This window comes from Rhinopithecus roxellana, chromosome 13 (genome assembly GCF_007565055.1).
Source record: "Rhinopithecus roxellana isolate Shanxi Qingling chromosome 13, ASM756505v1, whole genome shotgun sequence".
Classification (NCBI taxonomy): domain Eukaryota; kingdom Metazoa; phylum Chordata; class Mammalia; order Primates; family Cercopithecidae; genus Rhinopithecus; species Rhinopithecus roxellana.
In genome coordinates this window covers 106,069,836-106,141,924 of record NC_044561.1, presented here as the reverse complement: position 1 = coordinate 106,141,924, position 72,089 = coordinate 106,069,836, and the positions used below count along the sequence as shown (strand labels likewise).

General features: G+C 47.5%; 1 protein-coding gene across 1 annotated transcript; it reads right to left on the bottom strand.

Annotated features, from left to right (window-relative positions):
* Positions 1–12,055: 12,055 nt before the first annotated feature.
* Positions 12,056–56,301, bottom strand: CHMP4B (charged multivesicular body protein 4B). The gene is made up of 5 exons (XM_010360581.2): positions 55,875–56,301; positions 18,059–18,236; positions 15,629–15,743; positions 14,492–14,618; positions 12,056–12,926 (listed from the first exon to the last, which is right to left on the bottom strand). Exons 1-5 carry the CDS (start codon positions 56,062–56,064, stop codon positions 12,862–12,864), a joined length of 675 nt encoding a protein of 224 aa, XP_010358883.1. The 5' UTR covers positions 56,065–56,301; the 3' UTR covers positions 12,056–12,861.
* Positions 56,302–72,089: the final 15,788 nt, after the last annotated feature.

Below are 72,089 nucleotides of genomic sequence, written 5' to 3'. Positions count from 1 at the left end.
TACCCCCCATCTCTCTGCAAGGGGTCCCTTTAGAGATCCCCTCTCCTCTCCCACAGGGAGGGGACAATAACTGACCCCCTCCCAGGGGTGACAACTTACGATCCAATAATTCCCCTCTCTCCGTCTCTTGTCAGTTTACTGCTTATGGAGCAGAACGAGGTGACGAGCCAGGGGAGCCAGGAGACGCTGGGGATAACCGAACTGGCTGAACAGTATAAGCCCTGAAGGGTGTGTCTGGTCTCAGTTTTAACTATGCTCTTTAGAATGCGGGGGACTTGGCCAAGTGCGGTGGCTCATTCCTGTAATCCCAGCACTTTGGGAGGCAGGTAGATCACCTGAGGTCAGGAGTTCGAGACCAACCTGGCCAACATGGTGAAACCCCATGGCTACTTAAAAAAAAAAAAAAAAATTAGCCAGGCATGGTGGCACACACCTGTAATCCCAGCTACTTGGGAAGCTGAGGCAGGAGAATCACTTGAATCTGGGAGGCAGAGGTTGCAGTGAGCTGAGACGGAGCCACTGCACTCCAACCTGAGTAACAGAGCAAGACTCTGTCTCAAAATAAAATTATATTAAAAAATAACGTGGCGTACTTGATGCTTTTGTCTGTAGCTTGGCCTCAGGCACCATTTGTGGGGCAACAGAAAACTTCATTCCATGCCTCATCCTGGTATGCATGCAAAAATGTTCATTGCCCCATTACCTGCAACCATGAAAAACTGGAAACAACCCTCAGGCCTAACAGCAGGGGAGGATTATGAACTCTGCAAGAGCAGGAACAACATCTGCCTTGTTCGTTGTTAGGTCTGCAGTACCCAGCGTGGTGCCCGGTACACAGTAGGTGCTCAGGAAACACCTGTGGAAGGAAGAGAATAAAGGAGGAAGGAAGGAAGGGAGGGGAAAAAAGGAAGAAGAAACTTCGAAAGTTCTTCCGGAATCCCAGAAAGCAAACCTTTCCCTGCTCCTGCCGAGCTGGAGAGGACGCACCTTTTGGGGGGCTGTGACTGTTCATTTTTAAAACTTCCATCCAATGCCCCTAAAAACTTCATGCCACCTTGAGTGTTTTTCTTTTTTGATTTTCATCCTCCACCATTTTTTTAACGCTCACTGTTGAATTTCTCGTTTGGAGAAGCTGATTGAATTGTGGCTCGGGGGACTCGAGACAGTCACTTTAGACATTTAGAGTTCCAGTCATGCTGTCACCACCCCAATCCCCCGCCCCTGGCACCAAGGAAACCATCTCTTATGAGAGCCGATTATCTTTACAGCCTAGAACGTCACACTCTAAAACACAGGCTCTGCAAATCAGAATTCTCCGTGACTAATACATGTCCAGTGAAAATATCAAAATGCCTATTTAACAGGAGAGGGCTGATTGGAAAAGCCCATCTGACCTGCTGGTGAAGTTCCGTTGCTGATGTCATTTGAGAGTCACCGGCTCCAAGCCTGGGGAAGGTTGTGAGATCACCTGTCTGGGGGCCACTCCGTCTCACCCTTCAGGGCCCAGTCAGTGCCCACGGTCCTCCCTCCAGAGACAGTGGTAGGCAGGGGAGGCCAGCGGACGGGGAGGCACGCACGTCAAGTGAGCGCCTACTGTGTGCCGAGCACTGTGCCAGGAAGGATCTCATGCAGTCTGAGAACAACCCTGCTGGCTGAGATTTATCACCGTTTTGCAGAGGGAGCTTCCTATGGGATCTCACAGGATAAAGAGGAGTTAGTTGGGGGAAGTGGAGAGGCCTGGAAAGGCATTCCATGAAGAGGGGACGTCATTGCAAAGGCAAGAGGCAATAAATAGAACAAAAGCAGTCTGGTGTTGCTGAAGCTTAAAGTGCCAGCAGGGAGAGAGAAGGACAAGGCTGGAGAGGTGGACAGGGAAGGAGCAGGGAGGCACAACTAGAAGCCTGGAGAAGCTGGAGTAGGCTGCCACTGTCATTCAGGGGAGAGATGGCGGAGGCTGTAGAGATGTGTGCTGGAGGCAAAGCCAGCAGGACTGGGTGACTGACTCAATGCCCACGGAGGCTGAGGGGCAGTGAGTACCCAAGGATGACACCCAGATTCCAGTCTCCAGAGCTGATGGCGGGGCTGCCTCTGATTCGGGGACTCAAGGGAGGCACCGATGGGGGAAAGATGCTGCATTGCCTCATGGGCGTGCTGGGTTCATGGTGCTCGTGAGACATGAGCCCAGGATGACAGGGTCTGACTCATAGTGGGTCTAGACACAAAATCGAGGCACAGATGTTGGTGGTGAGCTTGACAATGATCCCTATAGCCACAGATCAGAGGGGTGCACATGGAGTGTGGGGGAGGCTGCAGATGAGCACCCTGTTCATTCATCCTGCACACAAGTTCCATTTGGCCTGCAGTGTTTCAAAAATCTTTGAGCCAATGTTTAAAAGTCAAGCATGCTCTCTTAAAAATACAAATCTTTGGTTTTTCTTAGAAACTCAGAAGAGCTGGCAACAGAGACTGGAAATCCCTCAAAGCAACCATCACCGGATTGGTTGTCCCTTAGACAGGGGCACTCGATCTCCTGTTCACCACAGCCCCCACCCTTGTCTATTGCCTCCCAGAACCTGAGGCTAAGTAGTTCTTGTTGGTGATCACAGCACTTGTAATGATTCTTTGTCCCCTGTCTCTATCAAAGGCAGGGAAACAGAGTAGTCTCAGAGAGTCAGATCCAGACATTTAGGTAAAATAGGAGAGGATATATGTTTGCAGAAGCCAAGACAATTCCTTTGCCTTTGCCACACACAATGAGTCTGCGTCAAAGGCCTAATCCAGGCCAGACCTTCTTCTCTCATTCATGTGATCTACTGGTGTCCCCTGGTCCAGAGAGAGAAGAGAAGACACACAGGGAAGAGAGAGATCAAAGAAAGAGGATGATGTGGGAAATTGCCAGGGAAGAGACTCTCAGAGATGTCCAAGACTGCCTGGAAGTCAGATCGGGTAAGGCAGGAAGGATCTGTCCCAGGCAAGTGCACACGAGACCACACATGCATCCACACACAGAGAAGAATTGCACAGACATGCACACAAACACACATGTGCACATGCCTACACCAGGACATCTCTAGGCCCGCTTACACTCATGTGTTCATGCCCCTCTACACACAGAGGCACATGTGTGCACACACAGAGAGCAGACCAATAAAGCATATGCACACGCATAGGCAGGCAAACACCCACATGTAGGCGCATGGTCACATACGCTCAGGCACAAAGATATACGTGTCTGCACAGACACGGACATACCTCTGTGCACAGAGCCACCCGAGCCTGTGCCCTCCCAGGGATCTGAGCTCCCACCTCACAAAGCCCTGCCAGTTCCAAACCAGCAACTTGTAACTAAATAAATATGATAAACAACTCCCCTCCAGATGGCTCTGCACACACCCCCACTCCTCTTGCTTAGAGGGATGGCGCATTCTATGCCAATAAATCCTCCTGTTTGAAAACATTTGCCTTCTTAATTGGCCCGTTTATGAGTAAAATATGTTTCTGGGTAGTGCTCTGCCAGAATGGGATGCCGAGATGCAAGGCTGGCAGTGTGTGCTGCCGCCCCGGCCTGGAGGGGTCAGACTTGGCCCACCCCCAGAGACAAGGCCCAAAGTGGGGGTGAAGGGGTCTCAGTACTGCCAGGGCAAGCTCCCCCATGATCTTTTCCTCCCTGTGCCTGCATGTCTTTCTTGGGGTTCACATTCGTTGACCTTACTGTATGTGGCACTGTCCAAGGTCCTTAGAGGAATCCACTGGTCCTGACTTGCCTTTCTCTGAGAGCGAGCCTATGAGGCGCAGCTGACTGTCATAGCCCCCAAAGATATGTCCACATCCAAATCCCTGGAACCTGTGAATATGACCTTATTTAGGGAAAGAGTCTTTGCAGATATAATTAAGTTGTGGATCTTAAGATGATATCATCCTGGATTTCCCTAGTGGGCCCTAAATCCAATGACAAGTATCCTTAGACAGGAGAAGACACACAGAGGAGATGTGAAGACAGAGCAGAGATTGGAGACCACAAGCCCAGGAACGCCAGGGATCGCTGCATCTTTTCCGGAGAAGGCAGGGCAGGGTTCTCCCCCAGAGCGTCTGCGGGAACGTGGCCCTGCTGACACCTTGATATGAGACTGCTGGCCTGAGCTGTGAGCGAATGCTTGTCTTGTTTTCAGCCACTCAGTTCATGTTCATTTGTCACAGCAATACCAGGAGACTGATCCACCCCGTCGCGTATGGGAGGTGCCCCGACCACACACAGCCAGGCTCAAATCCATCCTCTGCTGCCTCACGGGCTCTGCAGGAGACCCATGCTGGAGGTGGGGAAACTGAGGCCCAGAGAGGGTCGAGGCACCAGTCAGTGGCCAGGCAAGGACTAGAACGCAGCACCTTGGCCCTCCTCATGTGGCACCCACCCTGGCAGTTTCCACATCAGGAGCAGGGAGGGGAGGATGCCCAGCCCAGGACAGCCCCAAGCTGAGGGTCCCCTTAGGGTCCCACTCTGAGATGCTCTGAGGAAGGACAGGAAAGAGGCCTCCTTGGGGGGTGAATTTTCCTTCATTCTAAGATGGCCCAAGGTGGGTGAAGCGTGAAGACCCCCCCACAGCCACTCCAGCGACTGTTCAGATATGCCATGTGCCAAGACAACCTCTCCTTCACGTGCCCCCACCCCTACCCCCAACTGGGGAGGCAGTTTCTAACATCTCTGCTTCCCTTGCTCCAGGCAGGAGAGTGACGCTGGTGAGACCCCCACTAGCTGGGTCACCAAACTGGTCGGCAACAGAGCCGGGATTCTAGCTCAGGCCCCTCTGCTTCCAGTGCCGCCTGCTATGCTGCCTCCCAGGTAAGAGTCAGGAGCACATCCCAGGGTCGGGGGATGCAGCCAGGCCACCAGAAACAGCATGAGGCCCTGGTTCCTCTTTCCCCCTCATCTATAAACTACTGGTCTCTGGCTCCGCTGCCCATTGTGGGCCAGGGTGGGTCAGAAGTTTGAATCCACTGTGTGGCCTTGGTCAGGTCCTCTCCCTCTGTGGGCCTCCATTTTCTCATCTGTACAATGGAGAACGTGGTAATAGCCATTCCTAAGAGTTGTAGTGAGGACCCATGGAAATAAAACCCCGGGAGCCCTTGGCAACATGCTGGCACCCAGCAAGCGCTCAATAAATGCTGGCGGGTGTTCAAGCAAGGTTAGAGGTCAGTGAGAGGGAGCACCTCGCCCCTAGCCACAGAAGGTCACTTGACCAAAGTGGAGGGGAGTGGGGGAGGCTGGTTGTGCTGGCAGTGGGCGGGACTGCAGCGCTGCCCCTGTGCTCACCATGAGCACCCCTCCCCAAAGGACACCAAATCCTCTGCCCATGGCTCAGCCCAGCCGCTGTTCTCAGAGCCAAGCGATGGCCGACTGATCCGCAGATACATGGAGAAGGGGAGAGAGGAGCATCATCCTGTACGACAATGTGACAGCTGAAGTTCCCAGTCCGGCTAATACGAACAGAAACCAAATCGTCAACGTCAGCCAGGAGGGGTCGGCTAAGATTAAATGCAGGAAAAACAAAGGAAAGTGGCAATGTTGGCGCTGCCAAACCAGGTTCTGCAGAGGCAGTGGCTGCGTGGCCTCCGGAGTCAGGTGTCTGGTCCCTCCTCCCATTGCAGGCAAAGCAGTGGCCCTTTTCTGTTTCATGTCGTGGGCTTCCCTGTAAGATCTCATTTGATGAAATGAGTCTGTTGCCAGAAAACATTTGGAACAGCCCTATCCTGATCCAATTGTCCTTTTCATCAATTAATTCATTTGGTTCAATTTAGCATGTACTGAGTACCAGGCCTGCAGTGGCGCCGAGCACAGGACTATGCTGCTGATGGTATAAAGGGAGAGATCATACAAGGAAATGTAGTTTCCACAGGGAAGAGAGCCAGGCAGCATGTGTGCGGAGCTGTAAGGATATGTAACTGGGGAGCCCAGGGTCTCAGAACCAGGCCAGGCAGTGGTGGAGCTTTGCCCTTGCTCTCAAGGACAAGTGGCAGGTGTGGGAGTAACAAGATCCAGCCCAGAGATTTAGGGGTACCCCTGGCTGCTGAGTGGAGAATGGTTTATAGGAGGTCAGGGACACAGCAGGAAGGCCAGTGAGGAGGTCCTGGCAGGCAAGCCATCCTGGTGGCCTGGAACAGAGCCAGGGCAGGTTTCATGGGTGTGCAACCTGAGCAACTACACAGGGCCCTCACTCAGAAGGGCTGCACACTTGGTTTAATAGTCTATTGTTGCTGTCTTGAAATTCTTAATAATTTTTGAGCAAGGGGCCCTGTATTTTCACTTTGCACTGGGCCCCTCAGTGATGCAGCCCATCCTGACCAAAGCAGGGCAGGGATCTTTCTGTAACAAGCAGAGTCCTAAACAGACCTTTCCCACTGTTGTGCTGGAGCCGGCTTGTACCAGCTCTGAGACCCTATGATTCAACTTTTTCCCCCACATTTTCCAGGGAGCACATGAATGGCTGAATGTGAAGGAACTTTTTGTCACGTTGGCAGCTTGAAGCTGGCCATGGTAAGAGAATTTACACGATGGAAATCAGCAAAGATTACAAATTAGGGTCTTTTTTTCTGAAGGCATTTCTTCATCAGCGCATCTCCAAGTGCATCCAAGGCCCTCCTTGGCAGTATGATAAAAACATGTCTTCTGGGCACCCCTCCCCAGGCCTTGCTAGGCACTGTGCAAGGTAAGGCTCAGCCCCATGAGATCCCCTCAGCTCCGAGGCCACACTGGGCCCACAAACCTCGCAGAAGGAGGAGGCAGAGGAAACTGGTGGAGTGGGGTTGGAAAAGGAAATTTGCCTACGGTATGGGGGTGGGGAGCTCACCAGGGAAGTAGAGGGCAGCGGTTTGGGTCTGTGCTCTTGGAGAACCAGCTCCAGGGCAACAACTGAAGTCCCCAGCCTGGGACCCACTCCCACCCTCCCAGGAGCGGGTTACCTTCCGGCTACGCCAGATGCAGGGCCTGGGGTGGGGGACACACATGTATCCATGTCCACGGAGCTGTCTTGCTTTGCTGCACTCCTGGGGCCAGCACAGGGACCTGGAACAGGGAGACCGCCTAGAAGATGAGCTAGCAGCTAGCAACTGCAGCCTCCCACCCCAGCACCGCAGAGTGGGCCTCGGTACATGGTGACTATTGCTATGACTGTTGTTACAATGGCCCCACCTCCTGGCTGGCTTGGCCCCCTTCTTCTACACGAGGGCTCTCAGCCTCCAGAACCTGGCAGGAGCTAGGACACAGCCCTCTCCCTACCCATGGGGGTGTCCCCGCGGGCAGGCGGGGGACGAAGGAGTGAGGGGGGCAGTGGGGGCCTGAGAAGCATGGAGAGAGGGGAAAGCGAGGTAGGGCAAGGGAGCAGCCCCCGATGCTAAGCAGACACCGCTCCCCGCCCCACTCCACCGCCTCCTCTAGGCCCCTCCCTGCGCCAGGCGCAGACCAGCCGGGAGGAGCCCACTGTCTCCCCTCGGTTCGGCGGGAGTGGGGTCTCACAGCCTGGGACATGGCGCCACCTGCAGGCCCTTAGGCGCGCTGCCCCTCAAACCCAGGAGGAGGGATGGGGAGGACCCCAGGCGCTCTAGGGCTCCCCCGACAGCGTTTCCTAAAAGATATTGGGCGGAACTCACACCCCGGTCAGGTAGTTTGGGAGATGTCCCTTGGAGATTCCCAATGCACATTTGACCCTGAAGTCTGGCTTAAGCGAACGCTTCCATTCCCTAAATAAACACAAGCCTCAGGGAAGTGAGCCTTTCTGGGCCTCAGTTTCCTCATCTGCAGAATGGGGATGACGGTGTTGCACTAGAAAAGATTATCTCACAGACCAGGTGGGATTCTCAAACTTGCTGCTTGGGACAGTGCGGCAGCAGGCCAAGGAGCACCCAAGAATGCTAGGAGCTACCAAAAGCCACAAGGGCCAAGGAGGAGCCTTCTCCACCAGAGGCTCTGCTGATACCTAGATTTTGGACTTCTGATCCCTTGAACTGTGAGAGAATACATTTCTGTTGTTTTAACTGAAGTTGGTGTGTCCACGTTACAGGCTGCTGATGCAGCCTGGCCACACGCCTGCCCGGTGTCATCTCTACTTGGAGCAGTGGGGTTTGACTGTACAGGATCACAGCTGCTGCAAAGCTGTCTCCACATCACTGAGGGAAATGGAAGGCAACCTTAGAAGCTTCATCTCTATCCTCTCCTGGCCCCAAATTATCGCCTGAGAACCTAATTTTCTTTCTCCCTTTCTTCCTGTTTTCTGTTCCTTCTTTCCTTCCTCCTTCTCTTTCCTTCCGTCCTTTCCTGCCTGCCTGCACTTGCCTTAGTCTCATGCCCTCCATCCCATCTAGCTCCAGCCTCCCTCTCCAATTCTACCTCCCACTCACTCCAAGCAAGCCCCTTTCCCCAGCCAACTCCTCCTGAGGCAGCCCCTGGCCTCCCTGCCACGTCTCCCTCATCAGGTTCCCTTGGTCTACAGTGCTCCGCCCCTCACAGGCACATGTGGAAAATCTGCTCCTTCACGTGCAAGCTCAGATCCTGCCTCCTCCTGGCACACTCTGGCGACAGTACTTCCCTCTGACTTTCCACCACACCAGTGTTCACATAAACGTCTTTGTACCTGGTCAGTGCCAGGTGGACCTAGGGGCCAGGAAGTACAGCGACCTCACCATCTGGTAAGGGAGTGGGAAATGATGAAGAGACAGCGTGGAGAGGTGGGCAGCAGAGGAGGAAGCAGAAGCTCCTGCAGGACAGGGAGGGCTGTATCCAGGAGGGGAGGGCCACAGGGCCAGAGCACATGCTCCAGGAGACAGGGAAGTCTGGGTAATAGGATTTGGGGTTCAAAGGGAGATGAAAATGGGGGCCAGGTCATGAGGCCAAGTTAGCCATTCTGAGGACTTGATCCTGTCGACCTTGAGTGTTCAAGTGTGGGCTCCAGCCCACCTACATCAGAACTACCTCAGGAGTTTGTGAAAATGCAATTTTTTTGTGTGTGACAAGAGTCTCACTCTGTTGCCCAGGCTGGAGTGCAGTGGTGCAATCTCAGCTCACTGCAACCTCTGCTTCCGGGGTTCAAGCAATCCTCCTGCCTCAGCCTCCCGAGTAGCTGGGATTAGAGGCATGTACCACCACACCCAGCTAATTTTTGTATTGTTAGTAGAAACAAGGTTTCACCATGTTGGCCAGGCTGGTCTCAAACTCCTGGCCTCAAGTGATCCACCTGCGTCGGCCTCCCGAAGTGCTAGGATTACCGGCGTGAGCCACTGCACACCCAGCAGCGAAATCCAACTCTTGAGTCTCCACCCAGATCTGGGGATTTTTCACAAGTTCCTTGGATAATGGTGACGCACCTTTAGTCTGCCCAGAATAGGAGAGGATGGAGGCAGACTGAGGGATTCGAAAGGACCAAGTGTCACGATCAGATCTACTTTTTGGAAGAAACTGGTAGCACCAACCACATACCTATCTTACGTTCTTGGTTCTGCCTCCATGGTGGACACTGTCATTCCACCTACTCAGCAACTATCCCTCCTTCGTCATTGCTAACAGAAGCCTAATTCCATCTAGTATCAAGTAAGTGGGCAGTAATATATTCAGGGAAGGGAGGCTCCACCCCTAGCCCTACAGGAGAGCCCTATTGGTCCCTTTCGTCCGGTACAAACATTCCAGACTCCCTTGCAGCAAGAAGTGGTGATGTGACAGTTATGGTCCATGAGGCATAAGGGACAAGTTCTGAGATGACTCTGGGGAAGCCTGGCCTGTTAACATAGGCTCAGGTGAAGCAAAAGCTGGCGGGTGCTGGGCCTGCTGCTTCTTGACACTGGGCATGTGAGGAAGGGCCATCTCACAACCAAGAGACGGCAAGCCTTCCAGCCAGGTGCGGTGGCTCACTCCTGTAACCCAGCACCTTGGGAGGCCGAGGTGAGAGCATTGCTTGAGCCCAGGAGTCCAAGATCAGCCTGGGCAACATTGTGAGACTCTCTCTCTACAGAAAATTTAAAAATTAGCTGGGAGTAGTGGCGTGTGCCAGCTACTCAGGAGCCTGAGGTGGGAGGACTGCTTGAGCCCAGAAGTTTGAGGCTGCAGTAAGCCATGATTACGGCACTGTATCCAAGCCTGGGTGACAAAGTGAGACCCTGTCTCAAAAAAGAAAAAAAAAGGAAAAAGCCTCTATGTGTGCAGGGTGCCAGAGCAGAAGGATGCAAAGAAGCTGGTTCTTGAGGACATGGTTGAGTCACTACCCCAAACCCAGAACCCCCGCCTCGCCCCACCACCAAGACTTCTTGTCCTGAAATTTTTAGACTGTAACCACCTTGAGGGCAGGGACTCTGATGCCTGTACTCCTGGCCCCTTGAACAGTACTTAGCACACAGTAGGTGCTCAATAAATATTTGTTGACTAACTTTTCATAAGTAAGTAAATGTCTTCATTGCTTATACCAGTGGGTTGAGGCTTCTGTTGCTTGTAGCCAAGGAATCCTGACTCAGTAACTTCTCTGTGTCCCCAAGAACCTCCTGAGAACAGGAGAGTGGCTGAGTATTACTGAACACTGTACCCCACAGGCCCTGGCACAAGACCCACACCTAGTAGAAATAAGCGGCTATTGCTCAGAGGAGTCACAGGCCCTGCCCGGGACCTGGCTCCTGGGTTCACGAGCTAGAGGACTGAGTCTGCAAGTTCCCCTCACATGGGCCTAGGGCAAGACGCACTGTAACAGCTGATGAGAAGAGCTTAAGAAAGTCCACTGCGGGGCCCGGCCCAGTGGCTCAAGCCTGTAATCCCAGCACTTTGGGAGGCCGAGGTGGGTGGATCATGAGGTGAGGAGATCGAGACCATCCTGACTAACATAGTGAAACCCCGTCTCTACTAAACATACAAAAAATTAGCCGGGCCTGGTAGCGGGCGCCTGTAGTCCCAGCTACTCGGGAGGCTGAGGCAGGAGAATGGGGTGAACCTGGGAGGCAGAGTTTGCAGCGAGCCGAGATCGCATCACTGCACTCCAGCCTGGGCAACAGAGCGAGACTCCATCTCAAAAAAAAAAAAAGTCCACTGGGTCTCCCACACCAGTGATACCCAGAGGCCACACCAACTGCAGGCTGAGGGGGTGGAAGCTGGCAGCAAGCACTACCACTAGATTTGTTTTGAGGTGAAAGAACTTCTGAGACTAGCCAGACCCAACCTCCACACAAGTCAGGAAGTTTTAAGCCACTGTCTTCAAGTTCCAGTTCTAAGTGTGGCCGCCCTGGGATGATGCAATGAGGGGTGAGGGGCAGGGCATGAGCCACTCCACACAGACAGGACCTCAGGACTGATCTGCTCCCATCCCCTTGCTTTCCAGGTGAGAACAGGAGCCCCAGGGAGGGGAGGCAACTTGCCCCAGGGCGCCCGGTGAGCAATGATGGTGTCTCGTTATGAACTCAGGTTGGTTTTACTTTAAAAGGTTTGGGAGTGAGCACGGGGGATGGGGGTGTCCTCTCAATACTGCAAATTTGCACGCAAAATTAAGAATGAATATGTAGAGATCCACCCTTCGGAAGAGGTTCCACAGCATGCATCACTCTCAAGGGGATACAAGACCAAAAGAAAAGGGGACAGAGTAGAAGGGGCTGGGCCAGAGTCGTATGTTGAGTCTCAGCAGTCCTGAGGTGACTCTGTGTCCTAGATTCTCAGTCACTGCCCTACACTTCCTCCCCATGGGAAAGGCCATTTCTTCAGTGTTCCCGATGAGCCTTGTCTGATGGGAGCATCATGGCTTCCAACAAGTAAGGCTCCTGCTGGCACTGCCCATGGACACTGGCAGAGAAGAAATAGGGAAGACCCTGGAGTGCCCAAGAACCAACTCACCCTGAACTGTACCCAGAGAGTCACCAGGCAAGGTGAGGGCCAATCTAGAACTTGAACAGACTTCCAGTGAGACAAGCTCTGCTCTTTCATTCAAACTGTTGATACATGTCATGGTTAAGTCTTCCATGTTTCCAGACTCCACTGTACACCCTGCTGGTCTGGAAAGGGTCAGATCCCGAGGCAAATGATAGATTAAACACAACAGCAAAGTATGAAAATTAATCGAGATATTTAATAGACAGTGCAAACCATAATTTCATCTGAATATAAATGTATGCACATGTTTCCAATGAGTTATCTATCAGTTATCACAAACAGCAACAAGGACCTTATAGCTATGTTAGAAAACTGTATAGCTGGAACTTAATTCTAACAATCTCGCTTGCTCTCAAGAGAACACCATCCATTTCAAATCAATGTCACAAACTCCAAAAGACCAGGGGAGCAAGGGGGTGAGGAGTGGGCCAGAGTGGTAAACACAGGGCCAATACACAGGTGATGGACAGAAACACAGCTCTGGAGGAAATCAAAATCGGATGCATTATTACAGCTAAGGGCAAGGAAAAGCCTATGGCTTTTGAAAAATGACTTTTCTGCCAGTACCGTACAAGTACACAAAGAGATGTGCGGCAAGTCAACTGACTTACAAGGACACAGGCTACATTTCAGGTCATTTCAACTGCAATCGGTCGACCCTTTCCATTGAGGATTCAGCAGTGGAGTCAGCGTAGTCCAGAAGCTCAATGTTGGATTTGCAAATACAGTTTATTTTACAGAAATTCAACATTATAAACAGCAGGCACTTCCCACCCCGCCCACCCCCCTCCCCCCGCCCGTCCCCCCAGGTGCAGACCATGCTATGCAGAGAGTGAGCAGCAACACGGCCCTACTGCTTTGGAGTGAGTCGAGAGCGATGGAACCTGCCTGCACCACATCCTGCCTGCCCCGCACACGCACACGCCTGCTCGCTGCGCAGGTCACCACAGTCTGTCTGGGCCCAGCCCGCGCTGGACCCGTTACATGGATCCAGCCCAGTTCTCCAATTCCTTCATGTCGTCATCTTCCTCTTCTTTCTTCTTGGCTGTGTGAAGACAGAAAAGGCTATTTAGGATGGCTGGTGCTTTCAACATGTTCTGGCCGGAAACAAGGGCCGCCTGTGCTTCATGGAGTCTGTCAAACAGCCCTGCCCTGTGGCCAGCCTCCTCTGCAGGCTGTAGGCAGACTGCTTCTTGGTGCCTAAAAGCTGCAACATACAACTCTGGAAAACCAAGCACACTTTGGCAGCACCCACCCTCCACCTCCAGCAGGCCCAGACAAAACAAGAGGGATTCTACACAGAGGCCCTCAGGATTCCCACGAGGCTCCGGTCCCAGAGCCTGCAAGGTGGGAGGAGGATGGGAAGAACCCCATAAGAGATCTAATCCTTGCCAACCCCCAACTCCACCTCAAGTGGCTTGACCCATGGCCACACAGCTCCAGGAGGCTCGCCGGACAGCCTCTGCCCACACGGGACTCCGGGAGGCTGGCCGGACAGCCTCTGCCCACACGGGACTCCGGGAGGCTGGCCGGACAGCCTCTGCCCACACGGGACTCCGGGAGGCTCGCCGGACAGCCTCTGCCCACACGGGACTCCAGGAGGCTGGCCGGACAGCCTCTGCCCACACGGGACTCCGGGAGGCTGGCCGGACAGCCTCTGCCCACACGGGACTCCGGGAGGCTGGCCAGACAGCCTCTGCCCACACGGGACTCCGGGAGGCTCGCCGGACAGCCTCTGCCCACACGGGACTCCGGGAGGCTCGCCGGACAGCCTCTGCCTACACAGCTCCAGGCAGCTGACTCTACTTGAGGGGGCCATTTCCTCTTTCTACCCGGGAGAGGGAGGTGACCACAGCTGGTCAGGCACTGCCCCCAGGGCTCTCTCTCTCATGCCATATCAAATTGCCTCACTTTTTCTAGAAGTTCTGTGTGGATTACTTCTACCTGGGGGTGAAATATTGTGCGAGGGGATGGGGGAAGGGAAGAAGGAGGAAATGAAGGTTTTATAGAATCAGGTCTCTAAAGGAATCAAAGCTGTTTCCTTCCCCCATGGGCGGCCTCCAGGGGCCAGGGCTTTTGCAGGTGTGCACAGCACAGGATACTAAAGAGGGGGCAAGAGCTGTACGGGACTCATGCTCTCACACCTTCTCACAGTGCCTGGAACTTTCTCTTCTTTAGTGAAATAGGAAAAATCATTCTAGAAAAGAGGCTCTCAACTGGGGGTGATCCTCCCAACCCCTACGAAGGGACATTTGGCCATGTGTGAAGACATTTTTGGTTGACATAACTCAGGGCGGTTGCTACTGGCATCTAGTAGGCAGAGGCCAGGGATGGTGCTGAACACCCACAGTGCACCGGACAACCCCACCCCCACCCTCCATTCTCTTGACCCAGAGAGGTGTCTGGCCATGTCCGTAGCGTCAAGATTAAGAAACCCTGTTCCAGAGAGAAACCAGAAAAAGCCAGGTGACATGGCCTCTGTAGCCACTACAATGGATCCTGTCTGGTTCTCAATCTTGGGCAAGCTCAGGACACAAACCAAAGCCAACCAACCACAAGATCACCCGCCACATGACCTCGTGGGTGTATCATGACTCTAGAAGCACTCACCGGGTTTTGATGGTAGGGCTATAGAGGGAACATTTGGTAGAGGGACTGTTTCGGGTCCACTGATTTCCAGCAAATTCTTGTCTAGTTCCTCCTGTTCTAGTTCTTCTAATTCTGCCATGAGCTCATCCTAGTAAAAGGAAACACAAAGTGAGTGCCCTCCCTGGGAATCCCAGCCCCCGCGGCCATGCCTCCTACCTAATTAATGCTCATGGAGACACACACCCCTCTGAGAAGGTCTGCGGGGAGGTGAACTCCAGGTTCCACACCTTGTGATTCAAATATCCTAAAGCAGCTTCTACTGGGGAACGTATCACTGCTGCACATCACTGATGTAGACCTCGGCGTCCTGCACTACACTGTGAGCATCTGGGAGAGGGGATCGTATCTTTGCCTTCCTATTTCTTTGGCTCAGAGCTGGGCACACGAGTGAATGCTCAGAAATGTTTGCTGATTTGAAATGAATGAGATTCTTCCATCAAACTCCAGTATGAAAACCCTGGTTTTGAGAACCAAAGGTAAGAGCTGCAGGGTGTTTTCTCAGTTATACAGTGGGGGTCAGAAAGCACAAAGAAAGGTCCAGCAGAAAGGATCTGACCTTTAGGAGATTCAAATCTAACACAGTGGAGTACCTTCAACAGGGGCTGGTACCATTATTTTAAAAACCTAAAAGACTCAAGGTCCCAAATTGCTCAGCAGACACTGGCAGGTGGCCAAGATCCAGACACATCCCCTGGGTCAGGGGTAAGTGCCCCCCCCCCACCCTTGGCTCTACCTTTCCCTCATGCTGGAGCTGTCTCAGGGCAAATCCTGTGAACTTCTCCAGGACGTGGTCATCTCTGCGGCCCAGCTCTGTGCCAGGGCCCACCCTGGAAAGGTGCAGGCTAGCTACTTGTTCAAATCACTTAGTGACCTGAAGCCTGCTAAAGCGTTGTGATGAATGTTCCTTTACTCTACCTAAGTTTCCACCCCAAATAGGGAAAGTGTCCCTCAAAATGTAGAATTCAGGGAGGGTTAACACCATGCCCTGTCTCTGTCCAAGTCCAAATGCTCCCTGCCTGAGAGCCTTCAAGAGCACATCAAGGGGCAGCCTCAGGGTGTCATTTGTGAAGCTTATGGGATCTGTACAAAACTACTCACCTCGTCAAACTCTTCTCCAAACCCTACAGGTTTTGAAATTGCTGTTGAAATCTCCTCTGCAAGTTCTTGCTGGTCAGCAATGTCCTGCATTAACTCATCAACTTTATCGATGTCCCTTCAAATGCAATGGACAGGTATCATATCAATTGATTAGGCTGTGTAAAGAGGGCCTGCAAGGCAAGGCAGGAGCAGAAACTGGGCCCCACACAATCAACTTCCCAGCCACACTCCCTGCAATGACTCCCTGTGAGGAGTTACTTGGCATTATTGCCTGCCTCCTCCCCTTTAAAATAGAGAAGCAAAAACTCAAGGGGACAGGAATGTCTTCAAGACACTACCCAGTCCAACACCCTACAGGTGGCACTATCAAGGTCCTACATGCAAATTAGCAAAGGCGTCAGATAAGACTGCAGGGCTTTAACTCCTGGGCCAATAGCTCTTTTTCAAGTCCAAGGGTAACTCTGCACGGGGAAAGTAAAAGCACAATCACAGAAGACAGCCATGCCGTCTAATGGGACTTCCATCTACTCAGTCCACCTATGGATCCTCTAGGACCCCAAAGGAAAGGCAAATTCTGAAAATATGCAGAATTTTCTTCTACACACTGACAATCATATAAACCTATATTTACTCAAGCCAATATATGCACATATATGTAAACGTTTGCACAGTATTTAATGAGCTGCACTCTGCTAGGTTTTTAGGAGAACACAGAAATGAGGCATATATGGTTCTCATTCAAGCAGCTCAGTCCAACGAACATCTATCCTCAGACAAAACCTCACTTATTTGAAGGCTACTTCTCCTGCAACCTCACATTCCTACAGCAAAATCAGCAAGCTTTTTCTGCAAAGGACCAAATAGTAAATACTTTAGAATTTATGGCCAGACAGTCTCTATTACAAATACTTAACCCTGCTGTGTAGCACAAAAGCTGCCACAGACAATATGTAAATTAAGGGACATGACTGTATTTCAATAAAACTTTTAAGGCCAGGCACAGTGACTAACACCTGTAATCCCAAAACTTTGAGAGGCTCAGGAGAGAGGATCACTTGAGGCCAGGAGTTCGAGACCAGTCTGGGCAACACAGTGAGACCCCCATCCCTACAAAAAAATTTTTAAAATTAGCCAGGCATAATGTCACACACCCGTAGTCCTAGCTACTCAGGAAGCTGAAGTGGGAGAATGGCTTGAGCCCAGGATTTTGAGAATGCAGTGAGCTAGGATTGGGCCACAGTATTCCAGCCCAGGTGATGGGACACAGCAAGACCCTGTCTCAAATAATAATAAAACTTTATTTACAAAAATAGATGGCAAGCCCTTAGGGTGCATTTTCCCCACCCATTGGACAGCACAGCTGAGTACCCAAAAGGAAGCAAAAAAGGCTCCTGGCACCCCCAAATATATGCTGCCAAATCTAAGCACTACAACAAATGCAGATTTTTTATTTTTATTTATTTATTTATTTTTAATTGAGATGGAGTCTCGCTCTGTCGCCCAGGTTGGAGTGCAGTGGCACAATTTTGGCTCACTGCAACTTCTGCTTCCTGGGTTCAAACAATTCTCCTGCCTCACCTCTAGTAGCTGGGCGCATGCCACGATATCCAGCTAATTTTTGTATTTTTAGTAGAGATGGGGTTTCAACCATGTTGGCCAGGCTGGTCTCGAACTCCTGACCTCAGGTGATCTGCCTGCCTCAGCCTCCCAAAGTGCTGGAATTATGGGCGTGAGCCACCTCACCCAGCCCAAATGCAGTTTTACTCATGAGAGAGGTCTTCATTTGGAGCCTCCTTACCCTAGCCTTTACCTTGGCTAGTTACAACTGTAACAAGCTTGGTTATCTAGTTTCTTAGGCCACTGCCATGAGAAGTAGCCATATAGGGGAAGAAGGAGTGCTGAGGGCAAGATCACTGTCAGTACACAGCTACAGCTGGAGAGCAAGGGAGGGGGCAGAAAACACCATCAAAAGCAGACACAGGAACAGAGAGATCCAAAGCTCTTGGATGAACCACACATTTCAGGGCCCCTGACAGCATCAGGGAAAAATCATGGGCACCGATTCTAATCCCAGTTCTATCCAAGCTCCCATGTCACACAGGGCAAATCAGCTTCCCTCTCTGGGACACAGCTTCTCCACCTTCACATTCACAGGTCTGGACAACAGGACCTTCTAAAGGCCTTTCCAGCTTGAAACTATGCTCATCACAATAACCCTGAATTACTCAGAAAGTATTTTTGCATGCCATGAGATCTGCTTCCAAAGGCACATCATCCATTTTCGGAGTTCCAAAAAAGAATGAGAATTCAAACAAACTCAGGTGCTCGAACAGGTAAGTCAAGGGATCCGTCTGCCTAAGGCCATGGCCTGGGTACAAGGCATTCCGGGACTGGCAATGCCCTGTGGCGCAGGGGCGGGTGGACACGTACATGTTGTCATGGGCCGCCTTCATGGCCTTGGCGGCATAGCCCATGTTCTTGAGCACCTCGGTGTTGGTGTTGGCATTCTCCAGGGCCTCCCGCTGGAACTCGATGGTTGATAATGTGCCGTCGATCTGCGCCAGCTGCTTCTCATACCTCTTCTTACGCTTCAGTGCCTGGAGGGCCGCTGCGTTGGGGAAAAAACAGGGTTTTAGAGAGCCCAGGCACAGGGCGAGGTCCTAGTGTTCACTGCGTTCTTTCCCCAACTCTACTGGAAGCATCTCTGTTGTTGCTTTCGCTATAGCAGAGGGTTCATAAATTCTACACAAAGAGCACGTTCAATTTTCTACAAAAACATAAAATTCACATACCTCAAAACATGGCCAATAAACAAGCACACAAGCCAAAGTTCAACCCTCGGGTAACCACGCACACACACAAATCAAAGCATGGACAGCCACACCAAGAAAAGGATGCTGTGGGGTCAAACTCCTTTAGGGTCAAAGTCCAGCTCACAGACTCAGGTGAGCTACTTGGCTTCCCAGATGGTGTCAGTGTGAGCAGCAAATGACATACTGTATGTAAACACCTGGCACATTCATCAGTGTGTATGCTCCTCAAAAAAAGCAGTTCTCATTATTATAAAGCAACTTTAAAGTACCATTTTATGCCAACTAAATTACAGAAATCATAAATATAATGACTATACCAAATACTAGATCCGTTTGGGTTAAAAATGCTATTTCAAAAAAAAAAAAAAATGCTATTTCACTCATAGCCAATAACTCTGTAAATAGTTACAATGCTTCCGAAAAGTAACACGGCAACACACAGCAACAACCACCATGATGTTTTTACCCTCTGACCCAGTAATTTCCTTCTGGAAATGTATTCAAAAGCAAAAAGCCCCATGCCTGAAGATGGCTACTACAGCATCCTCCATCATCGAAAACACGACTAAACTAAAAAGCCAGACAGAACTCCCTGCCACGGCCAAACCCAGAGTCTGGCCATTTAGTTGGGTCAGTGGCATCATCTACCTTAGCCTCCTAGCATGCTGAGACTGTGGAGATCATCTCATGTTAAGGTCCAGTCACGGCAAGCAATTTGACCAAGGTGAATCTGTGGCAGAACTGGGACCAAAACCACATCTCCCAACTTGAAACCCAGATTTCCTTCCCCCTCATGGTCTCAGTTCCACTCTTCACACTGAAAAATATCTTTAACATACATCTTACATGACGTTAGGGGTCAGGACACACCACCCCAAAATATGACTGTAGGAGACCAGAATATACCACCCCCAAAATATATTTCTTTGGCATATTTTGAGCTGGTTATTCTAAGAAACTAGAGTAGCTCAAAAAGCTGTCCTTTTGTTTAAAAAAAAAAAAAAAAAGTACATCTAAGAAGAAGATCTACATTACTAAAAGTATCTGTGTCAGGAAGAGGGCTGCTCTGAAAACTTTCATTATCTAAGAGACCTTCTATCTGCATAACAACACATCCTTTACTCACCATACAGTAATTCTTCCCTCACCCTCCGCTCCGGTAAGCTGTGTCCCCCCACAACAAACTCCAAGCCTTCACCATACAGTAATTCTTCCCTCACCCTCCCGTAAGCTGTGTCCTCCACAACAACCCCCAAGCCCCTATTCTTTTCTGTAGCTCAGGATACTATATAAGCTTCAAGCATCTGACTCTTCTTCAAGTCTCATATTTTGTGGGATTTCCACATGTACATATGTAACTAAATATGGTTTTTCTCTTGTTAATCTGTCTTATATCAATTTAGTTTGTAGCCCAGCCAAAGAACCTAGAAGGGAAGCTATTTTTTGCTCCCCTGAAGTGGGCATCAAAAGCCAGGAAGGAGGCTTAGCACAGACTCCGTCAGAAGAAATGGCTGAGCTGGAGTGGGCTGGGTCGGGAGCACTAGCCTCACACACACATGCACTCAGCACTCCCCCATGTCCTGGAGTTCTGGACCACGGCCATCTCCTGCAGACTGGAGGTCAAAACCCCCTCCCCCATGGGGCTCCGGTTTCTCCATATGTCACATGAATAGGTCCCATGCTCCTTCTACTCACATCCCCTGCTGGCGTGGGATTCCGTCCTAAGGACCATTTGCCAAGGGAAAACAGCTTGGCCTTCGTATAGCACACAGTCCCTCCAAAAGCAGCAGAAAAATTCTCCCAGCCAGTCTTTCCAACGAATGCTGACCAAAATACATACATACGCACATAAAGAGAACTCGTAAAACATCTAAAACAATGAAATGTGCCTCATTAAATCTGAAAAGTCACTGAATCCGTAATCCCCCTTGATTCTGATGTAGGCCGGAATGGCCCAAGACTTCAAGAAACCCATCCTGCAGTCACACCAGGGGATCCTCGAGACCCTTCTCTCTCACCTTCCGGTGGCATCAGTCATGCTCACTTCATAAGGGCCTCAAAACAGCAACCCTTTAAGGTTAGAATGACCACCCCTTTTAGTTGATGAGGAAACTGAGGTTCAGAGACGTCCTGTGACAGCCCAGGTAACTGGCAGAGAGGGGACTTAAACCAGGTGTGGAACCCCAAAGTCCCTGCCCTGCCACTATGTTATGCCCCCCACTTAATGAAAAGGGTAGGATACTGCCCTGGAGGGATCGTCCAGTCCTGCAGGGAGTGACATGGGGACCATGGGAACACAGAAGAGGGAACGCAAATCTAACCATTCCTTTGCTGAAAAATCCTCAGTAGCTCCCTTTACCATATAGTTTAATATGGCCTGCGGAGTTCCGCAGAGGCAAGCCATTAGAATTCTCTCCACAAGCCCAAGACCTGGGAGCCCTAGCATAAGGTCTACAGAACCGCCTTTCCCATGAGTAATGTCAGAGGGAAGAGGTCCTGGGGGAGTCCTGTAAGTGCCCCAGGGCTGGGATGGCTGGATTGCTTCCTGTGACTTCCTTGGTGTTGTGTTCCTTTTCCACAAAAGCCACACCCTAGACATACTCTAATCACCAAGTGACTGTGAATCCTTCCAAGATCAAGTGCCAATGGCCCACAGGTGCCCCCTTCCCAAGTCCCCTCCAGTCAGCTCCATCACCCACAGCCCAGCCCATCATTCAAGATTCACCAAGGCCTTCCAGAACGGGCGCACTGGCTCATGCCTGTAATCCCACCACTTTGGGAGGCCAAGGTGGGTGGATCACCTGAGGTCAGGAGTTCAAGACCAGCCTGGCCACCATGGTGAAACCCCATCTCTACTAAAAATACAAAAATTAGCTGGACATGGTGGCGCACACCTGTAGTCCCAGTTACTCGGGAGGCTGAGGCAGAATAATTTCTTGAACCCAGGAGGCGGAGGCTGCAGTGAGCCCAGGCTACTGAACTCTAGCCTGGGCAACAGAACAAGACTCCATCTCGGTGGGGGGGAAAAAAAAGATTCACCAAGGCCTTCCGAGAGCCTGCTGTGTGATGGTGAACAAGCAACGGCAGTCTCATCCGCCTCCTATTTCATTTAATCATCCAGAGATCCCAAATGAACAAGGAGACTGGGGATCAGAAAGGTGATGTAGCTCACCCAAGTCCTGCTGCCAAGTGAGGAGGGGAGTAGTCTGTGTAACTCCCAGCTCTATGCTCTTCCTCACGGACTCAGAACAACAGCAAGTGACTCTGAGACCGTTCATAAGAGCAAACACTCTTTGACAGAGCTGCCTTGCTTTTCAATGTCCTGAATATAGCAGGAGCTTGGTAAAATGCTTATGAAACTGATTTTATACAGTCAGCTACATTCTTATATTTAAAACCAAAGTTACTTCCCTATTAACATCATAGATTTAGAACTGCTTTTTCTCCAATACATTTTCCATTGGCAGTGACTCCTTGTATGCCAATCCTAACTTCCTCTGACTTCCATCTCCCACTTCTAAAATCTCCCAAATAATAAATGATCTGGAAGCAAATACCCAAATATACCAGTGAGGAAACCAAGAGCCCATCCCCACCCCGAATGAAATAATGCTGATATTATTCATGTTTGCAGATCAGCAATCCAGCAAAATAACTGATACACAGTAAGTGCTTAGTATCTACTAAATTGAACCTCCAATTTCATTTGTCTTACAAGGTTTTCATGTATTCTATCCAGGGTTCTTCTGGGGAATCCACCCATATTTTATCTTCCGTGCACCTCTGACCCAGAGAATTGACGTCTTACTGAAACACAGGCTAGAACAATATTTGGCAGCATCCTTCCACTGCATTCCTCCTGGCCCACAAACAGGGACTTCCCGCAAGCACCTGGCTGTAAGGTGTGCTATCTCATACTGGGGATAGGACCTGAACAAACAGTATGAGGGACAGTCCCGGGGAATCCCTCCAGGACTCCCCTTCCTGCCTGCAGGGTTCACACAGCCTCTTCCCCTCTAAGCAGTGAACTCTCCAGGACGTTGATTTTTCTTATCCAGATCTATCTGCTGTCTGTGTTTCTCAGCTAGTTGAGAACTCCAAAGGGAAAGGCTACATTATTAATTTTCCCCCACAGAAACCCCCAAACATGCTTCATGAGTAAAGTAACCTTGAAAATAGACATGGGGTCAGCATCTGGGCTGCAGAAACAGACACAGACAAATATTCACAGCACTTGAACCACCTCCTGTATCTTACAAATGCATTGCATCAGTGGTGAGGTGTAACAGGGCAAACTAAAGGCTCAGAGGTATTAGAGTGCTTCCACAAGTAAAATGCCATTCTTCTTGAATACTATTACACTTAGTAAAACTTCCTCCATGCCAACCTTATTTCTGACCACAGAAACTTTCTATCTGTAACCAACCCAGTGTTTTCATAAATATTAAATATATACTGGTTCTTAATGTCTTGCCTTAACTTCTCCAGATTCCTGATGGTTAGATTTAAAAACAAGTACTGAGTTAAAGAGAAGCTGTTCATCTAAATCAAATATTCAAAAAAGAGGTGTCTAAAGAAATCCATTTTCTGCCAGAGAACCCCCAGCGTCATTTATAAACACAATGGCTTTAACAATTGAAATCTAACCCAGGTCAATAGAAGTTTAAGAGGTTGCTTTTAGATGGGAAAAAAAACAGTCCTTGGAATCTCCATATTTAATTATGCCTTTGCCAGTTCCAAGAGAGTAATTACAGCAGCAATTACAGAATCTAATAACCAGCTTTATTGGCTCTGAAAGCTGAAGCAAAAACAGCTCCAACCATGTTGAAATAAACATTGGTCTCCAGACAGTTGCTTCATTAGACCCTCCAAACAGCTATTTAGAGGAAAGATACAGAACAGATACCCTAAGAAGCAGAGACCAGTCAAAAAGACGTTTGCCCAGGATGGAAAACCTTCCTGCGAGGCAACAGTTAGAGATTACAGAAACCATTTCTAGAGAACACATCAGTTCGATACAACCAGACAGGACGTTCCTTTCTCCTAGTCAAACACCACTTCTCTGAAAAGCTGCTGAGGGGGGCAAGTTTGTCTGTCCCAGATCTAGGGGTGTTCAGTATAGGGGCAAATAGCCCAGGGCATCTCAATAGATGCCAAGAAGTCATAACTATACACTCATTACTAGTATAGAGAAATTCAAGCATGGAGGGAAGGACGGACCAATAATATGCTCTCACTAAATGAATGGCAGTGCCTACAGTCCTTTCGAAGACCCCAGAGTCTACATCTGAAGTCATCTAACAGAAGGTACAGGGCTGGGAGGGAAGAGGGCTGCTGCTTTCCCACTCTCAGTGTGAACGACAAAGCAAATGAACACACTCCTGAGGACACTTACACACAAATGCAACACCAGGACTCCAGCCTAAGTGGGCGTTCTGAAGAACCCTCAGCAGCCTGGTCCCAGTAGGACTACCGGCAGGCAGGGAGCCGAGCAGGGCTAAGGGAGCCCCACTCTGCCTGCCAGCAATCACTCAGATAGAGCCCCCTGGTTCATTCTGCCAGTGAATAAACTCAGATATTCAGGGTGCCCTTAGCCAGGAGAAGCATACCTGGCCCTCAAGCCACTAGTTGCTTTGCTGGACAGAGCAAGTGATGGGTGTGCCATCTGTGATCTGTCATCTGCCCCATGAGTATGGGCAAGAAAAGACCCAAAGTTAAGTCTACGGCCATACCACCCTGAATATGCCCAATCTCGTCTGATCTCGGATGACCCAAAGTCAAAACAACACAGTTAACCACCAATGTCAACGAAACCCATTCACCCGTAAACATGGTTATTAGTGACCATCCTTGCACCACACGGCATTAGAGATCCCACCAAACTTTGACTAAATAAGAGTTACAATCATGGCATCAAAAATAGAGGGAGCTTGAGGAGCTCTTGGAGATAATGAAGACCAACCCCTCATTAGATAACTGAGAAAAATGATGTCCAGGCCGGGCGCGGTGGCTCAAGCCTGTAATCCCAGCACTTTGGGAGGCCGAGGCGGGCGGATCACGAGGTCAGGAGATCGAGACCATCCTGGCTAACACGGTGAAACCCCGTCTCTACTAAAAATACAAAAACTAGCCGGGCGAGGTGGCGGGCGCCTGTAGTCCCAGCTACTCGGGAGGCTGAGGCAGGAGAATGGCATGAACCCGGGAGGCGGAGCTTGCAGTGAGCTGAGATCCGGCCACTGCACTCCAGCCTGGGCGACAGAGCGAGACTCCGCCTCAAAAAAAAAAAAAAAAAGAAAAATGATGTCCAGAACAGGTGGCACAGTTTGCCAGGACCCCGCAGTGAGTCAGAGGAAGAACCAGGACTAGAACCCAGGTCTCCAGCCCAGGACTCTTTCCACCACCTCAAGTCTGTTGTTTCCAAATTTAATTGCTACAAATAAATCAGCAGTTCCCTGTGCCATAAGGAAAACAGTCTGCCTAATGTTCTTTCATCCAGCTTCCAAACCCTGCCCTTGATAAACTCCATTTTAAAGCTCATGCTGACACATGAAAACCAAAAAGCTACCTGGTTTGCTCTCCTAGGTCCCCAGACAGCAGAGGGAAAAAAGAATGGGAAAGAGGTGCTAATCAGGCTAGTTCAACAGTACCTCCCCCTAGTAAGTGCTGTTGATGCACCTACAGTTTCAGAAGGCAGGGCAGGGTTAGGCTCTCATTTCTCTACCCTGGGTGAGAGGGTGCCTGGGACAGCATGGGCAAACAGAAAGTTATCAGAAACCAAAATGCACAAAATGCACTTTGGAAGCCCAGACAGAGGCTGTTTTGTGTCGATTGTTGCTGAGACAGTGTTGCAGGCTCACCTGCAGGATGAGGGCCTCATCCTGCAAAAGCCTTGGAACGCTGTCCCTGACATTGCTGTATTTATTCCCACACAGCTGGAGAGTTCAGGCGAGAGGTGCAGACAGCTTTTTCCAGAGCAGCCTCCTTCTCTGTGATATATCTCCCTGTTCCTCTAATTTGCTCTCCGTGGCCTGGAGCTAATGCACTCCATTTAGAGATGGTAAAATAAGTACTTGTGTATGACCAGGAAATAGGAGTCTGAAGCCCTGCTGACTTCATCAGCAAACACATAGGGAGTACAGTACTCACTGCAAGGGAAAATTCTAGACAGAAAGAAGCCCCTTATCTGTTTGAAAGGGACAAAGATGAAAGAAATAAGCCCCACAACTAACAGCCTAACAGAATATCAAACGCTCTGAATCATTTAAACGGTACATACAAAGTGTGTTCCGTAAAAGGCACGATAAAACACACTCTGCAGTGAAACAACCTTAGGAAATGCTGGGTCACATCAAGTTACAATGGTCATTTAGGGAGTCCAGTTGTCCAGCTTCAAGTTTCACCTCCACCATCAAGTAAATTACTTAATCTCACTAATAACCCTCATGATAATAACACACACCTCATAGGGTTATTGTGAGGATTAAAATGAAGTACATATGTAAAGCACCTGACACAGGGCATGACAGGTAAATGTTGGTCACTGGTATTATTTACTGCAGGACTTCCCAGATCCTATTTTGATAGGAAGAAAACACTGACACCTAACTGGCTCACCAAAAAAAGAAAGAGAAAGACAAGAAAAACCAGCAAGACACACACTGACATCTGTAAAACACGGCTTGGGAGAAACCAATTTAAAACCACCTGACCATTTGGCCAATGCCAGCTTCATCAACCTCTGCCCTTGGTTGATGCCGGCCAGCACTGGGGCATAAAGGAAAAAGAATATGAGGCTTGGTACCAGTAGACCAGGTCAGAATTCCAGCCCTGAAGGTGGCTGTCAGGTAAGTTATTTCACATCTCTGAGCATGTTTGTCAGATGCAAGATGGGGGTGAAACCACTACCCTAAGGACAGACGAGAAGGACAGTCACTAGGCAAACACTTGCTGAATGTGAGCATTCTCTCTGTCTTGCTCCTTCCTCTCTTTCCTTGCCTGTGTCCAACATTGTCTCTGGGGATCTCTGCATCCTCCTGTCCCTGTCCCGTCCCCCACACAATTTTTTTTTTTTTTTGAGATGGAGTTTCACACTGTCACCCAGGCTAGAGTGCAGGGGGGCGATCTCCGCTCACTGCAACCTCCGCCTCCCGGGTTCAAGTAATTCTCCTGCCTCAGCATCCCAAGGAGCTGGGATTACAGGAGCCGGCCACCATGCAGTGGTGTCCTGTCCCCTTTCCTAGCCCAGTGTGTCTAAGAAAGAGTAGACAATTATGGCATAGTGGAGAAAAAGATAATATATAACAACAGCTAACATTTACGAGAGGTTTCCTGGGTGCCATGATTGGTGCTTTCATGGGAATGAAAAATTGATACTATCCATGCTCACTAGTTCTTCCAGACAAACTATCTATGAGGTAGATACTGTTACTGTCCCACTTGAAAGATCAGGGTATTGAGGCTCAAAGAGTTTATCACCTGCCCAAGTCATACAGTTAGGTAGTGGCAGGCCTGGGATCAAAGTCAAGCTGCCTATCTGCAAATGGCATGTTCTTTCTCTGCAGAAGAGCATCTACCCTGCACCAAGCAGGCATCTGGGCCTGCTTCTGCCTGAGCCTGGGGATCTGAAAGCCCTGAAGGCCTTCCCCTCCCCATGGATCCCACAAGCTAGCAACAGTCTGGCACCGAGGGCATCCAGTGGGCTGCCTGTTCTGCCCACAAACTGTCCACTAGCGACAGTCCAGAGGGTATATAGTAAAAACCTCTACCTGGAAAAAAAATTTTTTTTCTAGCAGATTTTTTTTTTTTTTTCTAGCAGATTTTAAATTGGTTAAAAGCACACGGGATAAAAATCCAACCATTATCATCCTCTCTATACTTAGGTCGATGACTCTACATAGCTGCAAAGTTTGCTGTGAGCTTTTTTTCTGTGTTTTAAAGAATAAATGTCTTCTTCCCTCATGTCTACCCTAAACCATAAGCTCCTCCAGGGTGGAACCTCCATCTTTGTGCCCCTAACAGCACTGAGACAGGGAGAAGGGAAGGGCACTCCATAATACCCAATGTGACCCCGCCATTTCTTTACCCGTCAGTGCCCTCTGTCCTCTCACCCTATAATGGCTTCCAGATCTTTTCCCAGGTCCTAATATGGCCTTCCCTCCACATTCTGGAGGGCCCAGGGACCAAAGCTACAAGAACCTCTGTCACTTGCCCACTTTTTTCCTGTGTCAACCCACACTGGAATTGCTAGAACCCTAAAACAAAATGGGTCAGAGGCTTATGATTAGGGTCAATGAGCCTAGGACCTCCCCTGTGACTATACCTGGAGGGAAGTAGCAGAGACCCAAAGTGAGCAGCAGATTATTCCAGACTGGGTCAGCAGGCGTGGCCCAGGCCATAAGGAAGGAGAGAAATGGCCACGGCAGTCAGGGTCACCAAAGGGAACGGTTCAAGGCCTATCTGGGCTGCCTCCTCCTGCTCCCCAAAGGGCAGCTGATCAGGAAGAGAAGGGGTTTCACTTCCTAGACCCAGCAGGCAGCCCTGGAGTAGCTCTTGGTGATCAAGATAACTCAGGGCCAGGGTGGGGAAACCAGGATACTGGGAAGGAAGGTGACCTCCCCCTGGTTAGTGAGGGCCATAGTCATTCAGCCTGTGCCCTGGAATCCAAGGCCAAAGTTCTTTCCTATACACCAGCCAGGCTGCAGAACTGCTATCAGAGGCTAAAACTAAGCACCCATGCAGTCCACAGATATGTCTTCATTTGTCCCATGTCTTAATTAAGTCGCGTCTTAATACATAAATTTGAATATTACATATTTCACATAAAAATCCAGATTTTGGCTTCCTCTTGTAAAGATAGAGTATCTGGCAACACTGAGCCCACACTGCCACCTAGCAACAATCCACTAGAGCAGAGCAGCAGCCATCCCTTTCGGAAGGGACACATACTTTCCAGTCCATCCAGAGCCCACCACTGCTCACCAACTTCTACCTGGACACATTACTCATTTACATGTCCTGACCGACAGTCCCTGTAACATCTGACACTAATCTTACACCCAGAGGAAACTGCTAGGAGTTATCTGGTACAATCCTTTGCCTTCAGGCAGTTAAGGTTGTGTTCAAGTTAAAGATAGGCGACTGATGTCATAAAGGTTCAACAACGTGCTCAAAGTAACAAAGGTAAAGGTACTTGACAAGGAGGAATCCAAGCCAGGTGCCCCGAACAGGAGACCTGTATCTAGACACAACCTGCAACACGCGTCCTATGATCCTGAATCTGGCTTCTAGTTCCAACTCTGCCATGACTAAAGTATGTCACTGAGCAAGTCCCCTCATTCCTTAGTGCCTCAGACTCCTCATTAAGGACACAAGAAGGGTGGATTAGGTGCTCTCTCCAGGTCTTCCTCCAGCTCTAACAATAGGTGAACGCATATAGTTCTGAGATTTCCAATAACAGGATTGAAACAAACACAAAGGCTCTTTCTGCTTGATCTTGCGTGATCCAGAATATGTAATTAACATCCATATGCTCCAATTCCCGACTGCTTCACATAATCAAGTTTTTCCTGCCCAATGAAATAAGCAGTCTTTCTTATTTTAACTGGCTTCACTAACTGAGTTAGAAAAATCAGAGACTCCCTTTAGCCTCTGAATTAAGCTGCTTCAACTGGGCAGAGGAAGTCAGCACTCAGATCCAATGTGAGCCACAAATGTCACTTAGGAAGTAACGGTAACTATAGTTAGAATGTGAACACAGACATCTTCACCCTCCATCTCCTTACAAGTTCTGGCACTGCCTCCCTCCTCTCTCTGAAATTCCTCTCTCCTGTCAGCCTTGGGGGATCCCATAGCCTGGTTCCCTTGCCCCAGAGGCCATTCCTTCTTGAGTTTTTGTTTTGTTTTGTTTTTCCTAGATCCTTTCCTCTTCTCAATTCCTAATGGTTGAAGCTCAAATCTTAAAAATCTTGATCCTGGGTTCTTCTGGTTTTTTGTTTTTGTGAGATAGGGTCTTGCTCTATTGCCCAGGCTGGAGTGCAGTGGCACAATCTCGGTGCACTGCAACCTCCACCTCCCAGGCTCAAGTGATCCTCCCACCTCAACCTCCCAAATAGCTGTAGCCCAGGCTGGTCTCCAACTCCTGAGCTCAAGCAATCCAATCCACCTTGGCTTCCTAAAGTACTGGGATAACAGAAGTGAGCCACCATGCCCAGCCAGTTCTTCCTTTCTCACATGAAGTATCACCTATTCTGAGCCTCATATTTTATTATTGTATTTAATCCTGACAATAAGGAATTCGTCTTACTAGCCAATTTTACAAAGAGATTTGAGGCCTGGAGAGATTATCTCAAAGCTTGTGAATAACAAACCAGCAGAGTCAGGATTCAAATCCAGACTCTTCCTTCTGCTTCTAGCCAAGACAGGATGGCAGGGACTAGATTTACCCCTAGCCCAAGAGAAATGAATCAACAGTTTTTGAGACACTGGATATCAAGCAAAAAAGGACAGTGATCCTTGAGAGCTCGGAAGTAAGTTGAACCTACGGTCACACCCAGTTGATCGCTGAGAGTTTCCAGGCCAAGGTGCAGGCAAGGAAAACCCAGACAGAGTCCAGCAACTTCCTGAATTAATGAGATAGAGCTGAGTGTCTGGGGAGACCAATGCAGCTGGAGTTCATGAGAGTATCTGAGGAGAGAGTTGCACGGAGAGAGAAAACCCCAGAGAGCCATGGAGGGTCCCCCTCAAGTATTCAGCAGAATACTGATCAGCACCCATGTGTGAAAAAGCTATCTAAGGCCAGGGAAAGAACCACTCAAAAGGATGACAGAGAATAAATAATATTAAGTACTCACATGGGGCCAGTCATATTGCCTCTTCCTCAGTTAGATTGGAAAAGCCTCATAATTCTTCTTGGAGGGCCTTCAGGAGGGCCTTGTCTTAATAGTAGGGATTCACTAGCCCTATACTAGATAAACACTGCTCTGAGCCTGTCTCATAATTCTTACACCTAAGACCCAAAAGGCAAACTGTTACCAAAAAATTCTGCCCCCAAAACATAAAGAATATTTATGGGAATACAGAAATATTCAGTACCCAACAAGGCAAAATTTACATTTGACATCTAATCAAAATCTACAATTTATACAAAGAAATGGGTAAATAACACCCATGATGCAGAGTAAAGTCAACAAATTGCAAGTAACCCAAACTAACACAGATGTCAAAATTAGCAAAGAGATTAAAATAGTTATAACTATAGTCTATATGCTTAAAAAGCGAAGGAGAAACAGGGAAGGTATTTGCTATGGTTTGGATACTGTTTGTTTGGCCCGCCAAGTCTCATGTTGCTATCTGATGCCCAGTGTTGGAGGTGGGGCCTAGTGAGAGGCGTCTGGGTCATGGGGGCGGATCCCTCAGGAATGACTTAAGGCCATTACCCAGGACTGAGTGAGTTCTTAGTCAGTTCTCGAAAGAGCTGGTTGTTAAAAAGAGCCTGGCACCTCCTCCTCTCTCTCTTGCCGTGTGATCTGCACACATAAGCTCCCCTTCGCCTTCCACCATGAGAGGATGCAGCCTGAGTCCTCGTGAGCAGCAGATGCTGGCACCATGCTTCTTTTTTTTTTTTTTTTTTTAAGATGGAGTCTCGCTCTGTCGCCCGGGCTGGAGTGCAGTGGCCGGATCTCAGCTCACTGCAAGCTCCGCCTCCCGGGTTCACGCCATTCTCCTGCCTCAGCCTCCCAAGTAGCTGGGACTACCGGCACCCGCCACCTCGCCCGGCTAGTTTTTTGTATTTTTTAGTAGAGATGGGGTTTCACTGTGTTAGCCAGGATGGTCTCAATCTCCTGACTTCGTGATCCGCCCGCCTCGGCCTCCCAAAGTGCTGGGATTACAGGCTTGAGCCACCGCGCCCGGCCGGCACCATGCTTCTTGTACAGCCTGCAGAACTGTGAGCCAAATAAACCTCTTTTCTTTATACATATCCCAGCCTCTGGTATTTCTTTAATAGCAACACAAATAGACTAAGACAATTTTTTAAAAAACCTAAATCGAGCTTCTAGAAATTAAAATTAATACACGGATTAACAGCAGATCAGACATTTCATTGATGAAAAGATTTGTAAACTTGAATAGCAATAAAAACTATCCAAAATGAAATACAGAGAGAAAAAAGAATTTTAAACATCAGCAGAGCAGCAGTGAGGTGTGGGATAACTTCAGGTAACCTATATACATGTAAATGGAGTCCCCAAAGGAGGAGGGCAGGTGAATAAACATGTCAAGAAATAATGGCCAAAAAATTTCCACTTTGACGAAAACTATAAACCCACAGATACAAGCAGCTCAGTGATCCTGGAGCTTAAGAAACATGAAGAAGACCACATATACCAAAGCACATCATATTAAAAGTGCTCAAAATCAGTAATAAAAAGAAAATCTTAAGAGCAGCCAAAGAAAAAAATACACATTATATATACTGAAATAAAGATGACAGAGATTTCTCATAGAAAACAATGCTAGCAAGAAGACGGTGGAGCAATATTTTTAAAGGATCTCATTAATTCTATCACCTGGGATGCAATTAAATTAGGAATCATAGGCCAGGTGCGATGGCTCACGCCTATAATCCCAGCACTTTGCGAGGCTGAGGTTGGCAGATCCCTTGAGGTCAGGATGTCAAGACCAGCCTGGCCAACATGGTGAAACCTCGTCTCTACTACAAAAATTAGCTGGGCATGGTGACAGGCGCCTGTAGTCCTAGCTACTCGGGAGGCTGAGGCAGGAGAATTGTTTGAACCCAGGAGGTGGAGGTTGCAGTGAGCTGGGAACACATCACTGCACCCCAGCTTGGGCAATAGAGCAAGACTCCATCTCAAAAATAAAATGGAAACGGAAAGGGAAAGGGAACAAAAAAAACTGTTAATCTGGAATTCTAAACCCAGTGAAATATTTCAAAAACAAAGGCAAGGCCAGGTGTGGTGGCTCACGCCTGTAATCCCAGCACTTTGGGAGGCCAAGCCAGGCAGATCACGAGGTCAAGAGATAGAGACCATTCTGGCCAACATGGTGAAACCCCGTCTCTACTAAAAGTACAAAAAACAATTAGCTGGGCATGGTGGCGCTCGCCTGTAGTCCCAGCTACTTGGGAGGCTGAGGCAGAAGAATTGCTTGAACCCGGGAGGCAGAGGTTACAGTGAGCCGAGATCATGCCACTGCACTCCAGCCTGGCAACAGAGCAAGACTCTGTCTCAAAAAAAAAAAAAAAAAAAAAAGCAAAATAAAGACTGTCAGACAAAGAAAAGCTGAAAGAATTTATCACCAGAAAACCTTCACTATAAAATTTTTTTTAAAGTCCTTCAGGCAGAAGGAAAATGATACCAGATAAAAATATATATCTATGCAGAGCTATGACAAGTACCAGAAAGGATAAACACATGGGTAAATACATAAGGGCTTTAAAATTATTTAAATCTCGCCAGGTGTGGTTGCTCATGCCCAGGATCTCAGTACTTTGGGAGCCCAAGGTGGGAGAATCCCGAGCCCAGGATGTCAAGACTGCAGTGAGCTGTGATTGCACCACTGCACTCCAGCCTAGGTGACAGAGTGAGACCTTGTCTCTAAAAAAATAATAAATAAAATGGAAGTTATTTAAATATCTTTAAACAAAAACACAGTAATAGTGTAGTGTGGGGATTTATATATAAAAGTAAAACATGGTAATTGCACACAGGCCAGGAAAAGCAAATGAGACTATACATACATGAGGTGATACTGTGTATATCACCTGGGATGGAATTAAATTAGGAATCATAGGCCCAGTGCGGTGGCTCATGCCTGTAATCCCAGCACTTTGTGAGGGCCGAGGCAGGCAGATCCCTTGAGGTCAGGCGTTCAAGACCAGTCCGGCCAACATGGTGAAACATCGTCTCTACTACAAAAATTAGCCAGGCATGGTGGTGTGTGCCTGTAGTCCCAGCTACACATGAGGCTAAGGCAGGAGAATCGCTTGAACCCAGGAGGTGGAGGTTGTTGCAGTGAGCCAAGATCATGTCACTGCACCCCAGCTTGGGCAACACAGTGAGACTCTATCTCAAAAAAAATAAAATAAAATAAATTAGGAATCACAAACAGAAAATCTGTTAAATCCCCACATATTTAGAAACTAAATAATATACTTCTAAATAAGTCACAGGTCAAAGAAGAAATGAAATGAGAAATCAGAAAGTATTTTGAACTGAATGAAAATAAAAACACAACATATCAAAATATGTGGGATGCCACTAATGTGGTACCTTAGAGGAACTAAAAGCCTATACTAGAAAAGAACAATCTCAAATGGACCTCAGCTTCCACCTTAACAAGCTAGAAAAAGACCAGCTTGGGACTGAGCAACATGGCAAGACTTTATTTCTATTAAAAATTTTTTTCAAAAATTAGCTGGTGGCAGGCACCTGTACTGTCCCAGCTACTTGGGAAGCTGAGGCAAGGAGGATCGCTTGAGCCCAGGAGTTTGAGGCTATAGTGAGCTATGATTGTGCCGCTGTACTCCAGCCCAGGTAAGAGAGTGATAACCTGTCTCCAAAAAAAAATAAAAATAAAAATAAAGGGCAAACAAAATCCAAAGTCAGCAGAAGAAAGGGAATAAAGATTAAAGTGAAAAATCAATAAAAGACAAAAAAGAAACAAAAGAGAAAGAAGGTCAATGAAATAAAATTCTGGCTCTTTGAGAAGTTCAACAAAATTGAACTTCTAGCCAGACTGAACAGGAAAAAAAGATTACCAGTATCGCGAATGGCAGATGTGATATCACTACAGACTCCACGAACATTAAAAGGATAAAAAGGGGATATTATGAACAACATCATGACAATACTAGAAAAGGTGAAGCAACTTCATACCAATACTACAAAAGATGCAACAGTTTAGATGAAACAGGCAATTCCTTTGCTTATTCTACTGTACCAGAATTACGCTTTACTCATGAAACCCTGCTAGGGAACTAGGGACAAAAATTACACAGTCCCTGAAGGAATTCACAGGCCAGCAGATATGGACAATGTAATACGATGACAGAGGTCAGCACAGGACACTTAGTGTGGATGCCTAAGGCAGGGAAACTAACTTTTGGGGTTATCATGCATTTTAAAGGATGGCAGGAGACATCCAAGCAGCAGGAAAAGAGGAATATATCCAAGCAGCAGGAAAAGAGAGGCATGAGAAAATAGGGGAGGGAGCAAGTAAAGATAAAAGTTAAAGAGACAAACTCAAGGACAGACTTGGATGTCTTGTTAAGGAGCTGCTGGAATCTATCCCAGGGTTAGCAGGAAGCCATTGAAAGATTCAAAGCAGGACAGGAACGTGATCAGATTTACATTTCAGAAAGATCCCTCTGGCTGCTGTGGGGAGAAGGGGCTGGCAACCACTGCAATAATCCAGAGGGTGTGGATTTCAAGGTCCTGAACTGAGGCCACAGCAGAGGGGCTGCCCAGGAGAGGGTGAACTTGAGAGACACCAAGGGAGAGGACCATGGGCCTGTATCACCTGTTTGAATGTACAAGAGAAGGAAATGGAGACTGAGTCAGGAATAAGTTCCAAGTTCCTGGCTGGGGCAACCAGGTGGTGGAGATGCCATTTCTCAGAGAGACTAGTAACTCAGGGAAGAGAAGATAAGGCAGGGAGGGAGAAACCATTCTCCCAGGTCTTTCTGTGGGGCCATGGGCTTCAAAATTCAAGTTAGCACCTGACGTTTGAATTAACATTCTCTAAATCCATATGAGGAAGATGGAGTTCAGGGACTGCAGAGTAGGTCAAATCTAAATCATTTCTGGCCAGCCGTGGTGGCTTACACCTACAATCCCAGCACTTTGGAAGGCCAAAGCAGGAGGTTCGTTTGAGGCCAGGAGTTTGAGAACAGCCTAGGCAACATAGTAAGACCCTGTCTCTACAAAAAAAAAAAAATTTTTTTTTAATTAGCCGGGCATGGTGGTGCACACCTGTAGTCATAGCTATGTGGGAGGCTGAGGCGAGAGGATGCTTGAGCCCAGGAGTTTGAGGCTACAGTGAGCTATGATTGCTCCAATGCACTCCAGCCTGGGCAACAGAACGAGACCCTGTCTCTTTAAAAAAAAAAAAAAAAGAAAGAAAAATCATTTATTGTAAAACTATAAAGAGCACAGGATTCAAAGGTAACCTAATTACTACCATTCATACATGGGCATGTCTCAGAAGAATATACAGGTATAGTATATGCTTGTAATTGCAGAGACTATCTCAGGGCCTTGTAATTGGTCATTTCTGGGAAGGGCACACAGTGACTGAGGCAATGAAGGCACTTTTAAAATTATGTACAATTTACATGACTACCTAATCAAAACAAACAAAAACAACAGCCCATTTCTTCCTCATCCCCAGACGTGGAAAGGCGGTTATATTTAAAGAAGCAAATCATTTACTAAGAACCACCTAACTATGACTGGCACTGGCGCTTTGGTCTGGCCCTCCGGGTGGAATGAAGGCACTGATTGAGCTCCTCCCCCACCCACCAGGTCCCAGGCTGCATGCTCTTAGCCAGGCTTGATCGAGGTGACCAGGTTCTTGGCTGGGACAGAGGGGAAACAGCCTGTTTTGGTTTTCCGTTCCCAGGCTGGGATGCACTCTTTCTTTTCCAACTGGCTTTTCTTCCTCTGCTTCCAGCTGAATCCATGCCAACAAGGGCCCCCTTCTGCCTGAGCAAGCATGAGAGCACCCTGGCAACCGAGATGACAAGGGAGGTCTGGGGGCTGGGGACGTTTGTGGGGAAGTGGGGAAGAGAGCGAAATGCCGGCAGAAAAATACTTCCAATGTGCACGCTTGTTAGAAAAGCAAGGCAAGAGGGAAAATCCAACCAGCCTTTTATGCTTTTGGAATCAAAAGAGACATGATGAAGGGGCTTGCAGACAAATGATTTTCCTTGCCCAAATGCAGCAAGGGGCGAAGGGCACTGGAAGCCGATTCTTTTGGGGGAAAGGTAGTCTTGCCTTAGTCCTTAAAAAATGGGTCACAGATCAGACAGGGTGGCTCACACCTGTAACGTTATGTATACTTTACCATAATTAAAAAACAAAAACAGGCCGGGCGCGGTGGCTCAAGCCTGTAATCCCAGCACTTTGGGAGGCCGAGATGGGCGGATCACGAGGTCAGGAGATCGAGACCATCCTGGCTAACACGGTGAAACCCCGTCTCTACTAAAAACTACAAAAAACTAGCCGGGCGAGGTGGCGGCACCTGTAGTCCCAGCTACCCGGGAGGCTGAGGCAGGAGAATGGCGTGAACCCGGGAGGCGGAGCTTGCAGTGAGCTGAGATCCGGCCACTGCACTCCAGCCTGGGTGACAGAGCGAGACTCCGTCTCAAAACAAACAAACAAACAAACAAAAAACAGTCTAGTTCATGGGTTTGCTATCCGATCCCTGCTGAACACTGTCACTTACAACTGTATATGTGAAAATAACAAAATTAAAGAATGAACTCCAAACTGTACAGAATTACCAGACACTAAAACACTGACAGAACATAATCTCTGAGGCCAGGTGCAGTGGCTCATGCCTGTAATCCTAGCACTTTGGGAGGCCAAGACAGGAGGATCATTTGAGGCCAGGAGTTCAAGACCAGCCTGGGCAACACAGCAAAACCTCATCTCCACAAAAATTTTTAAAACTTAGCTGGGAGGCTGGGCACGGTGGCTAACATCTGTAATCCCAACACTTTGGGAGGCCAAGGCCGGTAGATCACAGGAGTTTAAGAACAGTCTGGCCAACATAGTGAAACCTCATCTCCACAGAAACTTTTAAAACTTAGCAGGGCGGCCAGGCACAGTGGCTCATGCCTAGCACTTTGGTAGGCCAAGGTGGGCGGATCACTTGAGGTCAGGAGTTCGAGACCAGCCTGGCCAACATGGTGAAAACCCGTCTCTACTAAAACTAGCCAGGCGTGGTGGTACGTGCCTGTAATCCCAGCTACTCGGGAGGTGAGGCAGGAGAATCACTTGAACCCAGGAGGCGGAGGTTGCAGTGAGCCAAGATCGCGCCACTGCACTCCAGCCTGGGCGACAGACGAAGACTCTGTCTGAAAAAAAAAAAAAATGAGCTGAGCATAGGTAGTCTCAGCTACTTGGGAGGCTGAGGTGGGAGGATCCCTTGAGCTGTGGAGGTCCAGGCTGCAATGAGCCATTTTCATGCCAGTGTACTCCAGCCTGAGTGACACAGCAAGACCCTATCTCAAAAAATTTTTTTAAAAATTAAAAAACAAAACAAAACTCTGTTCCTTTGAACAATTAATTCACAGTGCTAGATTATAATCTGATTGTTTAGAAAATAATGTAAAGAAAGGAATGTCAGAAAGCAGCCTCCCTACCAAGAAAAAAAAACAATACCTCAAGGGTCCTAAAGTAGTCAATCAGAAAACAAAAAGCTAAGGAGTGCTATGGACTGACCTATATCCCCCAGAATTCATATGTTGAAGCCCTGGCCCCAGTGTGGCTGCACTTGGAGATGGAGCCTCTTGGAGGTCATTAAGGCTAACTGATATCACAAGGATGGGACCCTAATCTGACAGGACTGTTAGCCTTATAGGAAGAGAGACACCCCCACTTCCTATCCACTCCCCGCAATGCACAACACATACTCTACGGGAAGGCCATGTGAGGCCAGAGCAAGAAGGCAGCTGTCTGCCAGTCAGGAAGAGAGCTCTCACCAGAAACGGAATTACCCAGCACCTTGACCATGGACTCTGAGTCTCCAGAACTGAGAAAATAAAGTTTTGTTGCTTAAACCACCCAGTCTATAGTATTTTGTTATGGCAGTCCAAGCTAACTAATATAAGGAAGATAAGCACTATAGATGCCCAAGCCATTCAAAATCTTTCAGCCTGGCCATGGTATCCCCCATACCCTCTTGCTGTAGGGCTCCCAGGTCCCTCCCCGAGATGATTAACAACCTCAGTGTCTCTCCCACCTCAGCACCTTGCTTTTCCTGGCTCCATATGCTGAGGGAACCATCAAATGCTTCTGCCACTCCTTTCATCCTCCTCTTCACCACCAATCTCTCCCAGCCAAGCTTCCTTCCACATCCTGCTGAGCACTCCACCAGAATGTCTTCATTCTCCAGCACATGTGAGACCTGGTTCTGGTTCCAGCTCTGCTGCCAGTCAGTTCTGGTCACATCAAAGTCTGTTTCCTCATTTGTAAAATGGGAGTGCAGGAATGGGCCCAGATGATCTCTCAAGTCATTTATATTTCCAAGACCGACAACTCATCAGACCCTGAACAAGGTTCAGCCAGGCGGAGCCATCTGCCCTTCTTCCTTTCCTATCTACTGTCTACACATGTACCAAGATGTGGCTCTATACTGCTCAGATGTTCTATGGTGTTATCTCTTCAGGCTGACCCTACATTAGGCACTGGTCTTAAACCATCTCCGGAGACTCTCTCTAAAGAAAGGGGTCACCATGTGTCTACTCTGGATACAGCCTCCTCCTTTCCTACCAACCACAGAGCTATACGTGTGTATATTAGCCAGTTAAAAGAAAATCTAAAACTTATTTCTCATATATGAAAATGATCAGGAAAGTCTTTCTGGGGTCTGGTTTCACATAAGAAATTGAAATTTTTAATTACTCAACCAAAGAGGGCAAAGAAAGAAATTCAGGCCAAAATTAATTCACAGATTTGTGGCCTTATAACCTTAAGACCCAAGACAGAAGGGAAATCAGTTCCTTAGAGTCTAGGGGCCAAAGAAAGGGAGGGAAGTGTCTCTTGTTCTTGCCTGAGTTTGTTTCTGCTTCCCAAGGGAAAGGCAAAGCTGAGCAAACACCACAGATGGGCACTGTCGGCTGGGCCTGCACCTCTCCAAGTACCCAACATGGTCTGAGAATGCAAAGAACTGACCGAGAAGGGGCTAAAGTTCATAATCTGGTCCCTTTCCTATGTTTACAAACAGAGAGAACTGGGGAAAATTCTGTGTCTACATAAATACCACACACCCTCCTCTCTCCCAGCAAGAAGCAGCCTCTCTCCTCCAAGCTTCCTCTCACAGCTCTTCTCGCTTTCTCCCTGGATTCAAGTCATAATCCCTAATGGGCTGTGAGCCCAAGACAGAGGCCAACAATTCTTCATTTCTGTTCTCCCAGCAATACCTAGCACCGTGCCCAGTACTACAAGGTGTTTGGGAAACATGTTGAATGAGTAACAGAAGGATAAATGGCCTCTGAAATTCTAAAAGGGGCCAGAATAAACAAATATTGCTCTATTCTCAAGTCCTAAACTGCTATAAACCCTCCAGCCTGCTGAGTGCTGGATGTTCTCATATCTCGATCTGTGTGGTGGTTACACAAGTGTATACATTTTAAAAATTCATTCAGCTGTCACCTAAGACTTACCTGCTTTACTATAAATAAATTATACCTCAACAACAACAACAACAAAAAAAAAAAACAAGAAGCACCAAAAATTACTATTTATATATCAACTTTTTCTTAGGTCTCTTTATAGACTTCCTAACCCTCCCCAGAGTCCTGTAAAATGAGCTGAAAGTAGGAATTATTCTGATCGCTTGCATGGAGGAAACTCTGATGCAGGGAGAGACTTGTTCAGCCTGGTCACACAGAGAGTCAGAAATGTAGGTGCAACAAGACCCTGTAGTTTATGATCCTCCACCACGGCTGTGCCCGCCCGCCTAACCACTGATAGCCAGTTATAACTCAAAAGAAAACAACCCCCTAAAATAGTAACTGTTTACTCCATCTCTCCTGTCAGCTGGCTTTCTGCATGGCACTTTCACTTTATTTTCAAAACTATTCTGGCAGGGTTGCCCACATTTACCACAGCGTCTATTGAGAAGCAGATGAGGCCACAGCAGAATTCACTGGAATGAGGAGATAAGAGACATGAGTTCCAGTCTCAGCTTTCCCTTCAATGAGCTGTGTTACTCTTAACAGGTCACCTCATCTCTCTGGGCCCGGGATTTCCCTCTGTATGGACAAGATGAGCACTAAAGTTTGATCTTCCAGAACTGCTTAGGAGACAGCAATGTACTGGGCAGGTTAATAAAAAGGAGAGGGCTGTTTTAATGTCACTAGTGGAGACTTGAGGTTTTAAAGGGCCTAATTTAGAACCAGGTGGGTAAATGTTTACCATATTCCTAAGAGGCTTAGCTGCTTATGATGGAGCCAGGACTTAAAACGCTAAGCACATGAGGCCTTTGCAGAAAAGCCCGCTGTTCTTTCTGACACCGCCAGGATCATTGATTTTCTCTTCGATCGCCATCCTAAAAAGCAGATTGAATTAAAATGACTCAAGTCAGGCCAGCCCTTAGCAGCTGGTTCCTTTCTTCACTATCCTCACACAGGAGACAAATCCCCTACATCCTGTGGCCCCAAAGGTGGGTAGGTGAGGAAGTCAAGTCCTACCACAAGTCTTACCCCAGTGTGCTTGAAATGTATGGCCTCAGAAATACAGGTCACTGTCATCAACCAAAAAGAATAACTAGCTTTCTTTTGAACCAAAGATAAACATGAAAGGAAGATTAAACAATCCCAAAGATCACAACTAATTGAGTTAGCCAGCGAGCCAGCTGGGAGTGAAATGCACAATATTAGCCAAGGACCTGATTAATAAATGAGGCTGGGTCAAGCTAGTTTAAGCAAAGAGGATTTGCCTGCTTACCTTTGGCATGCAACCTGAGATACTCTGAAAACAGAAAAATTGCTGTTCTGCCTCTACCAAGCTGCCCAGAATGGCTGGACTTCAAATAAAGCAGAAGAGGAACAGGGAGAACAAACAAGAGAAAGGGTAGTGACTGAGGGACTTCCTTATAAGGGAACAGCCCCCAGACACACCTTGTTCCCTCAGACAGTAATAGACAGCCTACCAATGGGAAACTTCACCTGAGTGCTGTAGGGAGATGGCTGCTGGTCCTAGCAAACTGCTCTCTAGAGACAGAAAGTGTCCATTTGGCATGTGCCTCACTAAATTCAGACTAACACAGATTCCTCAGCTTGGCATCCAGGGCTCCTCAGGGAGGCCGCAACCCACACTCTCACTCCACCTGAGCCACCACCAATCCTCATCTATACCCCATAACCCCTCAACCCTCCCACACACAAACACAGCGCATGCTAATCTCTGTACCTTGGGTCCCACAGTCCCCTCTGCCTCAAACAGTCCTGCCGGCCTCCTCCTTCCCAAATTCCATTCATCAAGTCCCAGCTCAGAACCCCTGCCATCCCCCTGGCGCTACCCTAGAGTCTCCCAGCTGGAATTCACTTCTTCCTCCTTCCTTCTCCTACCATACTTTGACTAAATACCAATGGTAGGCGTGCCTTATTTTACAGAGAATTATGCACTGTCTTTCTCTACAGCCCTCACCAGACGGGGAGCTCCTAGAGGGTAAGAACTATGACCCACACCATCCCTTCAAATTGAGTCTTTCACAGTAAACACTCAAAATGTTTGCCAAACTGGGTGGAACTTAACAACCTTTCTTCCTTTTCCCACCATCACCTGATAAAAACAAACAGCTCCACCCTATGACGCCAACCACGGGTCCATCTCCTAAACCTGGGAGGAGCTGGCTCTTTTTCAGGGACCCTTTGTGTGGCCTTGGCCTCTCTGCTTCTTACCTCTGAAATAAGAATAATGGTTCTTGTCAGAGAAGCTCAGTGCTTTGAGATGAGAGGGTTTGCAAACACAGATTCCCAAGTTAAAGGCCATTATTTTAAACTCCCCTTAGACCCATGCACCATTTACCAACTAATGCTAGAAACGTAAAGCTTGTTTTCAGCCAAATGCCTCTTCTTCTATCACAAATGCCCTAGTGTATAGCTGTTGAGAGAGCAGCACTGAACACTCTGGGTAGCCTGTCGGCTTTTTATTTCCAGAGTGTGGAGATTTCCATCTCAAGTGTGAAGACAGCTCATGGTTTCAGGAAAAGCCGAGTTTCGGGTCTGCTGTTCTCTCAAGTCTCCTGGTATAATACGTCAATCAGTTCCCAACCTATGGGTTGTGAGCTCATGGGTTCACAGTGGTCACTCCGGCGCTCTGTGAATGTGCCCAACTGTGCCCTGCCTGAAACTAAATGATGAATATATCACACAATAATAAAAACAACTACTATATGTGTAAATTTACCATTTACACAGACACAGACATCGGGAAGAAAGACAGTGGCTATATAGTGAATATCGGATGAAGGGAATTTTGTATTAATATCCCATCTTCTGAATTAACAGGTATTAAAAGTACAACCATTATCATACACCCATTCTCGATATTTTGTGAAACTAGAAAAGGGTTCTTCAACCTGAAAAGACTAGGGACTATGGGTTGATCAAAGAGTCCTGGGTGGGAGGGATTCCCAGCCCTAGCCAGACTTCCAGAAAGCAGAGCCAGGTGGCCCTTGGCTAAGTTTCTGGATCTTGGTTTCCCGAGCACAACAACAAAACGGTAGGGTGAAAAGTACCTAGCAGACTTCCCCCGGCCCTGCTCTTTATGACCCCCTTATCCTTAGACCAGCCTCTGATACTCTAGAGCTCTATTTGCAGTGGCTTGACAAGCCCTAGAGCAATGGTTCTCAACCTAGGAGCTTCTGCCACCCTCCCCCCACCCTTTCGGGGACATTCAGCAATATTTGGAGACATTTTTATTGTCACAACTGGATGGGGAGGTATTAAGAACATCTAGTAGGTAGAGGCCAAAGCTACTGCTAAACATCCTACAATACACAAGACAGCCCCACACGACAAAAAAATTACCCAGTCCAAAATATCAATAGTCAAGGTTGAGAAACCCTACTCTAGAGGCCACAGAGAAAATGAGCTTATTGTGGGAAAAGATGGAAATGTGGCAGGGAAATGCATAATGTTGATGTTGTAGCGAATTGAATGAATGAAGACGAGTGAATAAAGGCTCTCAAACCATTCCAAAATGTAACAACAGTCTCTTCTTGGTCTTCTCCTTGGCACTAGTCCCGCTGTGTATAACACGGTCCAGTCACTCTTGAGGCCCCCACACCCCAACCCCAACCTTGTCCTCCTCAACCTGACTGACCACACCCACTATTGACACAGCCCTGCTGAAGCTGGGGGGAATCTGAAATGCAGCATTAACAGGAAGGAGCCAGGGTGGATGCACAGAGTGGCAGAAACGCACTAGCCTTAGAGCCTCAAGAAGGGCTCTAGCCTTGACTCTGCCTCTAGGGACACCATTTAATTGTTTTGAGCCTTAGTTTCTTCCTTTCTTTAAAAGGAAAAAAATGGGGCTAAAAATCATAATCTGCCCTACATAAGGCTTCTCTGAGTTTCAAAACCAGATTATGTATATGAAAGTTCTTTGGAAGCCATAAAACACTGTGAAGTATTCCTCTGCACAATAAGGATAGGTGCTCACATTGTACAGGAAATATTATAAAAATTGATTTCCAATGACAAGATTCTGTCTATCGATAAATTACAAGCACTCAAGGATTATAGCAATCTGGGGCGGGGTGGTGACTCATCCCTGTAATCCCAACTCTTTGGGAGGCCAAGGTGGGAAGACTGCTTGAGCCCAGGAGTTCAAGAACAGCCTGGGCAATATAGTGAGACTCCCCTCTCTATAAAAAATAAAAAATTAGGCCGGGTGCGGTGGCTCACATCTGTAATCCCAGCACTTTAGGAAGCCGAGGCGGGTGGATCACCTGAGGTCAGGAGTTCGAGACCAGCCTGACCAATACAGTGAAACCCTGTCTCTACTAAAAATACAAAAATTAGTTGGGTGTGTTGGCACGTGCCTATAATCCCAGATACTCGGGAGGCTGAGACAAGTGAATTGCTTGAATCTGGGAGGCGGAGGTTGCAATGAGCCTAGATCGTGCCACTGCACTCCAGCCTGGGCACCAGAGTGAGACCCTGTCTGAAAAATAAAAGAAAATATTAGCCAAGCTTGGTGGTGCATGCCTATAGTTCCAGCTACTCAGGAGGCCGAGGTGGGAGGATCACTTGAGCCCAGGATGTCCAGGCTGCAGTTGAGCCATGATCACGCCACTGCACTCCAACCTGGGCGACAGAGCTGAGATCCCACGGAATACCAAACACACCAGAAAATCCACTGTGATATAGCCCACCTCAGGATCCCCAAGTCACAGAGCTAGATCTGCCCAGTGACTCATATAATCTGAACCGTGACTTTCTCATCTCTAAAATGGAACAACACCACTCACACACATGATGAAGTTTGTAAAGTACATGGCATTTCCCAAAGATAGGGAAAGTGTTTTCATTTCCTGAGGATACCTTTTCTGAAAAAAAATTTTTTTTCTTTGAAATACAATGTTTTTAAGCACAATGAAAATTACTTAACTGGGCCAGACGTGGTGGCTCACGCCTGTAATCCCAGTACTTTGGGAGGCCGAGGCGGGTGGATCATGAGGTCAGGAGATGGAGACCATCCTGGCTAACACAGTGAAACCCGTCTCTACTAAAAATACAAAAAATTAGCTGGGCATGGTGGTGCGCGCCTGTAGTCCCAGCTACTCAGGAGGCTGAGGCAGGAGAATGGCGTGAACCTGGGAGGTGGAGCTTGCAGTGAGCCCAGATTGCACCACTGCACTCCAGCCTAGGTGACAGAGCAAGACTGCATCTCAAAAAAAAAAAGAAAAGAAAAAAGAAAGAAAATTACTTAACCAGGCCTATATTGCTGTGTCCTTTACACCTCCAAAATTACCTCTAAAATCTAACTGTGAGGGCTGTCCGCAGCTGTGAGCCCTGCAGCCCTGTCAGCTAGGAGAAGCAAACTGAATACCAGGCTGATATCAGTTCCCTCCTTAGACAAGGCCACAGAAGGCTATCGGAGCCCATTACAACTTGACGCCCAAAGTCCTAATTCCAGACTTGCCAAGCATCTGCGATGACACGCTGCCTATGTGCAAAATTCTGAGAACATGCTTTGGAGAGGTGAAAGCAACTAGTTTACCTGATAGAGAATTAAGAGAGTAGGCTGGGGGCGGTGGCTCACGCCTATAATCCTAGCACTTTGGGAGGCCAAGGTGGGTGGATCACCTGAGGTCAGGAGTTCAAGACCAGCCTGGCCAACATGGTGAAACCCCCGTCTCTACTAAAAATACAAAAGTTAGCTGAGTGTAGTGGTATGTGCCTATAACGCCAGCTACTCATGAGGTTGAGGCAGGAGAATCATTTCAACTCGGGAGGTGGAGGTTGCAGTGATTCAAGATCGCACCACTGCACTCCAGCCTGGGCAACAGGGCGAGACTCCGTCTCCAAAAAAATAAATAAAATAGCAATAGGCCACGTACAGCGGCTCACGCCTGTAATCCCAAAACCTTAGGAGGCCAAAGTGGGTGGACACCTTAGGCTCAGGAGTTTGAGACCAGCCTGGGCAACACAGCAAAACCCCGTCTCTACAAAAAAAAAAATACAAAAATTTAGTTGGGCATGGTGGTGCACACTTGCAGTCCCAGCTACTCAGGAGGTTGAGGTGGGAGGATGGCTTCAGACCGAAAGGCAGAAGATACAGTGAGCCAAGACCTTGCCACCGTACTCCCCGCCTGGGCGACAGCAAGACTGGAAGAAAGAAAGGAAAGGAAGGAAAGGAAGAAAGGAAGGAAAGGAAGGAAGGAAGGAAAAGAAAGAGAAAGAAAGAAAAGAAAGAAAAGAAAGGAAAGAAAGAAAGAAAGAAACTAGCAATAATCTGGGCTTTTATTTTTAACTTTTTTTAAATAATAGAGATGGGGTCTCGCTTTGATGCCCATGTTGGTCTCAAACTCCTGGCCTCAAGTTATCTTTTCACCTCACCTTCCAAAGTGCTGGGATTACAGGTGTGAGTCACCATGCCCAGCCTAATCTGGGTTTTAAATGTCAGCCTTGTCAGTCAATGTCTCCAAGTCCAGGGAACTCTAGGACACACCATGTTGATCAAATTCCTCACCCTGGCCGGGCGCGGTGGCTCAAGCCTGTAGTCCCAGCACTTTGGGAGGCCGAGACGGGCGGATCACGAGGTCAGGAGATCGAGACCATCCTGGCTAACACGGTGAAACCCCATCTCTACTAAAAAATACAAAAAACTAGCCGGGCGAGGTGACAGGTGCCTGTAGTCCCAGCTACTTGGGAGGCGGAGGCAGGAGAATGGCCTAAACCTGGGAGGTGGAGCTTGCAGTGAGCTGAGATCCGGCCACCGCACTCCAGCCTGGGCGACAGAGCCAGACTCCGTCTCAAAAAAAAAAAAAAAAAAAAAAATTCCTCACCCTAATGGGGGAGTCACAGAGTAAATCCTAGTCTGGGTGGCAACTCCTTTCCAAACCTCTTCAGGGAATAGTGGCTGGGCTACACACATGTAAAGTCTTATTTTTATTTATACAACTATTAGATCTTATAACGATTACAAACCAGGAATTTATAATGATTGCTTACGCAGACGGTAGAGAATCCACTACTCAGGTTTCTTAGTTCCTACTTCCTTTCATAGGAAGACAATTTTAACTGAATCATTAACTGAATAATTAAGCAAATTAATTATCAGAATAAACTATACTTTAAATTTAGTATTCCAAAGCTAATTATTTTATGACCAAGTTAAACACTGACCCATTCTCATGTCCCCGCCAAGGGGCTTCTGATTCAAATAAAGTACTTTTTAAAAGTACTGCAAAGAGTTCCACATTCCTGGTTTTTCTTTCTCAAAAACTTTTCCTATTAATCTAAAGTTTCAAGCACTCATACATTTTGAGTTCCTTTCTGCTCTAACATTTCATTACTCCCCAAAATAACTACTCAATAAAACATAAATTGAAGTCCCCCAGCCCCCACAATGAAGTTGTTCCAGTTTCCTCTGGTGCATGTCACAAACTGAATCCTGAATATGCTTCGAGAACAAATCGCACTGTACCCTGGTTATCTGTTTACTTGTGTCACTTGGCTAGATTATAAGCACCTCAGAGGCAATGACCTGTCTTCATCTGCGTTTACCCAGCAACTAGGACAGTATCTGGCACACAGCTCAAATTACTACATACTTACCTATCAAATAGATTCATGAGTGAAGCAAAAGTTTCCAGCCACCATCTTTGAAAATGGATCAACTGAAATTAAACGCAAATGTGTACCTATACAGCATTAAGATCAAAGATTTGGGATCTCAACATTAGAGTCCCCAAACTGCAAAATAATCCAAATCTGTTTCAAAATCTCTCAGACTTTGATGGGCATACAAACCACCTGAGCATCTCATAAAATGTAGGTTCTGCTTCAGTAGGTCAGGATGGGGCCTAAGAGTCCACATTTCTAACAATGTCCCAGATGTTTCCATAGACCACACTTTGAGCAGAAAGCTTGTGTAGTCAATTCTGCATTCCTTTTTGTAGCTAAAGAAGCTGTTGTTTAGAGATATGAGGAGGCTTACCCTGGATTACCAAACTAGCAAGTGGCAGAGGTGGAATGTGAAGTCAGGCCTTCTCACCCCAAAGCTAGCACCTTTTCCACTATACCACATCACTGGCCTTTTGAGCTAAACAAATACAACCAGAGGGATGTATAGCTTTACTCCATCACTCAAAAAAGCCCTCCAAGCCAGCTTTGCCCTTTAAGGAAGAGGGAGGAGGTAGAGCTAGAAATATCAGTTGTTGGGGAATCAAGCCAGCCAGATGCTCGTGTTAAGAACTTAAAAATCATTCAGTCCTTCAGCTAAGACTCCTTAAGAAGGACCAAACAAACTTTAGGGGTTCCTAGATGCTCATCCCTTTACTAATGAATAAGCCACAGGAAAATATGATCACTTTTCCCTGTCTCAGTGATACCGGAAGTATCAGGGCTCAAGAGCACACGTAACCAAACTAGTTTCTAAACAAATGGCTTGGCCCTGCATGTTCTGACTTTGGCTAGAATATTCAGATTATTCAGCTCTGTCCACTCCACACCTTAAGAGCAACATTGGCCGGGCACTGTGGCTCACACCTGTAATCCCAGCACTTTGGGAGGCCGAGGCGGACGAATTAGTTGAGGTCGGGAGTTCAAGACCAGTCTGGCTAACATGGGGAAACCTCATCTCTACTGAAAGTACAAAAAAATTAGCTGGGCTTGGTGGTGCACGCCTGTAGTTTCCGCTACTCGGGAGGCTGAGGCAGGAGAATCACTTGAACCCGAGAGGCACAGGTTGCAGTGAGCTGAGATCCGGCCACTGCACTCCAGCCCAGGCAACAGAGCAAGACTCCGTCTCAAAAAAAAAAAAAAAAAAAAAAAAAGAGCAACACTGGTAAACAGCAGCACATCCAAAGGAGGGTAAAAAGGAAGGAACAGAAGCACCAGAAAATGGACAGTCAATGAAATGTAGAAGGGCTGTCCTAGAGAAGTGCAGGCTTGAGACATAAGCACAATCGTCCTTGATCTGTCATTTAGAAGTGGGATCAGACCTGTTCTCTGTGGCCCCAAGAGGCAGAAATCACAACCCGTTTTCTAGTTCACAAACGTCTAGTGTCAAAGCTGGGATTTGTCTCAACCCTTCAGTCCCCGTATCCCACATTCTTTTCACCAGCCCAGGCTGCTTCCCTATGAAGCTACCATCCCAACCTGTAGCAGAGGTGGGTACTACAGAACGACAGGTATCAATCCCAAATAAGAAAGGTGATTTTACAGTGGAGCTGTCCAGAGACAGACTAGGCTATAGTGTGGGAGGATAGGGCACCTAATACAAATCCTGTCAACAGAGGGGTTCAATCAGAGGTTAATCACTTGGCAGGAATGCCACAAAGGGAATCTGGGCATTGGATGGGTGGCTGGGTGAGATGAACCTGCAACCTCAGAGATGAATTAAACTCTTCCTGCTGTATTTTCCTCTAACATTTCATTTGTAAACTTAGGGGTTTGCCTTTTCTCATAGTTACTTTTACCTCTGTGTCTTCCTCAATGAACTGTGTGGGCCCTTGTGGGGAGAAGGCAGTGTCTCATCTATCTTTAAACTCTTACTGTCCCTAAGACTATCCCTGGGAAGCCAAGGAAACAGTTTCATCTCGCCTATTTGCCAGGCATTCTACATACATCAACTTATTCCATATCCTCACAAGAGCCCTAACAAGTAAGCATTGGTAGTATTTCCCTTTTCACACAAGGGGGAATTGAGACTGAGAGAAACTAAGTAACTGCCAAGGTACTACTGGTGAGAGGGAAAGTTGCATTCAAACTGGGAATCTTTTGCCCACATCACCACACTGCCTTCCTCCGAGAAGAAACGTAATAAATGATGGCTGACTTGAGCCAAACAGCTTAAAAACAGACCAGTACTATAACCAGCTAGATCTGTAGTTTCCCATTGCTATGCTCAGATTTTCCCCTTCTAAATATAATCATCCATCTGCAAAATGACCAACTAAAGTTGTTTTCTAATATCCTCTGTCTCACACACTCTTAAAGACAGTGACACAACACAAAATAATTCTGAGCAAGAAGACTAAGTTTTCATAAGAAAATCCTCAAGGCCCCAAGAGCTCTGCCCCTCCTCCTGGTGGGCCCCGGCTCCATGCCAAGGCTCTGGACCCCTGTAAACAAATTAAGTCTTGGTTTTACACCTCAGAAATGGCTGGCTTGCACACATCTTCATAGGATGGTCTCCAAGACCTCCCTCCACACTCAAACCCAACTCTGGACAACTCAAGGTTTCTCCAAGCAAAACAGTCCTGCTCAAAGGTCTTCACGTGTAGTTAAACTTCCAAACAAAATCTATCTTGTGTTACAAATCACATTATAAACCTACTCTGGCAGGCACTTAAAAATATCTAATCTACCTGCCAAATGGGGCAAAATAAGGATTTTGTCATTTGAATCAAAGGCACCAGCATGTTTGGATAGCCAACACATAGGGCCTCTGGTACTCCATCTGTCTTAAGAAGTAAACCAAACTCAACCTAGCCAACCATTTTTCCAAACAAGAAACTTAAGCGTCACTGAGGGAAATTCCCACTGCTCAGTTCCCTGGGTGGATTTCGAGTTTTCTATCCCTGGGCCTCTAGGATAAGAGATCCTGCTGGCACATGCACCATTGAGACACTGTGCTTTTCAACCTGAGATCTTGATTCCAGAGAACCATAGTTAAGTTCACTATAAATTTCACTTATTACGGTGTCTTCACACATGCTTATGTTTTAGAGAGACTTTATTAAACAGGAGAAAACCACTCTCACTCCAGCAATGAGCACAACTTAATGAAGAAATATCTCTTGTGAGCTCCTGGCCTCTATGCATCCATCAGACATTCTCAGCTACACCTAAATTAACCTGTAAATGAACCGATTTGCATCCATAAATCCACAGAAATGTACCAGTGTAGGGTGTTTCAGATGCCAGTCTCCATTTCCAAATCTTACACAATTCTCTTGTTAAATTATGATCTTGTCTACAACTGTTTTCATCTTTACTAAAACAGGAAAAAAAGGACGATCTGAACCATCTAGAGTAGATATTTCCTTAGCTAGTTACCAGACTTAAAAATAAAAGAATCTTTGATATTTGACCATCTTCCATTTTTTTATTTTCTTTTTTTCCCCACATGTTCTCCAGAAAAGTATGATCACCTTTCTTAGGGAAAAACACCAATGGGCATGGTTTAGAAAGGTACCAAAAAAGACCTAGTTTTGGGTGATTTTTGTCACTTCACCTAAACTCTGATCTTGGTTTCCATCCAGCTCTCAATGAAAGAACTTTTCCATTTGACAACTAAACCAAAGAAGTCTGACCAACAATAACTTTATCAGAAAAGAAAAGTACACTTACTCAATATCCATAATTTGCCACACTCTTTCATATATTATCTTAGCTGATCCTCACATAGCCATGTGAGGTGAATATCATTTCATAAATGATATTTAAGTCCCTTGAATGGCAGAGACCACATCTGGTTCACATCTACATTCTCAGCACCAAGAATGGGGACAAGGACACAGTAAGGGCCTGCTACGTGCTTAAGAACGAATATATGACTAAAGAAAAATAAATGAAATTTGGAAAAAACATGTAATCCAAATTTTGCTCTAGGCCCCTCACCAGAACCACTACCTGGGACACACCTACACACTGCAAATACTCTACTCAAGCTTCTGAGGCCTGTTTCAAAGCTTCTAAAGCTTGTTTCATCTTTCCAAAGTGTATGCCTCAAAGATAGCATCCACATTTGGCTACGCACCCAGCAGGGAATGGCCCGTTTCTGCTTCACTTCTTTTTCCCCTACTCAGCACCACACCTTGCACAGGTGGGTGTTTAATGAACTGAGTGTTTAATGAACATGGTGATGGCCATGATGACACCCTTGGTCATCATGGGAGTAAACAACACAAGATGCCCACAGTCAACAGAAGAACTGGTCTCTGAGTTGAGTTCGTCCCCTCGTGAGCCTCATTTTCCTCTCTTGTACAATGGGAATAACAGAACTTACCCACAAGATTGTTTTTTTTCATTTAACAAATGCTGACCATTAAGCATGTGCAAAGCACTGTGCTAGGTGGTGGGGACATAGTAATGAATGTGACCATCATATCTTACCTCGTGGACCTCACAGTCTCAGTGGATGCTGAGGGGTTTTCCAAACTTACAAGGACTATACAATTATGAAGTACCCACTCCTTCCCGTTTCCCAACTTCATTAATGCCATCACCATCCAACCAGCTGCCCAACCTATAAACTAGGGAATCATCCTCTACTCCCCTCTCTCCTTCGTCCTGCCCACTCCCACAATTACAACAAATCACCAAGTCTCTTTTGATTCTCCTTCAGAAAAGTCTCAGACATGTATTATTTCTCTTCCAGTTTCCCATGCTTTTACGCTAGGCCCTTTGTTCTCACCTGAAGAACTGCAAGTCTCCTTGTAATAATGATAATGACAAGCATTTATCTGTCACTTACCATATGGCAGTCATTGTCCTAAGAGCTTTGCATGCATATTTTCATCCAATCAGGCAGATACTAGTACCCCGATTTGTAGAGGAGGAATGTGAGGTGCAGAGTAACCTGCCCCAGGTACACAGCTAGTAAATGATGAAGCTGTGGCTCAAACCCAGGTCCGAAAGATGCTAACCTTGCCCCTTATGAGATTCTTGCCTTCAGTCCCTTCCTGGTCAGTCTACACTTCTTCCTTTAAGTTGCTGCTGGAGTGCTCTTTCAAAATTCCAAGCAGATACGATGACTCTCTGCTTCCAACACTTTGGGAGGCTAATACGGGACGATCGCTTGAGGCCAGGAGTTTGAGACCAGCCTGGACAACACAGCGAGACCTTGTCCCGACAAAAAAAAAAATGTTTTGAATTAGCTAGGTATGTGCCTGAAGTCCTAGCTACTCAGAAGGCTAAAGTGAGAGGATCATTTGAGCCCAAGAGTTGCAGGCTGCAGTGAGCTATGATTGCACCACTGCACTTCAGCCTGGGTGTCAGAGCGAGACCCTGTTGCTTAAAATGAATAAATAAATAAAAATAAAGGACAGCTAAGGGCTCCTCACCACTTCCAGGTCAAGGTCCAAAGACTACAGGCCACTCTCAGTGTTATCTCCTGTCCCACCCACAGACTCAAGAGGCAACACTGTTCCTGCTTCCTAAACACACCCAAATCCTTGCTGACCCACCTCACATTCTCCCTCCTCTGCCAAGTCTTCTTTATCCTTTCCCCCAAAACAGGTGCCTCCTCCTCGGCAGCCTCAGCCCACGTACATACTCACGTTTCTGCACTATTATAATCATTTCCTGCTCTCTCTCTCTCACGCACACACGCTCCCACCCCGCACTTCCAATTCTGAGTTCCTGAAGGGCCGGCACAGAGTATTTTCATCTCTGACTCTCAAGGTCCCAGCATACTGGCAGGTGAATAAGTAGACTACCTGAATGTGGTAGTGTTCACCTCCCCACACTAAGACCTTCCTCCCAGAGGATGCTAAACAGAAGGGTAGGTTACAGTAGCTCCCATTCTCTCAAGCAAACTCAGGAAGACAGCCTGTTTTCAGGAAGTCTGACAACTGAGATTGGTCCTCTGCAGTCGGCTGACGAGCTCTCCCACAGCCCCTTGAAAGTCAATTCAATCGCCAAAACTGCAGAAATGGCTGGGCGCAATGGCTCACGTCCATAATCCCAGCACTTTGGGAGGCCGAGGCAGGCAGATCACAATGTCAGGTGTTGGAGACCAGCCTGACCAACATGGTGAAACCCCATCTCTACTAAAAATACAAAAATTAGCCAGGCATGGTGGCGCGCACCTGTAATCCCAGCTACTCAGGAGGCTGAGGCAGGAGAATTACTTGAACCCAGGAGGCAGAGGTTGCAGTGAGCTGAGATTGTGCCACTGTACTCCAGCCTGGGCGACAGAGCAAGACTCCATCTCAAAAAAAAAAAAAAACAAAACTGCGGAAACTCAGTGAGCTCCAGACCAAAAGATCAGAGGAGAATAGTAAACTGACACTTTACTCCTGCATTCCAAAATGCAGAAAGGTAAAAACACTGCCTCTGATGACCACAAACAGAGGATCTGGACTGAGGGAGAGTCATCAGAGGAAAAAGCTAGAGACAGCAAAATATAACCCTGTTCCCATCTCCGCAACTAAACTGGAGTCCAGGCCACAAATGGACCACTGCAGCTGCCTCCTCACTGTTCTCCCTGCTCCCACCCTCATCCCCCACCCACTGTCCAAACAGCAGCCAGATGATGTTTCAAAAACCCTGTCAATAAGGACACGTTCCAGCAAAATACCCTCCAAAAGCTTTCCATCCACTTGGAATAAAATCCAAACTCTTCACCAACAATTTCAAAGTCCAACTCCCAACCCCTTTATTTCATATCACTCTCCCTCCAAGCACTACATTCGGGACACAGGGGTCTCCCTCTTCTGTTTCTTACAACCTGCCAACCTCCGAGCCTTTTCCCATGCTGCTTTCCATGCCTGGAAGGCTCCTCCCCCAGATTTTTACAGAGCTGGTTCCTTCTCCAGACTCAGTTCAAACTTTACCTTTTCAAAGAAGCCTTCCCTGACCATTCTATCTAAAGTGGCATCCCTCCCACTCCACCACTCCCTATCAGACCATCTTTTTGTGTGTTTAGTACTTATCACCCCCGGACAATATTTTCTTCATTTATTTTCCTGTTTCGGTCTTTTCTCCCATTAGGGTTGAGTCTGTGTTTTGTTCACCCCTATGAATACAGCGCACGCACCAGGCACTAAAAAGAATTACCAGAATATCTGTTGACTATCAGCAGAGAAGCATCCTCAAGATAGGCTATTTTGTTCTCCTATTAGAATGCAGAAAACATCGATGTAGCCCCTACTATGTGCTGAGCACTGTAAATCCATGATTTTCCTTTCAGAAGGGTAAATTAGCTCAAGGTCACACTGTTAGTCACTAGCAGACTTCTGAGAGAATTACTTCACTTCTAAACCCCTCTCAAAGAGAAGAGATGTCGTTCTGTGTTTCACTCTCACATGGCCATAACAAGAAAAAGCAAACATTTCTAAACAGCTTTACAGTTTTAAAGCATTTTCACATTCATCTCACTTAAGAAAAACACAAAGCACTTAGAATGCCCAGAAAGCCATACAACAACAGGAAGTAAAGTAAGCAATGCCTCAAGATTCGATGCCGGGGCCCTGAATCCCAGTAGTGGGGACTGGGGAGGAGTCGGGAGTCTCTATTTCTGGTTCAGAGGGATGGGGAAGCGGTGAGTCACGGGGTGAAGGCTTGCGCCACGGGAAACTTTGGTAAGGCCAAGCTATGAGGCAACAAGAAGTGAATCACAACGCTAGAAGACACCTTAGGCCTCAACTGAGGCCAAACCTTGGCTGACGGATGGGGAAACTGAGGCCTCAAAGGGAGAGCAACTTGCTCGAGTTCACTTAGCAAGTGAACAAGCAGGAATCAGGGGGTCTCCTCTCCCCCAGTCCCCTTTTCTCTCCACCAAGGAGGCTTTTCAACGAGAATTCTGAGTTAAGGGGATCGGGGAGAGGCCAAAGGCAGCTCACAGATTCCACCGAGGAGCCGGGAGAGGGCACAGGTAGGACCAGGAAGCACAGAAATGCTAGGATGGGGGCAGAAATGAGCCGCGGAGGAGGCAGGGGCAGTAGCTAGGCAGGTGGGTGAGGCCAAAGGGAGCAGAAAAAGGCGGAAGAGAAAGGGACAGAGTGCGGACGGAGGAAAGTGCTGTGAGATTGGGTCTGAAGGGGCCTGGCGGGGTGGAGAGAGGGTGAGAGGAGAGAGCAGAATAAGTCTGACGATGGAAAAGTCCAGGGATCGCGGAGACATTGAAGGGAGTCGGAGAGGGGGTCCCAGATCCGGCAAGAAGTCTGACCCGGAGAGTTCCAGGGTCAGACCAGACCCCGAGGTGAGTCACGAAGGGGGAAGTCCGGGCCCAGGGAGCCTGGGGGGAGACCGTGGGAAGTCTGAAGGGGCCGGGCCGCCTCACCGCGCTTGTTTTTGGTGCCGTGCTTCTTGGCGGCCGTCAGCTCCTGCTCGATTTTCTTCTCTAGGAACTCCTGTTTCTTGCTTAACATCTCCTCCGTGTCCCGCAGCCGCTGGATGGCCTCCTGGGGGGTCGGGCCGCCCTTGCCGGCCTTAGCCCCTCCAGCCCCGAACAGCTTCCCGAACACCGACATGGTTGCTGCTCGCCGCGCCGGCCTTCGCCGCCCGCTCCGGCTCGGCTCGGCTCCGGCGCCCGCTCCCAGCCCCGCCGCTCCCTGCCGCCGCAGGCCTCTCCTCCGCCTCCGCCTCCGCCCCGCAGCTGGGCCCGGCCGCGCCACCTCCCACAGGCCCCCACGCCCGGCCCGGCCGGCGTCAGGGCAACGCGCCGCTGACTACAACTCCCGGTGGGCAACGCGCCGGCCGCACCTCAAATCTAACGGAGGGAAGCGCGCTGCAAGCCGGGAGGCTATAGTCTTCCGGCTTCAGGCGCTCCCAGGCGCGTCTTTTCGGTCTAGCTGGGGTCAAAGGGCGAGTGGCATGGTGGGAAATGTAGTCTCCTTGGCCTGGGCTCTGTAGGAGTGGTATAATAGTAAGAGAAATAACAGTAAGTGTGCAACACTGCTCAAAAATTTATTGCTAGAATGGGATACCGGTATGCTTGAACTTTACATCATGTGAAGTTATCTTAACAGCGTGAAGGCAATAGTTGTTTCCAATTTCAATCTGTCAATTCTGTAGTCACAGAAGCAAAGCAGTATCTTCTCCAGTTAAGTACCGTAGTCTCCCCCTTATCTGCGATTTTACTTTCAGCAGTTTCACTTGTCCAACTAAGGTCTGACAATATTAAATAGAAAATTCCAGAAATAAAGAATTCATAAGTTTTTAATTTCCATTGACCTAATGAAATCTCATGCTATCCTGTTCCATCCCACCTGTGATGTGAATCATCCCTTTGTCCAACATACCTCTACCACCTGTTACTCACTTACCAGCTTAGGAGTTATCAGATGGATTGTCACGGTGTTTCAGTGCTTTCATTCGAGTAACCCTCATTTTACTAAATAATAGCCCAAAGTGCAAGAGTAGTAACGCTGGCAGTTTGGATATGCCAAACTGAAGCTGTAAAGTGCTTCCTTTAATTGTAAAGATGGAAGTTCTCAGCTTAAGAAAAAAAAGTCGTATGCTGAGCTTACTGGGATCTGCAGTAAGAATGAATCATCTAGCCCTGGAATTGCGAAAGAGGAAAAAGAAATTCATGCTGGTTTTGCTGTCGTACCTCAAACTGCAAAAGTTACAGCCACAGTGTGTGATAAGTGCTTAATTAAGATAGAAAAGGCATTAAGTTATATCCTTACTTAGAGGGGGGAAAAAAGAAAATAAAATTTTTTAAAAAAGAAAAGAAAAAGCATTAAGCTTATAGGTGGAAGACACGAACAAAAAATATGTTCCAACTGACAGCAACCTGTTACGCCAGAAAGCATTGAGCCTGTATAAAGGCTTCAGCAAGGAATCTCCTAAAACAAGTGGCACCAAGCCACTTACTGAAAGTAATGGATGGTTACACAGACTTAGGAATAGGTTTAGACTGCAAAATATAAAAATTATTGGATGGGCTGGGCATAGTGGCTCACACCTGTAATCCCAGCACTCTGGGAGGCCTAGGCGGGTGGATCACCTGAGGTCAGGAGTTCGAGACTAGCCTGGCCAATGTGGTGAAACCCCCATCTCTACTAAAAATACAAAAGAAAAAAAAATTAGCTGGGCGTGATGGCACACGCCTGTAATCCCAGCTACTTGGAAGGCTGAGGCAGGAAAATCGCTTGAACCTGGGAGGCAGAGGTTCTCCATGAGGAGAACCTCTGTGTGGGGGCACCCACCCCACATTTCCCTTCTGCAATGCCCTAGCAGAGGTTCTCCATGAGGACCCCACCCCTACAGCAAACTTCTGCCTGGGCATCGAGGCATTTCCATATATCTTCTGAAATCTAGGCGGAGGTTCCCAAACCTCAATTCTTGACTTCTGTGCACTCAAAGGCTCAGCACCACATGGAAGCTGCCAAGGCTTGGAGCTTGCACCCTCTGAAACCACAGCCTGAGCTCTACATTGGCCCTATTTCAGCCATGGTTGGAGTGGCTAGGAAGCAGGGCACCAAGTCCCTAGGCTGCACACAGCATGGGGACCCTGGGCCTGGCCCACAAAAGCACTTTTTCCTCCTAGGTCTCCCAGCCTGTGAAGGGAGGGGCTGCTGTTAAGTCCTCTGTCATGCCCTGGAGACATTTTCCCCATTGTCTTGGGGATTAACATTCAGTTCCTCGTTACTTACGCAAATTTCTGCAGCCAGCTTGAATTTCTCCTCAGAAAATAGGTTTTTCTTTTCTATCGCATTGTTAGGCTGCAAATTTTCCAAACTTTTATGCTCTGCTTCCCTTATAAAACTGAATGCCTTTAACAGCACCTAAGTTTCCTCCTGAATGCTTTGCTGCTTAGAAATTCCTTCCACCAGATACCCTAAATCATCTCTCTGGAGTTCAGATTTCCACAAATCTCTAGGGTAGGGGCAAAATGCCACGTCTCTTTGCTGAAATATAACAAGAGTCACCTTTGCTCCAGTTCCCAACAAGTTCCTCATCTCCATCTGAGACCACCTCAGCCCGGACCTATAGTCTATATCACTATCAGGCTTTTGGTCAAAGTCATTCAACAGGTCTCCAGGAAGTTCCAGACTTTCCTACGTTTTCCTGTCTTCTTCTGAGCCCTCCAAATTGTCCCAACCTCTGCCTGTTACCCAGTTCCAAAGTCACTTCCACATTTTCAGATATCTTTTTAGCAACACCCCACTCTACTGGTAGCAATTTACTGTAATTAGTCCATTTTCACACTGCTGATAAAGACATACCTGAGACTGGGCAATCTACAAAGGAAAGAGGTTTAATTGGACTTATAGTTCCATATGGCAGGGGAAGCCTCACAATCATGGCAGAAGGCAAGGAGGAGCAAGTCATGTCTTACATGGATGGCAGCAGGCAAAGAGACAACAAGAGCCAAGCAAAAGGGGTGTCTCCTTATCAAACCATCAGATCTCATGAGACTTATTCACTACCACAAGAACAGTATGGAAGAAACCGCTGCCATGATTTAATTATCTCCTACCAGGTCCCTCCCACAACAATGGGAATTATGGGAGATATAATTCAAGATGAGATTTGAGTGGGGACACAGCCAAACTATATCAAGTACCAACTACAAGCAATTAGTGTTAGTCACCTGAACCGCTGGGTTGAAAAGAATTTTGAGGCTGCATCAGAAATTCTTGTAAAAAAAAAGTGCAAAGATTGGCCTGGCATGGTGGCTCGCACCTGTAATCTCAGCATTTTGGGAGTCCAAGATGGGAAGATTCCTTGAACCCAGGAGTTTGAGACCAGCCTGGGCAACATAGGGAGACCCAGTCTCAAGAAATAATTAAAACTTACCTGGACATGGTGGCACACACCTATGGTCCCAGCTATTCGAGAGGCTGAGGCAGGAGGATCACTTGAGCCTGGGAAGTTGAGGCTGCAGTGAGCTGTGAACATGCAACTGCACTCCAGCCTGGGTGACAGAGTGAGAAGCTGTCTCAAAAAAAAAAAAAAGAACAAAAAAGTGCTCAAGATGGATTTGTGATGTCTACCCAGGGTATGGGATGGGGAGTGGTGACACGTGGGCACAGTAGCTGCCATCTTGGCTGAGAATTCAGCTGCCACAATAGAGATTCACAGAGTAGACTGGCTCAATACTGGAGAGCCCTGGGCTTTGCTGGTCTTTATTTTTCTGGTCTCTCAGACAAAGACACAGCCTTTTCAAACTTTGACCAACTCGTATTAACTTATTCAAAACTGTGTGAAAAAGAATGAGCCACTAGTACATGCAAGAATTTGGATGACTCACAGATATTATGCTGAGTGAAAGAAACCAGATACAAAAGCCTGTATGATTCCACATATACGAAGCTCAAAAACAGGCAAAACTAATCTGTGGTGTTAGGAATCAGAATAATGGTTACCTCCAGGGAAGTACAGACCAGAAAGAGGACCCTTACAAGGTGCTAACAGGTTCAATAGCAGGATCCAGAGGTGTTCACATGGCTGTATACAAATTCATCGGTGTTTATGCTTAAGATCAGTGCCCTTTACATATCTTATGTACTTTATTAAACACGTTACATTGGCCGGGCGCGGTGGCTCAAGCCAGTAGTCCCAGCTCTTTGGGAGGCCGAGACGGGCGGATCACAAGGTCAGGAGATCGAGACCATCCTGGCTAACACGGTGAAACCCCGTCTCTACTAAAAAATACAAAAAACTAGCCGGGCGAGGTGGCGGGCACCTGTAGTCCCAGCTACTCGGGAGGCTGAGGCAGGAGAATGGCGTAAACCCGGGAGGTGGAGCTTGCAGTGATCCCGCCACTGCACTCCAGCCTGGGCGACCGAGTGAAACTCCATCTCAAAAAAACAGAAAATGTTACATTACAATTTAATAAAACATCTCTAGGCCGGGCATGGTGGCTCATGCTTGTAATCCCAGCACTTTGAGAGGCCAAGGTGGGTGGATCACTTGAGGTCAGGAGTTTGAGACCAGCCTGGCCAACATGGTGAAACCCCGAGTCTACTAAAAAAATGCAAAAATGAGCTGAGCATGGTGGCGCACACCTGTATTCCCAGCCACTCGGGAGGCTGAGGCAGGAGAATCGCTTGAACCCAGGAGGTGGAGGTTGCAGTGAGCTGAGATCATGCCACTGCACTCCAGCCTGGGTGACATAGCAAGACTCCATCTGAAAAATAAGTAAATAAGTAAATAAATAAATAACATCTCTAGCTGGGCATGGTGGCTCATGCCTGTAATCTCAGCACTTTGGGAAACCAAGGTGGGAGGATTGCTTGAGGCCACAGTTTGACACCATCCCGGGCAACATAGTGAGATCTCTTCTCTAGAAAAAAATGTAAAAATTAGCCGGGCATGGTGGCACAAGCCTGTAGTCTAGGCTACTTGGGAAGCTGAGGTGGAAAAATTGCTTGGGCCCAGGAGTTCAAAGCTACAGTGAGCTATGATGATACCACTGCACTCCAGCCTGGGCAACAGAGGGAGACCCTGTCTCAAAAAAAAAAAACGAACAACAACAACAAAAAAACACACACACACAAAATATCTCTAATAAGAGGAGCAATAGAAGAACAGTTTTTATTTATTTGCAAAGTGCCTTTGCACACAAAAATCCCATCTCATCTCCATCATCCCTCTAAGCCCCATGAAATAAGCATTACTATCCTCCTCCATTTTACAGTTGAGGAAACCGAGGCCCAAAGAAGTAGGAATTGACTAAAGTCACATGGTTAAAGATACCCAGCCATATATTTGTAACCTTCCTTGAAAACATTAATTATGAAATAAAACCTTAATTATGAAACTTGGTCTCACATAATTACACCAAATTAAATACAGAGGACTTTGCTGATTTTTATTTATTTTTTTTTAATTTTATTATTTTTTTTTTGAGACGGAGTCTCGCTCTGTCCCCCAGGCTGGAGTGCAGTGGCCGGATCTCAGCTCACTGCAAGCTCCGCCTTTGGGGTTTACACCATTCTCCTGCCTCAGCCTCCCGATTAGCTGGGACTACAGGCGCCTGCCACCTCGCCCGGCTAGTTTTTTGTATTTTTGTAGAGACGGGGTTTCACCGGGTTAGCCAGGATGGTCTCGATCTCCTGACCTTGTGATCCGCCCATCTCGGCCTCCCAAAGTGCTGGGATTACAGGCTTGAGACACTGCGCCCGGCCGACTTTGCTGATTTTTAGTTGTAAAAAAGAGTTCATCCAACATCCTCTCCTGATTAAACAAAAAAACAAAACAAAACCTGAAACACTCAGCCAACTAGGAAGAGGAGAGAAGATCTCAACCTGGTATGAAGCATCTGTGCAAAACCCACAGCTAACATCATACTTAATGGTGAAGACAAAGGCCGAAAGCTTTCCCCCTAAGATCAGGAATAAGATAAGGATGCCTACTCTCATCACTTCCAATCAACATTGTACTGAAAGTTCTTGCCAGGGCAATTAAGCAAGAAAAATAAATAAAAGGCATCCAGATTGGAAAACCAGAGGTAAAACTATTTATATTTGCAGACTACGTGATCTCATATAGAGAAAAACCTAAAGAATACACAGAAAGCTATTAGAACTAAAAATGAGTTCAGCACGGTTCAACAATATCAATACACAAAAATCAGTTGTATTTCTGTACATTAGCAATGAGCAATATGAAATTGATATTAAGAATCATTTCCATTTACAATAGCATCAAAAATAATAAAACATTTAGCAATAAATTTAACCACAGAAAGGAAAGGCTTGTCCTCTGAAAAGTACCAAACCGTGTTGAAAGAAATTAAGGAAGACCTAAATAAATGGAAAGACATTCCATCTCCATGGATTAGAGGACTTAATTGTTAAGATAGCAACACTCTCCAAATTGCTCAACAGATTCAATACAAGCCTTTCAAAATCTGAGCTGCATTTTTTGCAGAAATGGACAAGTTTATCCCACACCTCATATGGAATTGCAAGAGACCCTAAATAGTCAAAACAGTATTCAAAAAGAAAAATGAAGTTGGAAGATTCACTGTCCTGATTTCAAAACTTACTACAAAGCTACAATAATCAAAGAAGTTTATCCATCAGTTGAATAGAATTGAGAGTACAAAAATAAACCTATACATCTATAGTCAATTTATTTTCAACAAGTGTGCTAAGACCATTAAATGGGGGATGCATAGTCTTTTCAACAAATGGTGCTAGGACAGCTGGGTATCCAAATGCAAAGGAATGAGGCCAGGCCCTGTGGCTCATGCCTGTAATCCCAGCACTTTGGGAGGCCAAGGCAGGAAGATTGCAGGAGCCCAGGAGTTCAAGACCAGCCTAGGTAACATAGTAACACCCCAGTTCTGAAAAAAAAAAAAAAAAAAAGAATAATAAATAAAATTAGCCAGGCATGGTGGTATGTGCCTGCAGTCTCAGTTACTCAGGAGGCTAAGGTGGAACGATCACTTGAGCCCAGGAGTTCAAGGCTGCAGTGAGCTGTGATTTCATCACTCTACTCCAGCCTGGGTGACAAAGTGAGATCCTGTCACCCAGGCTGACCCTATATGAAATGTTCAAAATAGTCAAATGCATAGAGATAGAAAGCAGGTTAGTGGTTGCCAGGATCCAGAGAGGGGGGGAAAGGAGAATGAGTGCTTAATGGGTATAGGGTTTCTTTTTAGGATGATGAAAATGTTATGTAACTAGATTGTGATGATGGTTACACAATATTGTGAATGTACTAAAAAGTGCTGAATTGTATACTTTAGTTAAAATGGTGAATTTTTTTTTTTTTTTTTTTTTTTTTTTTTGTAGCTGGAGTCTCACTCTGTTGCCTAGGCTAGAGTGGAGTGGTGCAATCCTGGCTCACTACAACCTCTACTTCCCAGGTTCAAGCAATTATCCTGCCTCAGCCTCCTGAGTAGCTGAGATTACAGGCACTGCCACCACACCTGGCTAATTTTTTGCATTTTTAGTAGAGATGGGGTTTCACTGTGTTGGCCAGGGTGGTCTCGAACTCCTGACCTCTGGTGATCTGCCCGCCTCAGCCTCCCAAAGTTCTGGGATTACAGGCATCAGCCACCGCACCCGGCCAAAATGGTCAATTTTATGTCATGTGAATTTTATCTCAATTTCTATTTTTCTTGTGTGAGACACAGTCTCGCTTTGTTGCCCAGACTGGAGTGCAGTGGCGCAGTCTCAGCTCACTGCAACCTCCACCACCCAGTTTCAAGTACCCACCACTATAACCGGCTAATTTTTGTATTTTCAGTGGAGACAGGGTTTCACCATTTTGGCCAGGCTGGTCTCAAACTCTCAAACTCCTGACTTCAGGTGATCTGCCTACCTCGGCCTCCCAAAGTTTTGGATTACAGGCTACAACCACCACGCCTGGACTTATCTCAATTTGGTTTTTTTTTGTTTTTTTTTTTTTTTTTTTTTTTGAGACACTTTCACTCTTGTCGCCTAGGCTGGAGTGCAATGGTACGATCTCGGCTCACCACAACCTCCGCCTCCCGGGTCCCGGTTGAAGCAGTTCTCCTGCCTCAGCCTCCAGAGTAGCTGGGATTACAGACATGTGCCACCACACCCAGCTAATTTTTGTATTTTTAGTAGAGACGGGGTTTCACCATGTTGGCCGGGCTGGTCTCAAACTCCTGACCTCGTGATCCACTCGCATCAGCCTCCCAAAGTGTTGGGATTACAGGCGTGAGCCACCGCACCCGGCCCCTTATCTCAATTTTTACAAGTGCGTTGAAGTAATGAAGAGGGAACATGTTTTGGTGCCTACCACACAAACCTAGATTAGAAGTGGGGGCCGGGCCTGGTGGCTCAAGCCTTTAATCCCAGCACTTTGGGAGACCGAGACGGGCGGATCACTAGGTCAGGAGATCGAGACCATCCTGGCTAACATGGTGAAACCCCATCTCTACTAAAAAATACAAAAAACTAGCCGGGCGAGGTGGCGGGCACCTGTAGTCCCAGCTACTTGGGAGGCTGAGGCAGGAGAATGGTGTGAATCCGGGAGGCAGAGCTTGCAGTGAGCCGAGATCGCGCCACTGCACTCCAGCCTGGGCGACAGAGCGAGACTCTGTCTCAAAAAAAAAAAGAAGTGGGGCTCTGCCATTCAGCTATGTGCTTTACCTGCCTTGGTTTTCCTATCCGCAAAACAGAAATAACACTATATTCCTCACCAGGCCATTCTGATGATTCAGTGACAACACAGACAAAGGCCTTAGCACAGAATATGTATTCAACCGATATTTATGAAATAATAACCACAGGAATAATAATCATTAACATCCATGGAACCCTCACTCTGACAGACAGCTTACATAGTATATCTCATTTGTTTATTTATTTTTATTTTATTTTATTTTTTGAGACAGGGTCTCACTCTGTCACCCAAACTGGAGTGCAGTGGCACAATCATGGCTCACTGCAACCTCTGCCTCCCAGGCTCAAGCGATCCTCCCACCTCAGCCTCCCAAGTAGCTGTGACCACAGGTGTGTGCCACCACACCCAGCTAATTTTTATATCTTTTGTAGAGACAGTGTCTCCCTATGTTGCCCAGGCTGGTCCCAAACCCCTGGGCTCAAGTAATTCTCCCACCTTGGCCTCTCAAAGTGCTGGGATTACAGGCGTAAGCCATCATGCCCAGCCAGATTATCTCATTTAATCATCCAACTATAGTTCTATGAGGCAGGTACAGATTACAGCTGAGGAAACAGAAGCTTGGAGAGGTTGAATAACTTGCTGAAGACCACACCATTATTGAGTGGTCTGGTTGGCACTTGAACCATGAGAAAATAACAGAGAATCTTCATTCAGCACTTTATGCTAAGCCAGATACTGAGCCAAGGATTTTACATGCATTACCTCATTTAGCCCACACAACAACTATATGAGGTAGGCTTTATTGTTCCCATTTTATACATTAACAGAGGTTGGACACTTTGCCTAAGATCACACACTTGTAGGAGGCAGAGCTGGGATTCTTACTGTAAAGGCAACCCGTTTAGCCACTGTGCTATTCTGCCTACAAGCCAATGAATGAATGAACAGAGACATTCACACATACAAACAGGTAAATAAATAAAGTGTGGTCGGCCTGGGAGCAGGTCTGACCTCCCAGGGGAGTGGGGCAAAGTAAGCAACGGGGACAGGAAAGGCCCGGCCCAGCAGAACTTGAGGGGTTAAGTGAGGAGTGAGGGGGAGGCGGGTGAGATTGTTGACCCCGAAAGGACCCTACACTCGTGCTAATGGTGGGTTACAGGGCCTACTCCATACCCATTTGTCTAACCACATGCAGGCCATGCAGCAGGCCCTAGACGGCCACACAGGCTCCAGTCAATGACTGTGACTCCCTGGACTTTACCCCAGGGAAACCCAAATCCTCACTCAGGCCCAGGCCCAAGGCATAGGTAGACTAGAAGTCTCCCTGCACGAGGAAGGAAAAGTACACATCCAATCCTATAGAATGTCCTGTTGGCTCTACCCTCAAAATATATCCAGAACTCTATCATTTCTTACCATCTTCATTGCTGTCACTCTGGTCAAAAGTACCTGCACTGTTGCAGTAGCCTCCTGGTGGGCAGGATAATGGTCCTTCAAAGGTCCATGTCCTTATCCCCAGAATCTCACCTTAAATGGACTTTGCAGAAGTGTTAAGGAGCTTGAAATGGCCGGGCACAGCGGCTCACGCCTGTAATCCCAGCACTTTGGGAGGCCGAGGTGGGCAGATCACGAGGTCAGGAGATTGAGACCATCCTGGCCAACACGGCGAAACCCCGTCTTTACTAAAAATACAAAAAAATTAGCCAGGCATGGTGATGTGTGCCTGTAGTCTCAGCTACTCAAGGAGGCTGAGGCAGGAGAATGGGGTGAACCCAGGAGGCAGAGCTTGCAGTGAGCCGAGATAGTGCCACTGCACTCCAACCTGGGCGACCGAGCGAGACTCCATCTCAAAAAAAAAAGAGCTTGAAATGATGAGATTATTCTGGATTATCCAGCTGGCCTCAACGTAATCACAAAACAGAAGCAAAAGGTTTCAGAGTCAGAGACTGGCAAGATGCTGCCCTTCTGGCTTTGAATGGAGAAAGGGTCCACAAGCCAAGGAATGCAGGTGGTTTCTAGAAACTGGAAAAGACAATGGAACAGATTCTCCCCTAGAGCCTCCAGAAGGACAGAGCCCTGCCAACCACTTGATTTTAGTCCAGTGAGAACCATATCAGACTTCTGACCTCCAGAATGGTAAGATCTGTGTGGTTTAAACCACTAAGTTTCTGATTCTTTATTACAGAAGCAAGAGGAACCTAATACTCTTCCCCATTGGCCTTCCTGTCTCCATCTTTATTCCTTCCAGTTCATTCTCTGCATGGTAAGCAGAGGTATCCTTTAAAAAGTATGTGTTTGGCCAGACACAGTGGCTCATCCCTATAATCCCAGCACTTTGGGAGGCCAAGGCGGGTGGATCACTTGAGGCCAGGAGTTCAAGACCAGCCTGGGTAACATGGTGAAACCCCTCTCTACTAAAAATACAAAAATTAGCCGGGCATGGTGGTACGCACCTGTAGTCTCAAGAGGCAGAGGCATGAGAATCGCTTGAACCTGGGAGTTGGAGGTTGCAGTGAGCCAAGATCACTGCCACTGCACTCCAGCCTGGGTAACAGAGACAGACTCTGTCTCAGGAAAAAAACCAAAACATATATATATATATATATATATATATAGACATCTGACATATATATACACACACATATATACATATATATACACACACATATATACACATATATACATATGTTTTGACATTGGACTTATATACGTATGTCAGATCCAGTCACTGAATGCTCACAATCCTCCAATGGCTTTCCACATCCCTCAAGTAAAACCCAAAGTCCTTTCAATGTCCCTCAAGTCCCTACATGATGTCATGATTTTCCCGTCACCTCCTTGCCCTCCTCCTTTCCAGTGCCTCACTCCAACCACACTGGCCTCTCTACTCTTCCTCAAACACATCAGCAACCCCCAAACTCTCAAAACCTCTACTCACCTCTACTTTTTTTCCTTCTCTATAATACTCATCACCTCCTAACTTCTATAACTTACTTACTTCGTTGTTTATCTTCTGCTTCCTCCACAAAGGATCTCCATAAATAATTGTTTTGCTCATGATGTATCATCAAAGAACTAACTATGCCTGGCACGTAGTAGGTACTTAAGAAATATTTGTTCCATGAATAAATAAGTGGACTGAGGAAGCAGTGACCTGGGAAGCAGCCTTGCCTCGATAAGACTTTGGACAAGACCTTTTCCCTCCCTGGGACTGTTTATTCTGTGTGATTCTTCAAAGGAACCAAGGCCCTTAAAGTTGGGCCTTGGCATCCTGCCTCTGGGTTCTGTGCCTAAGCCTACCCGAGGCACCCTCAGCTAGTAAGAGTTCACTCCCAGTCCTTAGGTGAAACCTGCTCACCTCCCTGATCACCACCCTTCAGGCCCTGAAAGCTTTGTGTGTGGGGGGTCACTTGCTGGCAGCCTTGGGGGTTGGGAGCACCAGTAGCTGCCACCTCCACTCCTTCTTCCCCAAGGGAGACAAAACTAGTCCAGCCAGTTCTCCTGGGTCACAGGGACACCTGCTCTGTCGCCGGAGACTTCCAAGCCACCTGCATTAGTCATTTGGCCCAGATATTCTCTGCTCCCTCTTTGAACAAAGGAAAATATCCTTTTATATCAGACATTACTTCCCTGGAGTCTGGGCCAGTCCTATCTCAGCCTACATGACAGATTCCCCCTTGGCCTCCCTGGGGTGAGAGGAGGGGGTGGGTAAAGTGGGCCTTCTTCTCTCAAAGTGCTGTTGTTTATTCACTCGACAAATATTGATCGAACAATTCCTGGGAAGGTCTAAGCACTGTAGATATATCAGGAACAAAAGAGACAAAAGTCGATGCCTTTGTGGACCTTTTGTTTCTAATGAGGACAACAGACAATAAACAAATGTCTAATATAATGTCAAGGGTGATGAATAAAAATAAAATAGGGTAAGGAATTCGAGAATGATGGAGGTGGGGCTATGTTAGACAGATTGGCCAAGGAAAACTATCAGAGGAAATGAATGCTTTTGTTTTTTGATTTTTTTATTTTTTTGAGATGGAGTCTCACTCTGTTGCCTGGGCTGGAGTGCAGTGGCATGATCTCAGCTCACTGCAACCTTTACCTCCCCGATTCAATTGGTTCTCCAGCCTCAGCCTCCCGAGTAGCTGGGATTACACGCACGCACCAGCATGCCCAGCTAATTTTTTGTATTTCTTAGTAGAGACGGGGTTTTGCCACGTTGGCCAGGTTGGTCTCGATCTCCTGACCTTGTGATCCGCCCACCTCAGCCTCCCAAAGTGCTGGGATTACAGGTGTGAGCCACCACGCCTGGCCCAAATGTCCCAATTTTTTACATTTTCTAATTGCTTCTGGAGTAGAGGAGCATAGTCGATTTGTATATATTGATCTTGCTACTATTTCAGCACTCTTGCTATTATCTCACCATTTCCAATCCTGATACTATTTATTTCTTTTTCTTGCTCTATTATTCTGGCCAGGCCGCTAATGTAATATTGGAGTCATAACAGCATAACATCCTTGTGTCATTCCTGACACGTAGCGTCTCACATTTCACCACTGCATTATATTTTAAATTTGTTTTTAAATGTTGGCTCACTTTTTCAGACACTGTGAATGCCAAACTGTCTGGAGGCTGCCATGAGCGGCAATTTGTGATCTCTGCTTTACCTGAATTATTTCCCTGAATTGTGACATCAACCTCGCCACGTAGGTATTATTATTCTCCACACTGACACGAGGAAACTGAGGTTCAGAGAGTGAAGTGACTTGCCATAGTCACACAGCTAGGAGGGGGCAGAGCCAGAATTCAAACCCAGCTCTGCTTGATACCAAAGACTGTAATCTTTCTCTTTTTCTTTTTTTTTTTGAGATGGACTTTTATTTATTTATTTATTTATTTATTTATTTATTTATTTATTTTGATACAGAGTTTACTCTTACTCTGACACTCACATGTCCAGGAGTTTACTCTGTCACCCTGGCTGGAGTGCAATGGTGAGATCTTGGCTCACTGCAACCTCCGTCTCCCGGGTTCTAGAGATTCTCCTGTCTTGGCTTCCCAAGTAGCTGGGATTACAGGCACGCGCAACCACGAATGGCTAATTTTTTGTATTTTTAGTAGAGATGGTGTTTCGCCAAGTTGGCCAGGCTGGCCTCGAACTCCTGATCTCAGGTGATCTGCCCGTCTTGGCCTCCCAAAGTGCTGGGATTACAGGAGTCAGCCACCGCGCCGGGTCAAAGACTGTGATCTTTCTGGGGATGGAGTGAGACCCTGGATGCCTAGGCCAGCCCCTTTTTATGCTCCACTCTGTCCAGCATCTTGGAGTTCAGTGGAGGCCGCTGGGGTCCTGGAGCAGCTATCACCAACTTTCTCATTTATTTATTTATTTTTATTTTATTTTATTTTATTTTTTTGAGAAAGAGTCTTGCTCTGTCCCCCAAGCTGGAGTGTGGTGGCATGAACTCGGCTCACTGCAACCTCCGCCTCATGGATTCAAGAGATTCTCCTGCCTCAACCTCCCGAGTAGCTGGGACTACAGGTGCGTGCCATCACGCCTGGCTAATTTTTTGTGTTTTTAGTAGGGACGGGGTTTCACCATGTTAGCCAGGATGGTCTCAATCTCCTGTCCTTGTGATCTGCCCACCTCGGCCTCCCAAAGTGCTGGGATTTGTCACCAACTTCCTGTTAAACATTATAGCTGATCTTGGTACGTCCTTATCTGTGGCCTGGCTCTGCTACTTCCCTGCTGTGTAACTTCGGGCTGCTTAGCCTTAATGTTCCTGTTGCTTCATCTCAGCTGCAAAATGGGTTTAAAAGTAGCGCCTCCACTGAAGTGCTGGGGATGGTCCCAGGCATTCGATAACTAATAAATGTAAGTTCTTGTGATTACAAATAGACATGTATGCCTGTGTACACTGACAGGAAGAAGCAATAGAAAAACCACTTAAATAGGAAGAAGTTGTCTTTTTTTTTTTTGAGACGGAGTTTCATTCTTGTCGCCCAGGCTGGAGTGCAATGGCACGATCTCAGTTCACTGCAACCTCCGTCTCCCAGGTTCAAGCGATTCTCCTGCCTCAGCCTCCTAAGTAGCTGAGATTACAGACGTGCGCCACCACGCCCAGCTAATTTTTTTGTATTATTAGTAGAGACGGGGTTTCACCATGTTAGCCAGGCTAGTCTCGAACTCCTGACCTCGGGTGATCCACCTGCCCCGGCCTCCCAAAGTGCTGGGATTACAGGCGTGAACCACCACACCCGGCTGAAGATGTCATTCTTCACATTTCTTTCAATGCCATTGATACAATTTTTTTAAATGTTCACTGTCTCCCACAACTCCTTCATTATGCAGAGAATAAAGTCCAGATTCCTTAACCCATATCTAAGTCCCTTTCTGATTCATCAACCCACACTTCAATCACAGAAAGTGGCTAAGAACCCATGGAGGCAGGCTGCCCCAGCTTGAGTCCCAGCTCTGCAGCTTTCCTGGCTGTGTGAGCTTGGGTAAGGAAGTTTGCCCCTCTGGGCCTGGGTTTTCTCAGCTGTAAAATATGGAAAGTAACAGCACTCACATGACAGGCTGAGGCGATGTGACTGTAAATACCCTGGCACAGTGTTCCTCGTGTGGAGAAGCTGGAAGCATCAGCCATGATCATTACCCACCTACTCCTCCAAGACCTCTGGTCAACCTGGAACATCCGCCGGCCCAGAACATAGCAGGCCCGGCACTGTCCCACCCCAAGGTGTTTGTGCACGCCCTGCTCTCCTCCGGCACACCTTCCCCTATCCATCCACCCATCAAAGTACCCCAGGCCAAGGCCCAGCTCCAGGGGCATCCCCTCTGACTTCCTGTCCCCACCAGTCCCCCTTGGGCCTTTGTGCAGGCCGGTACACTTTCACACCTCACCCCCATCAACTCTGTCCCTCCTGCCGCCTCACACCCTTCCTGAGGACGTGGGAAGCTGGGCCTGGCTCTGGGCTCCAGCCCTGAGTTCCAACACAGATGACTGAGGGACCTGCCAGCCTTCAAAACAATTCAGTCATCAAATGGAGTTGACAGCCCAGAAGGGTGGCTGTGAAGATAAACAGAAAACACTAGTCAAGGCCCTTTTCTCCTTCCCACCTCCTCATGAGCCCGATCCACCTCCCACCTGGACCAGCTGAGGGGGAGGAGGAAGCACTGGACGTGGGGACACTGACGGCCTCCAGATGCCCATGCGAGAGGAATTTCTGATCTTGATTACAATGGATTTGGAGGTGGCTAACAATCCCGAATTCCCACAAGTGAGTACAAACCCTGACCCCCATGGGGTGTTGTCCTGGACCATTTTCTGTGGATAGGTGTTCCCAATTTCCTTTTTTTTTTAATCTTTGAGACAGGGTCTTGCTCAGTTGCCCAGGCTGGAATGCAGTGGCACAATCTCAGCTCACTGCAGCCTCGATCTGCTGGCTTAAGTGATCCTCCCACATCAGCCTCCTGCATATCTGGGACTATAGGCACCG

What these genes read in the sequence shown, in the direction of transcription:
- CHMP4B (XM_010360581.2), bottom strand. Translation starts at nt 56,064, where the DNA reads ATGTCGGTGTTCGGGAAGCTGTTCGGGGCTGGAGGGGCTAAGGCCGGC. An exon ending in CGGCACCAAAAACAAGCGCG is followed by an intron (nt 18,237 to 55,874) that starts GTGAGGCGGCCC and finishes TCCCCAACGCAG; the next exon opens with CGGCCCTCCAGGCACTGAAG. An exon ending in AGCCCTACCATCAAAACCCG is followed by an intron (nt 12,927 to 14,491) that starts GTGAGTGCTTCT and finishes GTCTTCACACAG; the next exon opens with CCAAGAAGAAAGAAGAGGAA.